Below are 69,707 nucleotides of genomic sequence, written 5' to 3'. Positions count from 1 at the left end.
TTTTTGTTTTTTTTTTTTTAAAAAAAAAAAGAAGTCTTAAAATAAAGAAGCCAAACTCCGCCTGCCACCATAGCATGATGTGGCTACGTGGCGGCAGATATATAAAGAGGCGGCGTGAATTTAATACAGGAGCAGATACACGCAAGAGAACAAACAAATGTTGCTATAATTATTAAGTTGCGGTAAGGGCGGCGGCCCTATTTATACACACTTCGTTGACTGAGCCCTCCCTCGGTTCACAATCAATTAGCTCAATAAACTAATAGGAGCCACAGTACCACGTGTGTGGCGCGTGCTTCAAACGCCCCTGGCTAACAAGTACAATTTGTTGCCTTAATACAACCCACGCTCTTGTGCACGTGTTGCCCTTTCTCGATTTCGTTGCAGTTTGGATAAAACACGTGAGTCGGGTTACGCGAGCTCTTTGTGTCTGTAATTATTGTTTTTAATTCGGGAAAAAAAAAAACAAGAAGCAAGAGGGCTCTGCAAATTAGTGATTTATCCCTTTTCAGAGGTGTAAATTTTTTTATTATTTTATGGCCAGGTGGAAATTATTTATGCAGTTGGAGTAGGATATGCGGTGGCTTTTATTTTACTAGAATGTGGTGTTTTTTTTGTACTGTAGTTGAATAAAAAAACAGATGGTATAATTGAAATAATTTAAAATTCAAGGACTTTGATGAACTTTTAATGACAACTATTTTTATTTTTTAGTTTTTATTAGAAAATTCACCGTTCAAAGAAGAAAGATAAGAAACAAATAAATTTATCATGAACGATATAATTAATCAAGAGTAATTCTATGACATTGATAGAATCATAATGTTGTCGGTTAGTATCTCAACGGCTTTTTAACTTTTACACAAAAAAATAATTAGAAATTGTATTTAACTAAATTGTTGGTTTTCTTTATAGCATAAAAAAAATAAAGTTAAAACATTGTCATTGTATTTTAAAGAATGAAAAAAATCAACCACTCTCGATATAATAGAAAAAAAAAACTAAAAAACCTAATGATCATTAAACCTCATAAATCAAACTCTAAAAATATGTAATCCAGAATTGATTTTTGAAAAACAAAATAAAAAAATATAAAAATAAAATGACATTTAAAAAAACTTAGACCACTCGGATAAATCTCTCACCTAAATCATGAAAAGAATTTTTAGGTAATTCAAAATTAAAAAAAGAAATTTCACAAATATGCACATATCACTTAGGAACAAATTTATAAAGAAAAAACCACTAAGAAAAGATAGTTTTTGATATACTTATGTTAAAAGAAAATATTTTCTAGAGAGAGTTATTAACCTCAATTAATATAGCATACTAAAACCAATCTATATATAACTATGAAAAGGATTTTTAGGTAATTCAAAATAAAAAAATTCACAAATATACACACATCACTTAGAAACAAATTTATAAAGAAAAAAAACACACTAAGAAAAGATAACTTTTGATGTACATATATCAAAAGAAAATATTCTCCAGATAGAATTCTTGACCTCGATTAAAATATAAATTAATTTTAAAATATTTTTTATTATCAAATAAAAAAGGTTATATTTTTTCATAAACAATACCATGCATCACTTGCTAAGTTTGTTTATGAAAATTTAGATATACTCATTTACATGCACGTGCTACATTGCAGGTTAGATAAAAAAAAATATAAAAAAATATTTAGGTTGCAAGTAAGTATTTGACATTATTATTAAACTTAGTTCGACATGTCAACCTTGAATCTCTGACCCAACTCATTACCTAACACGGCTTTAAAGCTAAATCTTGTAGGCGTTTCTAACATGATCCATTCAATTTAGCGAGGTTAAAGGCTACCCGGGTGACAATTAAAAAGCGTGGTTTGTTCTTCTAAAAAAATAATCAAAATGACATGCTTTTGTTTTTAATATTGAAACAGTGACTTAATGGATTGACCTAAGTTTAGCTGCTTAACCCGTCAAAATCATGACTTAGATCATAAACACTACGAGGTTTGATAACTTTGTTTAAAAAAAAAACAAGACAATTTTCACTTAATTATATAATAACAAAAATAGACTTTTATAATATCGAGCACAAACTAAATATCGGGATGTTTGTTTGAGACTACGATAAACTAATAAAAAACAAACTGAAATCAATTCAAAATTAATCAAAAGTTGAATGATAAAATTAAAAAAAATTAAAAAAATCTTAATACAAACCCAATATTGAATGACAAAATTCGAAAAAAAAATGAAAATGAAAGGAAAAAAAAAGAGGGGCAAAGTGGGAAAAACCAATAAAAAATCAATTAAATGTTGAGACACCAATTCAAAATCATTTGAATGTTAAATGTTGAATAATAAAATTAAAAAAAAATCAAAGAAAAAAAGGACAGAAATAAAAGGAAAAAAAATAAAAAAGAGATATGCTTTACTATTCATGTAAGGTTAATTTGCATAAGAAAAAAAATACACATAAACATTGGAGTAGGTGAGTTAAAATCTTATTTTAGCAAAGAAGATAGTGCACATATGAAATATTATTACAAAAAAAAAACACAAATCTAAGTAATTACTCCCATTAAAAAAAAACATTAAACCCCACCAATCTTTTATTGTAGGGCAAGACACATTGCACTATTGATTGCTACAACGAAATGATGTATTTACCCTTCATTACACAAAACAAATGACTTTTATATGGGGTAAGATGGTCTTTTTCAGGAATTTATTTGGTTTTAAAAAATTAATCGACGGTATAATGGTTTATCAACTTTTTGCATAGTTAAATGACAAAAATACTCACATCAAAATCACAACTCATATCATGAACTTTACTAGGTTTGATAACTTTATTTAAAAAAAATATTTTCACTTAATTATATAATAACAAAAATAGACTCTTGCAATATCGAGCATAAACCAAATATCGAGATATTTGTTTGAAATTATAATAAACTTATAGAAAGCAAACCGAAATCAATTATGAAAACCAATTCAAAATCAATCAAAAGTTGAAGAATAAAATTAAAGAAAAAACAATGAAAAAAAAGACGAAAAAAAAAGGAAAAAGAAAAAAAAAAGAAAAGGAAGAAGAAGAGAGATACGCTTTACTATTCATATAAGGTTAATTTGCATAAAAAGAAAATTCAAATAAACTGTAGAGGAGGTTAAAACCTTATTTTAGCGAAAAGAATAGTGCACTTATGAAATGTTATTTGAAAAATCAAACATAAATCTAAGTAATTACTCCCATTAAAAAAAAACACTAAATCCCACCAATATTTTATTGTAGGGCAAGACACCTTGCATTATTAATTGTTGCAGTGCAATGATGTATTTACCGTTCATTACACAAAACAAATGATCTTTATCCAAGGTAAGATGGTCTATTTTAGGGATTTATTTGGTTTTATGAAATTAACTGGGGGTATAATGGTTTATCAACTTTTGGCATAGTTAAATGACAAAAATACCCTTAAAAAGAAAAAAAAAATTTAAGGCTTCATTGTCCTTCAAGTAAAAAAAATAAAGGAGGGGTCAAGGGGTATTTTGGTATTTTTATACTGGTTTTTTATGTTCTGATTTATTTGAATTAGGATCAAATTAGATTTTTAACAAATAAAAAAATAATTAAAAAGAAAAGGTAGTTGGCGTCTGCATTGCATGTGATAGCAAATGTACCTCACTCACTCTCTTTAGGCAGCACATGCAGCGTCTTTTGGCAGCCCAAAAGGTTCACCTATCATGTTTTCCGAGGTATCCAGTGGTAATGCGGTTAATGAGTGGCGCGTGTAGTGCAATTTATGCCAGTTCAGCGCAAGCGAGATTTTTTTCTCATCCTCTCTTTTCTCTCTCATCTCTTTGAAATCCGTGATAAGTCAACCAAAATTTAGAGGTGTCCTTCCATTTATTTATTTATTTGTCTTAATTGTGGTCTTTCTTTTTTTAATTGCTCTTTATTTGTTTTGGATTTTTTTTGAATTTCATTCGTTCTCATTTGATTTTATTTAATTTTTATATCAAATATCGTACCCATTGTTTCGATTGTTGTTTTTCAATCCTTTTCTTGATTTGTTTGTTTTTTTTTAATTTTTATTCTCGACATTTTATTTCGTTTTTTTAATCTAATTTTGGTTCTCATTATTTTAATTTTTACTTTTTAATCTTTTTTTTTAATTTTTTAGTTATTTATTTTATCTCTTAATATTTTATTTTATGTATTTATTATCTAATTTTAGTCCTCATTGTTTTAATTGCTCTTTTTTATGATTTTCTTTTTTTTAATTTTTTTTATCCCTCAACATTTTATTTTACTTTTTATCCAATTTTGGTCCTTATTTTTTTAATAGCGTGCTAGTCAAGTTAACCCAGGTTATTTAGATTTTATTTTAATTTTTTTAGTCTTATACTTTAATATTAGTCTATTGGGCATTTTATGTTTTTTCTTTTTATACGGTTATCTTGGGTCGTAGGTTAGTCAGGTTATCCCGAGTCGTGGATTATTCAAGTTAACCCGAGGTAATTTAGTGTTTTTTTATTTAACTTCAATACTTTTCTCTTGGTCATTTGTTAGTATATTAATTTTTTAATCATGATGTTATGTTGCGGGTGAAGAGTTAGTAGAGTGAATTCGGGTTTATTCATGTTTTTTTTTTTTTTTTGTAAATTTTATCATTTAAAGTTAGGTTATTAGGCCTTGATTTTTATGTTCCTTTCTCTTTCCATTCCACGAGGGGTCCTTGTCTAATATTTTACGTATTTGTCAAGTTAACCAGAGTTAATTGAGGTTATCATCGATTAATCATTTTTCTTTTTATATTAAAAAAAATTATCAAAGATAGTCTTGTATGAGTTTAATTTGCATAAAAAGGAAAAGTCAATGCAAATAACAATAATGGAAAGAAGAAGAAGATGATAATAGAAATGGTATTTTGACCATAGGAATGAACATGAATACCTTTATGTGCGAGGACAGCACTTTAAATAGCCACTTTAATGACTATCACATGGGATGGGAGTCCCAATTCCTCCCCGAAAAATAACGAAAACATTTACACTCTGAAATAAAACATTTAATCATGTACTTCCCGAATATTTTTTTTTCCTTTTCAAACGGACTCGTCGTATCTCATTCTTAGAGAACCTAACGTGTCAAGATCCGATTAGCCCAAAAACTCACTTGAGTTGTTCGTGTAAGAGAAGCCACATATCCTATCTTTGTATGTACACACAAAACACAAACAAATTGCCCCCAAAAGCAGCATGCCTTTCTCTCTCTCTTCCTCTCTGCTTCTCCGCTTTATAAATAAACCAGCTCCCTGCCTCTTTCCCATCCATCCTCGCACCTTATCATCCAACGAATCCCATTTTTTTTTTTTATAATAAAAAGAGAAACAGGAAGCCCTCTCAACACCAAAATGGCTCCCATAGAAAAACCCAGCAGCAGCAACCCAAATAGCCCCACCAGATCAGAGATCCGTTTTAGAGGCGTAAGAAAGAGACCATGGGGACGTTATGCAGCTGAGATCAGAGACCCTGGCAAAAAAACGAGGGTGTGGCTTGGCACTTTTGATACTGCTGAAGAGGCCGCGCGTGCATATGATGCGGCGGCTCGCGAATTTCGCGGAGCCAAAGCCAAAACTAATTTCCCTACAGTCGGTGAGCTTATTCCTATTCCAACGCGCAGTCCCAGCCAAAGCAGCACTGTAGAGTCCTCCTCCCCAACTCACCCACGCGCCGCTTCTCCTCCGCCACCACTCGATCTCACCCTTAACAGTGCTCACCATAATACCGCCCGCCACCAGTTCCCAGATGGGGTTAGTTTCCATGGAGGCGCGTGGTTCCCACTCCCTGCTGCCCAGCGCCCAGTTTTCTTTTTCGACGCGTTTGCACAGGCGAAGAATAATGACAAAATTAGTATAGCGAATAATATTAACATGTGCAGGTTTGACCGGACAGCGATGGTGAATGGAGGTGGGGTCCAGAGTGATTCGGATTCATCATCAGTCCTAGATTATGATCATCATCATGATAACAAGGGATTATCACTTGATCTTGATCTAAACCTGCCCCCACCACCGGAAGTCGCATGATTTTGTGGTTTTTTTCCTTTTTTTTTTTTTACGGGGACAGCTTATTTAGAAGTCGTCTTGTGGCTTTAGTGTTTGTCCATTTTTTCTCTTTAATTTCCTGTGTACGACCGGAAATGAGAAAGATGTAGAGGTAATTAAGGGAGGAAAAAGAGAGAAGCAGCTGACATATGTTTTGTGTATATAGAGAGAGACAACGGGGGCGATCTAGAAAGTTGTCCTTGTTTTTGCATCTGGGAAATCTAATGAGTTTCTCAAATGTTGTTCTTACTACCATTGTTGTTCGTCATGTATGATCAATCAAATCTTTTAATTAAAATTCAAAGCTTATACTCGTCTCATCCTCTGCTGAGGTTGCTGCAGGTTTGGTTTATTGTATCCGTGAATGCTTACCAAGAACACCACCAAAAAAACCCGTCGAGCTAGGGAGATGGATTGCTTTAGTAGAAGTTAATTCGTTGCTAGATAATTAAGAATGTACAAAAAGAACTGTTATCATTTGATCCAATGAGGGTTACATTAGGAGTTCTCTATCTGATGTGTCTGAAATCTCTACTTCGTGCCAAGACCCAAGTATAGAAGCCTCTACAAGTCCTAAAATCTTATAGATGTCTTGACTGTTCATTAGGTTTTTTAATATTTACATTTTTTTTACGGCTCTCATTTATTAAAAATCACGGGTAAGTTACCAAATACCTCCAGAAATCTCAGTTATATTTATTTTTTAAAAAATATTTTTAGAATCTCTATATCAAAATCATTTATGAATATTAAAAAATGTATTAAATTAGTATTTTTACAACAAAAATATATTTTTAAAAGCACATTTAAATGTAATATAAAAGGTAAACAAATTACTAAATGTAGTGTTTATTGATTAATTTGCTGGCTGCGTATTTGAATGTGTAAGCAACATCCAAGTGCCCAACAGCATGTCGCCGGCATGATAGCTGGGTGTTGATTTTGATGCGCAAGCGTAGCGTAATACAAGGCGTATGTTAGAGATCTGTCCGTTTACGTCACCCGTAGGCCCCTCCACCGTCACTCGGAAGCCGAAACTACCTTCGATTACCTTGTTAGTATTTCTTTATCAAGGGCAAAAGAGAGGCTACGTTTTAAAATATTCTTTATCAAGGGCAAAAGAGAGGCTACAAAAAAATTAATTTTAAATCTTAAATAAATTGATAATTTAACCGCAGTGCTGATAGCTCTCTTAGCATATTGGGAAAGGAAACGTGAAATAAAGTGTTTAAAAAAATTTTTAATTAAAAATATATTAAAATATTTTTTTAAAATTTTTAACATTAATACATTAAAATACTTAAAAAAATTCCTATAATATTTTTTCCATAAAAAATATTTTTAAAAATAAAAGATACCACAGTAATGAACACTAAGAAAATCTGAGTTTTTATTTATTAATAAATGAAGATCGGAAAATGCAGCCTTCATGATGAGAAACATGGCCGCCTGTCTTTCTTACTTCTCTCTAAAAATGCTCCTCGTGATTCGTGAACTTGTTTGTCATTTTCGGTACAGATATCGAGAGTGTCTTCAAAAAATCAAACGTGAGTGGGTCCCATGCGGGTGTGTACGCGTTTCTTGCAGGTTGTTTTAATGCTTTTTTTTTTTTTTTTTACGCGCGCGCTATATTATTATTACAGGCGGCACTGGCGGCAGAACCACGGTTTCGTTTGGTTTTAAAAGGCAGATCGAAGGGATAGACCGAGTCAAGAGGCAAGAAGCGGGGTCCATGGGAGAGGGAGGTGGGGACCCGGAAGAGTAATTCCGTGTTGACGGGGTACATGTCTGGATTCGGGTTGTCGTCACATGGACATCCACCGTCCAATAATTTTAACAGTATATATATATATATATATATATATATATATATTTTATGTTTTCGGGGGCAGTTTTTGAGCCTCTTGTTTTTTAAACGTTTTTCCCTTTCTTCTTTAAGATAGTATCTTCGCCAAAACGCTTGCGTTTCTATCACGTGAACATTCATTGCCTGCCACCGTACTTTTTAAAATATGTTTTACTTAAAAGTTTTTAAATTATTATTTTTAAAAATTTATTTTTGCTATTAATAATTTAAAAAAATCTAAAAACACAAAAATATCAAAATTTTTGAAAACGTTGTTGCTTGTCCTATTACTGCTAGGCAGTGAGAAATGCAAATGAAAAACTCTGTTGATGCGAAAAGCTCAGGCAAATGAGAAGCAGATTGGTATATCCATGTTTAAATCTTATTTCTTTTTATGTTTTAAAAATATTTTTAAAAAATAAAAGAATTACTCATAAAGAAGTAAATTTTTATTAATATAAAAATAATTTTTAAAAATAAAAAAAATATTATTTTAATATATTTCCAAGTAAAAACACATTTGAAAAACGATAACTGCATCACTAAAAATACACCCTTTCAATCACCACTGCTTTGAACCCTTTCAATCACCACTGCTTTGAACACAACCAGAGTAGAAGTTTTGACAACCATCAGAAGAAAAGATCACCGATGAAAGGAGAACTAGACTTACCTATCACCATTGACACTCACCTCCAGTGCCATGCTCTCCAGTGATGAAGATGGATCTGACCTATAATATTTATACTAAGAATGCTCATCTTGCATGAAATCAATACAGTGATGAAATATTTATCAATGAAATTTCCTCCTGGCGAAGGAGTCGAGACATGCAGTGAGGGGAAACCAACCTATCTAAAATTAAGGGGAAAAACAGCTTGTGGGTGGATCAAACAACAGCTACTAAAGAGAGAGAGTTAAAGTGAGCCACTGAACACACCTGACCCAACCACCTCTCCAGTCGTGACCAGCCACTCCATTGTGTTTTGATGTTGAATTTTTGATCTTAAAACCATGTGGGTTGCTGCTTTGATTTTAATTATATATATATATATATATATATATATATATATATATATATATATATATAGTATAATTAAATTAAAATTTCCGAGGGATGGTGACCAGTGACGATTTGTTTTCCATCGAGCTACTTCTTATGCATAGTTTGAAACTAAGTTTTCACGTGTTTTTTAATTAAAAATTTGAATATGTTCATAATAAAAATAAATTTTAAAAATAAAAAATTATTTTAATATTTTTTTAAATAAAAAATACTTTAAAAAACAATTACTACCATACATTCATTTGTTTGACAGTGTGGTTGCGGTTTCTTTTCAAATAGCTTTTCGTGGCAAAATGCATGGTAATGATTTTTTTTTATTTTTTAAAAATTATTTTTGACATCAGCACGTCAAAATAATTTAAAAATACTAAAAATATATTAATTTAAAATTAATAAAAAAATAAAATAAAATTTAAATTTTATTAAAAATACTTTAAAACACGTAAACAAAACATTTATTTCGCTAAAAAAATCTATCTATTGGAGAAAGATTCATGCCACTACTCTTTTAAGATTTTGCAATTGTCACATAGACAAAGAGTACACGTGTGAAACATTCAGGTAAAAGGAGGCGCGGCGGCCGCTTATGGTGGGGGTCCGCATTTTCTCCATTCGTCTTCTGAATCCATTTTCAAAGATCTCATCTTTATGGTTATAATAAAGTAGGTACTACCCGGTAGCCACATGACACGTGGACATGACCACGTGAATACATGTACGGATTCTCAGAGAAAGCAACGTGAGTGGTCATGCTGTGTGGGAAGGTGACAGACAGTTGAAACCGGCGTGTAGGGGGGAATTAAGGGTGGGACCTGTGGGTGACGGAAGGGATACCTGGTTGCTTGACACTTGGGGAGCTGTGTCAGAAGAGAGATAATAAAGACAGGATTATAAAGCAACTTCCCAGAAGAAAATGAGGGCGTTAGTTAAGGTCTGGGCGGCTGCTTGTTTTGGAATTAAATTTTGTTTTTTAAAATATATTAAAATAATTTTTTTTATATTTTTAATATTAGTTAATCAAAACTATTTAAAAATACTAAAAATAAATTAATTTAAAGTAAAAATATTTATTTATTTATTTTTTTAAATACTTTTAAAATATAAAAACAAACAAATTCCACGTGGTGAAAATAAAAAGGAGATTGACGTATTGTTCTTCAAGATAAGGCACTAAAAAGGTACTTCTTTTTCTTCCCACAAAACTTCATATTATAACACATATCTTGTTGTCAACTAAGGATCCCCACTCAATAATTACATGGCCCCTCTCCAAAATTTGATTCAATAATAAAAGAAAAATCAAGGAGAAAAGAGAGAGAAAAAAATTTATAAGCTATTCCTTTAGTGAAATCATTCAATAATCCCCGTATTGATATTGTGATTTGAAGAATTAAAAAAGAGAGTTAAAATACCTTTAAAAAACATTGTAGTTTTACATTAAAAAACAATATATATCGGAATAATATAGTGATGATTTTGACTCTTCACCTAAAAAAACTTAGCGCCGGATAGGAAGGATATTAAAGTCTTTTTACAGGATCGATTGTCATTACCAAATTGATCAGGAACAACTAAGTATTTTTTTTATTTTAAACCTCGTTTGTTTGTTGGAAAGTAGTTTCTTTTTGGAAAGTGAATTCCGAGAAATTGAATTATTTTCTGATGTTTGGTAGTGTAATGAAAAATAAGTTAGAAAACACTTTCCAGTGTTTTGTTATGTCATGGAAAATGAGCTGGAAAATAACGTATTAATATTTTATTTTTCTCAAGTAAATTAAAATAATGAGGAACAAATCTTACAAATTAAAAAGTTGAACGAGAATGAAATTGAAAAAAAAATATAATTTCATAAATTATCTCAAATTTTCAAGGAAAACACTTTCATGGAAACCAAGCCAAATTTTCCTTTGACTGTAAAATGTTTTCCGTTGATTAACTTTTCTAATAGCAAATAAACACAGAAAAGTTTGGAAAGTGGTTTCCCGGAAACAACTTTCCGGCAAACAAGCATAGCTTTAATTGTATAGTAAAACAACTAAAATATTATTGGAAGTAAATAAATTAAATTTGGCCTCAAGAAGCATTTTAGTATTTGCATGATGATTTTTTTGTTATTATAATATTAGCCGAGATGTAATTTGATATTTGATCAAATATAAAAAAATAATAAGCAATTAAAAGGCACAACGAAACAATCAAAATATCCTTAAAAGTAGAAATTTTAAAACTAGTGTCTTAGAGCTTTTTTGTTTTCATAATGATTTTTTCATTATTATCAAATCATTTCAGGGGCAATTTGGTATTTACCTAAATAAAAACACAAAAAAAACATGCATGTGTATGATATCGGGAGGCGCCCGGGCACTTCATGCCACGCCTGTGGTGCCTTTCGACATCCAAAAATACTTTCTCCATGTCACTAGAAGCGCCATCATATCCTCTTCCCTATGAAACTGTATGTGTTGGCATTGATGGTTCGATTCGTGGTCATTAAGTATTTTTTCACCATGTTTTCTTTTTTTTCTTTAAAAAATTATAGTTTGACCCTTCTTGTTGTTGATTTTTTAAATTTAATCCTTATTCTTTTAATTTCTAATTTTTACTCTAAATTTTTTTATAATTTTTTTTATTATCAATTTTATCTATGAATCTCAGTTTGCAAATATTACATTTAAGTTTGGTATGACTCCGTTGTGCCCACAAGTAAAACATGGCTGGGCCATCCACGTTCTTAAACCACGTAAATTTTGTCCTCTCTTCGACAACGCATTTATTGCTTGGGGTCATCTTCTCTCTCTCTCTTCCGAACCACCAATTCTTCTTCACAACAAGAAGTAAATATGGCGGACGTCTTTTTTTGGGTTAATGAGGTGGAAGATTAAGGTGGAGGAAAAATTTAGCCGTTAAAACACTATGATATATTCATATCGAGTTTATTTCACTGATAAATTGGGAACACAAACTATACATAATGAGTTTTGCCGATATTTATTATTAAATTATTTTAATTTTAATGAAAAAAAAGCTCAATTATATAATTTTTTCAATTATGAAACAGCTATTTTTTTTTATTCTTTTCTTTTTTTTAAAATCTTATCATCAAACTACTTTTTTATTTAATCATTTTATGGTCTAATTTCATGAGATATGATTTTAAATTATAGTACAAATATTAAATTAAAAGACATAGGACACAATGTATAACACAAAGAAAATGTGTGGCAAATCTCAAAGTTTTAGAAATTTCATTTGTCTCGAAAGCTTATTTTGTTTATTTTTCCATCCTTGAGTTTTTAAAAAGAAAATCTATGAAAAACAATGAATGAAAAAGAAAGTTACTGGCTGGTCATCTTCTTACAACAAAAATGGCTACTCTTAGTATTAAAGTGTTCCTTTCAATAAGAGAAGTTCGATGGTAATTGTTTTTTTTTTTCTATAAACATGCATTAAAAAGTAGACCGCGTCCATTTAGATTTTCTAATTTGATTGATTTTAATTTTTTAAGTGATTTTGAGTTGGGTATTAGGTATAGCTTATGAGGGGGTCTCCTTCCTAAAAAAAAGCCTTTCTGATTGCCTCTGCCCGTATCTCTTAAAGCTACGACATCCCCATTTTTCTTCTTGGACAATCCGGGTGGGACGCCTCCGGTCCGGTAGGGTTCTTGTCTTTCTCTTTCATACGACCCGCATGCACGTGTTAAGCATGTAGGTTTTGATCTTAGCGCCTTTTCTCTTCTTTTTTTTTCTTTGGATTATGATACTTCTATTGTACCCACGGTGTGGTACACCAGACACCAACGAGGTTGGTAGGTGATTTATAGAGGTTTTTATGGTGTTTGTAGGTGAATATAGATGAAAAAACAGTTTTTTAGGCCAAACCCCCTGCTTTTCTACCCGCCACAAGGTTGGTCAAATTCTAGGTGGCAACCCAGTAGGCAGCAGGCCGCCTGCTACTGCTACTACATGCGATCTATTGTCCAATATAAAAAGAAAAAGGAGTAGACACCATGTTATCCGTTCTTTAAAAAAAAAAAAAAAGCACTAGCCTAGGATTTTTAATTAATGTTAGGTATGTGGACTTGACTTACAGATCAATGCAGTTGGACTCTTTTTAAAGGGCCATACATGTTGGGCTACACAAGCTCGCATGCCTAGCCTATTTTTTTCTATCTAGTTTCTTTTCTAACAACATATATTTTTATTATCATATAATTAAATAAAAATTATTTTAGAAAAACAATGTTATTAAGCTCAGCTGAATCCAACACATGAGTCACGAGTTTGACAGAGTAGTTCGGGTTGATCGATCGAAGATATTATCATTTCAATATTTGATTTTTTTTTACTTCTTATACATTAAATTTTGAGTTTATAATCAAAATTTTACTTATAAATATAAAATATATTATTAATATCTGCATATTTTCTTTTCTATTTGAAAAAACTTTAATCTGAACCGTAGCAAAAACATGGGCCAAGAATCCTAAAAAAACCATAGTAAATTGAGGTTTTTTCCTCAATCCTCCTCCTGAAGTAAAAAACTTTATATAGCATAGTAAAAAACTTTAATCTGAACCGTAGTAAATTTTGACTCCAAATTTATATAGCAATTGAGGTTTTTTCCTCCTCCTCCTCCTCCTGAAGTGGATCTTTTGTTAAAAAAACATAGGCTTATCTCCTCTGGCAATCCTGTGGGGGCATTTCCCCTCTCAATGTTTTTTTTTTATTAAATCCATACTCTTACTAATTTTAGGTAATTATACACATTTACTAAAAAAACCATAGAAAAAGAGTCGTTTTTAGAACAAATCATAGAAAAATCATTTTACCCATGATATCATCAAACTTTAATGCTTGTAACAATCAATTGAGGTCATTCTTTCCACTTTAATTTATAATGAGCATTAATGTTTCTTGAACCAACTTAAAATGATTATTTCTCCACTCATCAAAATCAGGAAAAAAAGAATTTGTAATCATTGTTAAAAGGATAATTCATTGCTAAGATTTAAATTATATATAAATAAACTCCATCAATCTTTTACTTCAGGGTTAAAAACATTGTATTGTGGACTGCTACAGTGCAATGATGTCTGTCTTTTATTAGAAAATATGACTGGCTTTTTTATGGGGTAAAATAATCTTTTTAGAGGATTCATTTGGTTTCATGAAATTAATGGGAGGTATTATGGTCTATTAACTATTTTTGCACATTTAAATTATATAAATACCCTTAAAAAGTAAACAAAAAATTAAAGGGTAAGAGGGGCTTTTTGCCATTTCATTTTTTAAAAATAAGAAAATTACTTCATTGCCTGTCAAGTAAAAAAAATATAAAGAAGGGGTCAAGGGGTATTTTAGTATTCATATAATGTTTTTCCTGTTATAATATATTTGAATTAGGGGCAAATGAGTCTTTTAACATATATATAAAAAAGTTGCTAGGGCGTTAGGAGCACGCGCCAATATAGCCACCGATGCCCTTAAGGCGACGCGTGCTACATCTTTTGATATCCAAAAAGATCCAATCGCCATGTTTCCTCAAGCGTTTAGTGGCGGGGCAGCTAATGGGACGATGATTGTAGGGAAATTCACAACAGTGAGATTTTTTTCTCCCCCCCTTATTTTCTCTTTTCTCTCCTTGAAATTTATATCGAGTTAGCCAAAATCCAGAGTTGTCCTTCAATTTATTTTTTCTTTCAATTATAGTTCTTTTTTTTTATCGGTCTTTATTTGTTTTGGATTTTTTTTTGTTTTTTTCTTTTAATTTCATCAATTTCCATTTGGTTTTATTTAAATTTTATATCAAATATGATACTTAAACTTTTAATTGCTGTTTTTTCAATTCTTTTCTTGATTTTTTTCCAGTTTTTTTTCTTAATATTTTTTTTCATTTATTTTTTACTCAATTCTTGTTCCCATTCTCTTAATTTCTTTTTTTTTTTAATTTTTAATTTTGTTTATTTTTTTTTCAATTGTTTCCCTCAATATATTTTTCATTTAATATTTTATCCAATTTAGGTCCTCATTCTTTTAATTATTTTTTTTATCCCTTCTTATTTTATGGAATTATCTCGGGTCACGAGTTAGTCAAGTTATCCCGGGTTGTTTTAGATTTTTTTTCAATGTTTTTTCTGTGTATTTTTCTTTATTTCATCATTTGACATTAGACTATTGGGTCTTAAACTTTCTGATTTTTTATGCCCTTTTCTTATGGGGTTATCTCGGGTCGAGGGTTAGTCAGGTTATCCCGGGTCACGGGTTAGTTAAGTTAACTCAAGGTGACTTAAGTTTTTTTGTATTTGTATTTGCATCTATTTTATATTTTAGTGTTAACAATTTTTTTTATCAACTAATATTTGCATTTGCAACTAATATTTTTTTTATCAACAATTTTTTAAAATAAAAATATATAAAATAAGAAAGATAGCTAAGATAAGATATATTTGTATTTGCATCTATATTATTTTTTACTAGAAAAATTAGCTTTCTATTTTAATATTTAATTAGTGTTAATAATTTTTTTTATCAACTAATACCTTTTAATTTATTTTATAAAATATAAATAACATGTTTCCATCGTTTCTCAATTGAAAAAAAATATAAAACATTAAAACGAATCCTTGATACATTTGTTTTATCCTATTGTATTAAAGATTAATTTAAATTCAACTCAAGACCAATTAAAGTTAACTAGAAGATTAATTATTTTTATTTTAAAAAAATCTTCGTGCAATTTTTTCTTTTATTATGTTTGAATCTTGAACTCAAGACCTTTTTTTTTTTTTTTAAATAAGTGTTATTGGGCCAGACGCTCGTGGGCTTAGGAGCATTCTTCTTCTCCTTTCGTTATTGGCTCCAAAATCATTTCCGTTTCCCTTTACCCTTCAGTATTGGGCTAACTCTTCTAGCCCATTTACTGTCCAACCCAAAATTCGATAAAATAAAACATCTTAGCAGCAGAGAAGTGTGGTCATATGGGATATAAAAGGATGTTTTAGGTAATGTTATATTTTAAAATAATTTTAATTTTAATTTTTTTTTAATATAGCATATTAAAAAAAAATTAAATATAATATTGTTTTCTTAATTTTACTTGATTTCTGGAACGCAATACTGACCATAGTTATCAAACCCGGCTCGGTGGTTGACCCGGCCAAGGGATCGGGTCTCGGGTTTTATGGGTCAACCCGGATCAGCTCGGAGAAATTAAAAAAAATAATGAAGTTTAAAAAAATATTTTAAAAATTTTTTTATCACACTTTGAAAAGATACTATGTTATGCTTTTAAGTTAAAGTATTTAAACCAAAATTTTTTTTTATCCCACATTGAAAAAACATAACTTTTTTCTTGTGAACATAGAGTATATATATGAAAGGGTTTCAAATCACACATTGAAAAGATCTATGTTATCCTTTTAAGTCGAAATATTTAAACTAAAATATTTTTATTCTATATTTAAAAAACATAACTTTTTTACATTGAAAATGTGAAAAAACTCTTATGTTTTAGTTTATTTCTTATTATTATAAACTGTAAAATAAACTTTATGCATTTATAATTTTTTTGAATAAAAAAACTAAAATAATTATTTTAATAGATTGAAATCAAAATCCTGCACGTAGCTTAGACAATTACTGTCTCTTTAGTCTTCACTCCCCCGCTCTCTCTCTATCTGAAAGGAAAAAAAAATAAAAATAAAAATTCCTTTACTCCCCCCGCTCTCTCCATCAGATCCCACCTTCACCGGCGATCACCATGTCCTGAGCAACCATTGCTCGATCTCTTTCTCTCCTCTCCTTCATTCCCCTCCTTCTCCTCTCTCCCGCTCTTACCCTGAGTCAGTCGTAACTCGCAGAGCTCGTTATTTAAGTTTTATGAGTTTCGTTCCTGAGTTTGACTCAAATCTGTTAGTTTTTGTGAGATTTAAATTTTAGGTTGATTGGTGTTTATGGATCGAGTTTTGATTTTGCAAATGACAGTTTATGCATTACAAACGCCGAGTCTCGTCTGGGTTTGCCCGGGTCGCCCGGGTCATGGGTTGACCCGTCGGGTCAACCGGGTCTTGTCGGTTTTTTGCATTTACCGGTCTTTCTCCTAACCCGGATCGGTCCAGTCACCGGGTCGACCCGCCGGGCCCGTCCGGATTTAATAACTATAATACTAACAGTAATTATTAGCTAGGCCCGAGGAGTCAGAATGGACTCATAGCATGACTCACACATGTAATGCCAAGCTCTATATGTACCGAGTACATACAAAACATTTGGGTCAGTGATTATATTTTTTAAGAAATTAGATTTTTGTTTTTATTTTAAATTAATATTTTAGTATTTTTAATCATTTAATGTATTAATATTAAAAGTAAATTTTAAAAAACAAGAAAAATATTATTTTAATAAAAATAATAAAAATAGAACTCCTCCAGATCGCCTTGTAGGTTTTGTGAACCATCACTTGGAGTAAATCAAAATAGTCCCTCTAGTTCAAGCAACCTCTCTAGTCAATACGAAAAAGGCTTCAACTTCTTTCTTGTTCCGCAAGAAAGAACGAAATAGGGAAAGTAATGCTGTACTTAAATAGAACTACCCCAAATTTCACAAATTATTTCCAATATTTTGTAAACCTATTTAGTTATCTAATTTACCCTGAACCCTCTCTCTCTATATATACTAATGTTGCCCAAAAGCTAGCCGTGTTTTCCCTATGCCAGAAGCTGTAGACTCCTCTTCTACAGGTATGGCGCCATCGATCTCCATGTATCGATATTTTGTTTTTTGGTTCATGAGCTCTGTATTATTTGACGCTGAATTTAGTTCTCCAATCTTTTGAATGTGATCTTTTGCTATCTCCTTTATTTACTTGTTCGTTCTTGCCTAAACACTGCATTGATTAATTCTTATTTGATGAAGGATTATAACAATCTTATATAGGATTTACTGCAACCCACATTCGTAATTATTATATAGAAATAATTAACTTTTTCTTAGGAAAAACTATATTATTATCATCACCTCTTGTAATTTCGGAACAAAACTGTGGTTTCTAATTGCTTGACAGTCTTGTTTTTGTTAACAAGTCCAGAATCTCCTGACAGTTTATATTAGTTTAGCTCATATGAAATTAATAAAGTCTTGCTAGAATGAGATATTTCTAATAAGGGGAGAGCCGATTAGGGCAATTCCCTTTTGATTTTATTGTGAGACTTCCAAATAATGGAAGGGAAATTGTTCAACTAACATTATTTCCTTTCCCTTTTCCCTTTGTATCTTTTAGATTGCCAAATAGTTACTGTTGGTTAGTCTCTCCAAGAAATCAATTGATTTCTCTCAAAAACATTATCATGGAAAAGGAAGACACGAAGTTGATGAAGCTTGAAAAAATGGACAAGGATGACTACCCTGAAGAACTCAGAGAGCAAGGAGCAGCAGCTCTACTTCTTTCCTGTCTACTGCACACAAGGCTTAGCTGCAAAACTGCTTTGGCTTTGGATAAAGTGAAAAGCAATATCCTTGGTGGTGGAAAGAGGAACCAGAATTCACACTCCAGCAGAAGGCGTCCAAGAGTTTCTCCAACTCAAAATCCTGGAGCTGCGGTCAGAAGAAACCATTTTGATGATCAACAAGGTGAAGGCAACAGTAATGCTGCTGCTAGAAACTTGCCAGGAGAGCCACCAATACGAAGCCTAGAAGTAGCTCTCAGGCTCATTGAAAACTACGATCCCCATGAAGTCCCCTCAATTCCAGGTTTAAATGGGATAATTGGAAGATGCAGCAAGCCTTTTGAAAAGCAGTTGACAGAGAGTGATTTGAGGGATGATCAAAGCAGGCTGTCAATTAACAAAGCAGATGCACAAAAGTACCTCTACCCATTGCTGAATGAAGATGAGAATCTTGCTGAAGGAATCAACGTGACCACTTATGACCCTAATGGCAAGGAATTCGAGATGGTATTCAAGATCTGGGTGTCCAAGATTCATGTCCTCATTGGAGGGTGGAAAGCATTCTTCCATGAGCATCAGTTGAGGAAAGACCAAGACTTTGTTACTCTGTGGATGTTTCGAAGACTAGACACAGAAAAGCTTTGCTTTGTGATCAATTGGAGGAGATTACCAGGTGTCACCACACCGATTAAAAGGAAAAGGGTCAGGATGAATAAGTCCATGGATCAGTTGACTTGCTGACCAGGGCCGGAACTAGGAGGGGTTTGCAGGGCAGGAGCCCTGAATTTTTTTTCCAGCTTTTCTCCTTCAATAAACTATACTTTTATTTTTCTTAAAAAAAAATAAATTTTAGCATTTTAGCATTTTTCTCTTTAATTTAGCCTTTTAAACTAAAATCCCTAGCTCCCCCACCGTTGCCGACATTCTCGCAAGTTGGATTGGTGGATCGATTTTGTTAAGTTAAGTGAATTCTTTAGTTTATTAGTGTAAAAAACAGCTGAGGTTCTTTTAGTTACTCTACTATTTGGTATTTGGCATGGAGACATATAGTACAAGGTAGTTGGTAGTATAGTTAATGTAGTTAGAGTACTACATCTTTTGGTTTAGGACCGGGTGTGGAAACAAACATTTATTAAAACTACTTGGTATATAACTCTCTCTTGTGTTTATTTAATATCTCGGTATATTGTATCCCGTATCTCTGAAAGTCCTTTGAATTTAAAACTTACACAGGTCTACAATACAATGTACTTAATTTTTATCAAATAAATAAGGATAATGGTATTTGAACTCGTGACCGCTTCGTCATCAAGGCTCTGATACTATTTTAAAGAACCAATTTAACCCAATAACTTAAACTGTTAGGTAACGTCTCATGATATGATTTATATTATTCTCTAATATTATATTTTTTAAAAGTATTTTTTATTTAAAAATATATTAAAATAATAATTATTTATTTATTTTTGCCATCAACGTATCAAAATCATTAAAAAAATACTTTTTAAAAAATATTAATTTAATGTTTTTTTAAAATCAATTTATTTTTAAAAATCATAAAAAAAATTAAAATTACCGTCAAACGCAAATCTCGACCTCTATTCTTGATGGATTCTCATCTACCTCTATGCTAATGATTCTTGTTAAAGAGAGGGGCTTTTAATAGCTGATTCTTTTATTTATTTTTACAGTCCTTATGGGTGATGGGTGAAAAAAAAAAACTGAGAAAATCGAATCGTAAAAAAAAATTGATTAAAATTTTGAAAAAATCGACCGGTTTGATTTTGGTTTTATAAGCCTAAAACCGAACTAAATCGAACCCAAACAAAAAAAAACCAGAAAAAAAATGAGTCAAACTGAAAAAAAACCGAGCCAAACTGGAAAAAACGAGCCAAACCGGTAAAAAACTGAGCAAAACCGAGCCAAACTGGAAAAACCGAGCCAAACAGGAAAAAACCGAGCCAAACCGGAAAACCAAGCCAAACTGGTTTGAACCAGTTTTTTACCTAAAAAACCGAACCGAACCGAAACCTGTCGGTTTAACTGGTTTCGGTTCGGTTTCGTTTTTCTTTTTTAATTTGATTATTTTTTTTTTATAAAAACCAAATCAAATAAAAAATGATCACCCTCATCCCTGTAAAACAATATCAACCATAGGGGTTACTTATTGTATGAAGATTTTACCGGAAAAAAAATAGAAAAAAAAAACTATAGTAACGAAGAAATGATCAAAACTTGCATTAATCAGAATTTCTTGTGAAAGTCCCCTTAGTAGTTCGATGGCTCAGTGGTTCTTTCTCTTTTGCAAAAGCAAGCAGTGTCTTCAAGTCCAAGCGGTGTCTTCAGTTTTCAGACACTCGAAATGGGTCACCTCAAGACATTGCTACATATGGATACATACTGTCTTTATTACAAGCTAATGTCTTGTCCATTTTACTAATTAGTTTATATGGAAATAAAATTGTTTTTCTTAAGATAAGAGATCATTCAAATTCCATTAAAATAAAATAATTTTCTAGTATAATTTATCCTTTTCTTATTAATATATTATTTTCAACAATAAAAAAGATTTTTTGAGCTATATTTATTATTTGATAAAGACTGAGATAAAAAAAAATTATATCTCCAACTAAAATCCATCTTCTTATTAATGCACTCCTTTTTATAACCACTTTTCTCTAGATTTTTTTTTTAAAATAACAACTTATTACAATCCCAGAAGCAAGTTTTAATTTAAAAAAAAATTAATGTTTTGATAGTTTTAAAATGAATATATTAAAAAAAATATAAAGCTAATATACTACTTGCACATTGCTGAAGAAAATGTTTTAGAATTTATTTATTATTTAATTAGATGATAATAAAATTAGATATTTATAAGAAAGATAATCATTGAAGAAGAAAAAATCTCGAAGATATGTACAAAATGTTTGTTAACTGATATGATAATTTTATTTTAAAAATAAAGTAAAATTGAATGATATTTAATAAAAAAAATTTAAATATATTTTTAATTATTTTATTTTTCATGAGATTTAATTAAAATTTAAGAAAAGGTTTTAAAAAAATATCATAAAGATATGTATATATATAAACATATGAAACATCACAAACAAGACATTAAAATAAGTTTTTTAGATATTTTATTTTAATTTTAACTTTAACACATTAAAACTATTAAAAAACATAAAAAAACTATTTTCTTCAAATAAAACATATTTTCAAAACACAATAAAAAATAAAAGTCACATAACTTAATCACTTGATAAAAACTCTCTTCTTTACCAATAAAATAAAATAAAAAAACTCCCCAGAAATAGCAATAGCAAAGAAAGAAGGAAATATTGTTGTTGTTATTATTATTATTATTTCAAATTCAATTCAATAATAATCCCATCTTCAGTTTTTGTTAATAAACATCTTTTTATATTTTTATTATTTTCTTTTTATGGGTTCCAATTTTGTTTCTTGTAGGTGGTTATTATGGGGAAATCTTCTTCTTCTATCAAATATTCATCTTAGGTATTATTCTCTTAATTCGGTACCCAATTCTTCTTTGCTATCAAGGGTTTTCTTATTTTCTGTGCTTTTTTCGATTTCTTTTTGTGTTTTGCTCCTTGCGAATTCAATTGATTGTTGAAAGATTTGTCCTTTATTAGGTTGTTCATTAAGGTTAGACAATTGGGGTTTTTCCTGTTTGAGATTTCACGCGCATTACTAACATTTAGGTTTGAGATTTTAGAGGTTGTTGATTTGGTGTAAATGGGTTTTTGTTTTAATTCCGTTTGTGCGTGTGTCTGTAATGGATGTTGCGCCTTTAGGGTCGTACAAGGAAGAGAGAAGATACTTGGAGAAGTAAATCAAAGAAGTCGTGGCGTCGTGATGATTCAGAGTCTTATTCCGATGATGATTCGAGAAGTTCACTGTCTGCCTCGTCTTTTGATTCTGAGAATAGTTACAGAAGTTGAAGGTCCAGGTCTCTCGCACTAGAAAGGATGTGAAGGGGACTAAAAAGAGGGCCCGTGCTTGGTCTTCGAGTAGTGAGGAGTCTCCTCATGTGAGAAAGCGAAAAAGGTTTAAAAGAAATGATGAGAGGAAGAAAACGCACAAGAAGACGAGGAGGAAAAAGAATGCTAGGAGAGATTCAAGTGTTAGTTCTAGTAGTACAGAGTCACGGAGCTGTTGAACTTGTCACAGTACTAGTAATCAGAGTGATGAGAGTGAATATGAGAGGCGCAAGGGCAGGCTTGAAAAAAGAGAGGATGAAAGAAGAAAACCAGAGAATACTAGAAGTGGAGATGAAAGGAGGAGATACTGGTCAGGAAGTTGTTCATTATGCAGTAGATATGATGGAGGCAGTGATATTTTTATGTCAAACACAACGATTGGTGAGAACCCTTCAAAGCGGCCGAGGTCCGTTATTATTCTTCCTGGGGAGGATAATGAGACGAGAGAATTGGACAAGGATAAGCATAAAGAGGAGATGACATATGATGATGATGATGATTACCCTTCTTCTAGAAACAATGGTAGTAATGACGGGCTAAATAACATGGAGAAAAGGCCCATGGAGGATGAAAAAAGAGAAGATTATGCTGCTTCCAATATTGAAGGTAATGAAATCACAGAAAATGACAAGCATAGTTTTGAAACCCGACCCGGTTATCGACCCGGTCAAGTGATCGGGTCACGGGTCAGATGGGTTAACCCGGGTCAACCCAAAAAAAAAACCTATAAAAAAAAACACATAACTAGTTACAATGCAACACTTATATAAACCAAATTTAAATTATAAACCAACAACATAAATTTAATTCAATATCCAAAACACAAACAAAATATAAATTCTAAAATATTTAAAACAAAACATCCAACCACATAAATTCTAAATCAACAACACATTCACTTTTGTTGAATGAACACATTAAGTTCTTCTGTGTCCATAGAAGCAAAATTTGGATCAAATGTCGATGGAATTGAGCCAATCTCGTCAACACCTAATAAATCATCTGCATGCTCATTTGAAACTTCATCGTCACAATCATCTTCAATATCATTAACATTTATGACATCTACATTTCAAACACAATTAATAAATAAATATTATGTGTTAAACAAAACTTTATTTTAAATAATATTTATCACTAAATAATCAATCATTAATTACCATCATCTAAAGTATCTTGCATGGTCATAGTTGATAGAGCTTGGTGAAAACTCTCTGTTTCTTCAGCTGTCAAGATTGACGGGTCATCTTCAACTACCCAATTTTCAATGTCACAAATTGTCTCAACATTAATTGGATCATAATTTCATCCTTTCCAATAATTCCTATATATTAAAAGTGAAGATAAACACAATAAAAGTATTAATAATATTACTAAACAAGATAAAATAATATTTAAGGAATTAGAGAAAAGAAAAATACTTTTGTTTCAATCTTAGATTGTAGTGGACGTAAACAAGGTCATTAAGCCTTTGGTGCTCCAATCTATTTCTCTTCTTGGAATGAATATGTTCAAACATACTCCAATTTCTCTCACATCCCGAAGAACTACAAGTTTGACTTAACACTCGTATAGCCAACAGTTGTAGATTTGGAGCGCTGGTTTCATATGTCATCCACCATTCATCTATATAAAAAAAAAATAAGTAAAAGGAGACTATGTCAAATAATATTTTTAAATATAAAAATTATATACCTGGAGGCATAAGGGTGCGATTATTTATTGCGGACACTCGACCAAAGTCATGTTCAGCATTCCTAAACAACTTCATCTCACTTGTAATCTTACTTTGCAATGGTAGATTTCCATGTGCATACTTCTCAAGAACATCTAGAAGTCCAGAAATGGTGCTCATATGTTTATCCATTATATTTGCATCATATTGAAATCGAGGATTCAACCAAAATGCCGCTGCATAAAGATGTCTATAAAATTGTCCATCCCATCGATTACTGATAATGTCTATGAAAGGTTTCACTCTAGCCTTTCTCTTTTGAAATCTCCTCATCATTTCTTCTTTTGCATGATGAATAGCATCATACAAATATCTCTTCGAAGGTCTATCATCACCATCAACCATTAGTAGAACTCGAATTAAAGGCTCACTCATTCGCACAATTATTGCACATTCTTCCCAAAACAGAGAGTCTAGCACACTCTCAACAAACTTTTTTCCTTTGCTATCTTTAGCATAAGCAGATGAGACCCATTCCCTAGATGTCACCATAGCTCTCAACTCATCTTTATGAGCTAAAATGCTTTGCAATGCAATGAAATTGGTAGCAAAACGAGTAGGAGCAGGACGAAGTATTTCTTTTCCTCCAGTGAACTTCCTCATCAAATACAATGGATAACAATGATTATAAATGTACTTTGTGATACCAGAAGCATGCTCAACAACACAACAAACCGACTGCAATTTACCAATGTCCTGGAGTATGAGGTTGATGCAATGAGCAGCACAAGAAGACCAAAATATTGAAGGAAATTCTTCCATCAATAACTTGCCAGCAGCAACATAATTTGCAGCATTATCAGTCACCATATGCACAATGTTTTCTACCCCAACATACAAAACAACCTCTCTAAACAACTGATACAACAATCTAGCAGTCTTTGAGACATCTGATACATCCACGGTTTTCAAAAAAACTGTTCCTTTAGGACAATATACTAAGAAGTTAATTAAAGTCCTCCTCTTCTGATCTGTCCATCCATCAGTCATTAATGTGCAACCAGTCTTCTTCCAAATCTCTCGATACGTCTCAACATAAATCTTGACTTCATCAACCGCTTTTGCCAAGTAATAACCACTGAATAGCATGCAAGTTTGGTCCTTTATAACCAGGACCCATGGCTGTTACAGTATCTATGACATGCTGATAATACACAGAATTAACAGCATTAAATGGCACACATGCATCAATCATCCACTTCGCTAAAGCAAGATCACACCGTTCAACTGCTTCCTTCCTTTGCCAACAATTCTGAATAGACTTTTGAGCACCAGGAGTTGTTCTCGGCATGAAATATGTCCCTAATATTGCAGATTTCTTCTGCTTTCCACAACTTGTAGTCGATTGTTTTACAGTGCTGGTGCTTTGAATCTTTTTCTTTTTTGCAACCTTCGGTGGTAACATATGTTTTTTAGTACTGACATCCTCATCATCCTCATCATCACCATCATCATCATCTTCTAATTGCCTAATCATCATCTCTTCATGCTCCCTTTGTCGTGCATTAAATGGATTGAATTCTGCTTGCATTTCTCTAACTCTTTTTTTTGTTTCAGCATTTCCTTTAAGATTCAAAAGCATTTGATGTCGAACATCAGGAGGACATTTACGACATTGTTCAACTTCTCCTTTAGCTCCAGCTAAATGTTGCTTAAATCGATTAATGCCACCACCCGCAAATACTTTAGCACAATATAAACAAACTAATTTTGTTTTTTTACACCCAACACTAAGTTCAGGAGCTTCTCTACAATGACCCCATGCCAAATCTGTTCTTCCTCTACTACCACTTGACATGGAAATTGAAGGTTGAGATGATTGGGCCGTTGAAGGATCACTACTTGGAGTACTACCATCATGTGAAGACATTTTCAGAACCTAACATAATTTACAAGAGGGAATATAATTTCAAGCCAAATCACTTTGCAATCCATTAATTAAATTATAGAATTGGGAGAATTTAGTATATAAATATACTGGGAAAGGAGAGGCAATGATGTCGATAAAATCTCCCAATTCTTTCATGCTATTAGTACACAACTAATATTCTCTCCCGTTTGGACAAGAAAAGGCAAATTCAAGAGGAGGGAGGGCGCCATCTATATTTAAATCACACGTTGTTGCCCAGAAGGAAAAACAAAAAACAAAATCATAGCAATTCATGATTTAGCAGAAGACAGATTTAGCAATTCATCATTTATGGTTAATTATCTATTTATCCATCACACGTTTGCTTTCGTTCATGAAGCAAAGGCAGAACGAACAAACACACCAACAATTACCAGCCGAAATATTTTAACCATAATCAATAATTCTTACAACAATTTCAATCTCTGGCTATAACAGTTCTTAGAACAAAATAGTTTCAAACTATGGCTATAACAGTTCCAAAAGCAAATGCACCGAACCCCTATCCTAGTTTCCTCATCCATTTTCAACACTTCCTAATAGCAGAGGGAGTTATTACGCTGCAGAAAAGAAAGAACAGAGAAACATACCTGAGGTTGAGATGACTGGGCTGCAACTGGATCAACGAGACTGGATCAACGAAGATTGAAAGAACTGCAAGTTCAACAACAAAATGTTTGTTTGAAATTGATCAACGAAGGTTGAGATGACTGAATCAACAGCAAAATGATGCCCAGAAGTCCAGAACTGCAAGTTCAACACGGCCAAGAATAAAGAAAAGAGAGAGTGAAAGAAGAAGATTTGTGAACAGAAACAAGAAACTAACCTTTTTCGCAGTGAAACAACAATGATCAAGACATCTTCGGTCTTCGGTCTTCTGCTCTCCTCTGCTCCTCAGCTCATCGATTGAAAATTTGAAATTGATGTGTTTGTTAATTAGGTTTGCTCTGTAGTCTGTAATCAAAATGCCCAATTCTGCTTCATTGTTCTTCGTCGTTTTGGCCTCTAAAACAAAGGCCAAAACGACGTCGTTTAACATCAATCAGGCTAAAAAAAATAGACCGGGTGGTCCGGGTCCCGGGTCGACCCGCCGGGTTAACCGGGTTTCACCGGGCCAACTCCCGAGCGGGTTTTTGCCTCCGCCCGGACCGGCCCCAGGCCCGGGTCGGCCCGCCGGGCCGGTCCGGGTCTTAAAACACTGGTGACAAGGTTGGAGTGGGTCAACTTCGTAGAAATAAGCCTGGCTATGACATTGACAAGGGTGGAATAAATGATGCTAAAAAGGAAAAGAATGAGGTTTCACGGGTTAATATTGATAGTGTGAGTGGCGATGATTTAGAGACAATTTTAAGACAAAAGGCTTTGGAAAATATAAAAAGTTTCCGAAGTGGACTTGGACAATCCCAAGCAGCTGCAAAGAGTGCTGTGATGATAAGCATGATGGTGCGGTGGAGGCACTGTCCCCTGTGATGCCTGAACTAGGCCAAATTAAATCCTCCAAGAGTAATCTTACCAGAATGCCGAGAGAAGACTATGCTTATTTTTTGCAACATAAGAAGATTCCCAATGGAGGGATTTGTGGCAGTGAATCTAGCTCTGCTAGGAATAATGTTCATCCACCTGACCAGGTGGCTATTCCTGGCAGAGAAAAGGTTAGTACAGTTTCTAGTTATAGTAAAAACAAAACATGGTTGATTACATCAGCATCAAGGCAAGCATTATCAAATGCTACCACCACCCTAGAAGAAACTTTGGATTCACCGGAAGCTAATCAGGCAAAGTTGGCAAGTGGGACTAGCTTAGGCAAGAGTGCCACCCTGAAAGAAGCACCTACCCCACTGGAAGCCAATCAGGCAAAGTTGAGGAGTGGGAGTAATGTAGTTAAGAATGCCACTCATGGTGCTCACACTGTCACCTCTCCCACCTCTCCCATAGTCAATGGCAATGATGCCTCTGTTTCTACTCCTGCCGAACCTTCAGCCTGCATTGCATCTTCAGCAGGAGATATTACCTTGAATAAATCGCTTGATGAAGGCAAGGCTGGCTCACAGTTGGAACAGAAGACAACGTCTGTAACGTGTGGTGGGGAAATGGTACAGGTTAGTGTTTAAACCTGTCCTAGGCACGTTAAATTAGTTTCTGTGATATTATAAGTTGTGAAAATTGGCATATAATTTTTTTTGTTTTGTTTATGCATCAAGGTTATTGCAGTAATCGAAAGTCTCGGTTTTTCTTATTTTTAGTGGCAGGTGAATTACAAGGTCTACATTCCTAAGAGAATCTCTGCATTGGCTAGGAGGCAACTCAAGCGGTGATGTTTATGGTGGGATAGGCATGGCACTGCATGTGAAGGTTTTGCTCATGCATCTTATAATAAAAATATTTGCACAATAAGATAGAAACCTTTAAAATTAATTTTTGACCGACTTTATTCAGCACCTGAACTTTAGTGGGAAGAAGATTGATTTTTGTATTAATCATCATATCTTCAATAGTGAAAAAAATCTCTTGTTTCTTATGGTTTATGAATTGTTCCAGTTTTTGCTCTCTAAAAGACTGCATTTTGATCAAGATCACAAGCAAAATTATTACAAAAAATTACTTTTAGTATTACAATAGAGTTGTGCTTCAATAAAGCAGCATAAAGATTGTTCTCAGCGGTAATTGGAGAGGATGATGGGGATACCGAACTCAAAACATTGTTTACAAACTTGTATGATCATAGATGATGGAGGATAACTCAAACCGTTGAGAGATTAGACTTTAACTTATGTTTTAGTTTAATTTATATGAACTTTTAGTTGAGGTTTATTAATTAGGCTTTATTTGTTGGGTTTAATTTAATTATTGTTTGATATTTTATTTAGTGGGTCATAAGCCTAATCGCTTGTTCTAATTAGAGTTTTAGTATTTATTTTTATTTTTCTAAATGTTATAGAATTTTTTATGATTAATGAAAAATATTGGAGATTTGCATATTTCCAATCCCCTTTTTTATTTTTCTTTGCTTTTATTTTTAGCTTTTTTCTCTAAAAGTTTCTTTCTTTTCTGCTTTAATTCTTTTAGTTTATTGTTTCACGTCAAATTTGATATCAGAACTTAGGGTTTTAATTGTTCTTACAATTAAACAATTTACTAGTTTGTTCAAATTCATTGATATTCAATCTAATTCATAAACCTAAATCTTGTGGGAAACTTTCATCAACATTGAAAAAAAAATGTAGCAGAAAAAAAAGTGTTTTTTTTTGTATTTTCCTGTTTACCATAAAAAATCCATAAGAAAAAAAAGCTGAACACCCTTCCCCACACATCAACAACCCCAATCCAGTCACTGGTTCCTACAAATCAAGCCATGACAATAGCGGTAGCCACCCACCCCAGGAAGAACTGATCATCTCCTCTATTTGGTGCAACCGCAGCCCACGACAGCACAACTAAGACCATCACAGCAGTCGAAGATCAGCCCACAGATTCACGTCTCTTTGCACAGCCACCACAAGCAGTAGCAACAAAGAATACGACTGTATGCAACAGAAGGAACTCATAACAGCTTTCAAAGTAAATTAATTAACTCATGCCACGTCACCATCCAAGTCAGCTCATTGATGCCACACCAGCAGCATGTCACCTCAGTACACCATGCAAGCGCAACGCAACTTAGAGCCACGTCAACACCACATCATCCAATATGTTACAGTTTCTGCCACCTCAACAACTATGGCGGCAGTTTCCTGCCATCTCAGTTGCCACGTCATCACTATTTGCCACCACATATATTATGTCAGTAAGCAAGTCATCTAGTCTGCCATATCAGTGACAACAAATTCCAGCTTCTTCCCAGCAATCTAGTTAGTGAATCACTCTCCCTTTTGATTTGTTAAATTTTATTTTTTTTGGTTTTACACTTGTCATTTAAATTTGATATTAATATTACTTTTATGCTTATAAAAAAATTCATAAAAAAAAAATCTCACCTTGAATTTCTTTTTATTTGTTAATTTTTATTCGTCAACCTTTTTTGTCATTGATATCACTAATCTTGTCCTATTTGGTAATTGTGAGTTCTTGCTTATGCAATTGTGTTTGATTAATCATTTACACTTAAAGGTCTAACATTGCATGTTTAAAATTTTATTGGTGTATTTTATTTTTGATTAATCTCTACATTAAAAAAATACTTGTATTTTTGTATTATGATTTCACTTGCAAGAACCATTTGTGATCTCAATTCCATTTATAAGTTAGTGTTGCATGCATTCGTGTCATGATTATCTAGTGTACAAGCTTAAGTTTACATTTACCATAGACCCAACCCTTAGTGATACTTTTATGACCATTTAAAGGGAACTACAAACTTAGATGATCAACATGTTTAAAAGAATTGAGCCTCAAGAGAGTTTTTGAATAAGGCACTCAAAGACTAATAAATATTACAAGAATAATCATTATGGACAAGTTCACTCCAAGTGCCACCAGTATGACTATCATTTAGGTTCCTCTAAACACGATGACCTTGATGAGCAAGTCTTGAGCCCTAACAAAATAGAAGCCCCTACTTTTGACGGTTATCATGACCCTTGGATCTTTGATATGTGGATTCGTGACTTGAATCAATTCTTTGAATGACACAACTTGTCTGATAATAGAAAAGTTAGATTTGCTAAGATGATGCTCATTGGTGAAACCAAACTTATTGGAGAGATGTTGAAGATTGTTTAGAGATGAGAAGTAAGCCTCTTATAATTGATTGTACCAAGATGAAACAAAAACTACAGGAAAAGTATCTACCCTAATCTTATAAGAATAAACTCTTAGACCAATAGAACAATATAAGACAAGGGAACAAGTCTATCAATGAGTATATAACACATTTTAATGATTACATGATGAGATGTGTCATAAGAAAAAATGAAGTCATGACTTTACATAGATTTGTAAAGCTTTGAACGATGATTTTAGAAAAGTCAGGCTCATAGGTGATTTCACTCCTGACCAATCCTATACTATAGTGCAAGATTATGAGTTGCTTATAAAGAGTCGATGGACAAAACATCAAGACCCTTCTAGGATCCCTTTTAGATCTCAATTTAGAAATAATGATTCTTTATTAGACGTTCCACCTTGTAGACCCAATCCCGGTAGTGCTAAGATTTATAAATAAGATAATGGCAAACAAGTCGTTAATAAAATGTCTAGGTCGAGTTCAGAGGTCCAGTGTGCTAAATGTCAAGGTTTCGGTCATATGTTCTTTAATTGTACCTCTACACCCTTAGTCATTCAAGAAGGAAATAGGTGATAAAGAAAACTATTGTGTATAAGTATATGAACCAAATCGCGAGAACTTTAGTGATGTAGATAAAGAGAATGCACAATAAGAGGGACTTAACATTATAAGTCCACATGAGCTTGAAAATGAGGAAGAAGTTTTAGAAAACTCTTTAGTGGCCGAAAAGGTGAATATGGTCTTAAAAGAGTCTCGTAATACTAGTCCTCTTAAACTATCTGATTCCCCACCCACCATGCTTGACATCCAACACGTCAAAGGTTTAGAACAACATGCTCCTCACCCTTTCATGCTTGATATTCACAGGTTTAGAACAACATGTTGAGCTTCATGATCCTTTACCTATAACACGTGGTGAGAAAGATAAGATAACCTTGATTTAGTAGGTTATGTCAACTATATCTACTAAGGCTTTCAATAGTGTTTGTTCCACTCCATATCCTCAATCATATAGTATTCATAGTTACGAACCTAGAAAGCTTGTAGATCATCTTTCTATGTCTCCTCACTCTAAAATGTCTGATTCAGCTGAGTCTTTTGCATATAGAATTCATAATTTGCATGTTGAGATCATAAAACAAATTCAAGCAAATAATGAACAATATAAATTTCGAGTTGCTTTACATAAGTATCATGATGCACTTAATATTGAAGATTATTTTATGATACAGATTATACCTGAATGATGTCCTTTGAAAACCAGTCATAAATTACAAGTGAGTAGTGCTAGACCATTCAAAGTGTTGAAAATGATTGAATCAAATAATTATATCATTAAATTGCAATTAAACTTTGATATTAGCTCTACTTATGACATGAAGGACTTCGTTATATATAAAACACAATAGTCTATCCCTAATGCTCTTTTTGAAACCCTTGCCCCATTATCCTTATCTTTGGCACAAAAGGAACATATTAATGCTACTTTAAATGCACAAGTTGTTTTTACCAGGGATGATGATCTTTAGCAAATCCCAATAGATAGGCTAGACGACAAGATTCAGATTATACATGGATTATCAGAGAGACATCACAACAGTTTAATCCTTATTTTTCAGAGTGTTATCGGAGTTGCCTTGACCTATACTCAACGAGGTCGAGTTCTTCCAACCTCGAGAGAATTGGTGGGGACACCAAACCTGAAATATTGTTTATGTATTTGTATGATCATAAACAATGTTTGATAGCTCAAACCATTAAGAGATTAGGCTTTAACTTATGTTTTAGTTTAATTTATATGAACTTTTAGTTGAGGTTTATTAATTAGGCTTTATTTGTTGGGTTTGATTTAATTATTGTTGGGTATTTTATTTAGTGTGTTATAAGCCCAATCACTTGTTTTAGTTAGGGTTTTAGTATTTATATCCTACTTTTCTAAATGTTATGTAATTTTTTTATGATTAATGAAAAATATTGTAGAGTTGCATATTTCCAATCCCCATTCTTCTCTTTCTTTACTTTCAATTCTTAACTTCTTTATCTAAAATCTTCTTTCTTTTCTGCTTTAATTATTTTAGTTTATTGTTCCGCGTAAGAGAAATTCTTGTCATGTTTGAATTCATCTGAACAGCTGGACCTAATATATGGTGGAGTTGATCATCTAGGTCTCTCATTGCTTGGAAAGATAAAGTTTATTTAGTAAAAAAGTTAAAGAAGTAAGAATCCTTTAAAGTCTATGCGGGTATAATCTATATGTGAAGACAGGTGAGGGTGATTTGATAAAAGGTGAAAAAAAGGGGCTAATGATAAAGATGAGCAAACAAATATGTGAATAAAAGTGTGTGTGTGTGCGCGCGTGTGTGTAAAGAGAGTTATTTTAAATTAAAATTTATTTTGGAAAAAATGTCCATCATTAGTTTTGTCATCCACATATGTTAAACATATATGATTGTAAATTTGATTCTCAACATATCCATTAAGTAAAATTACCTATTAGTTTGCATTCATTAATGAACTACTTTTTTTAAGGTATAAGTGTTATACTATAAAAATATATGAGAAATAGTTAAAACAAAAGAGAGAAGGAGAGTTATATGATAACTAGGATTAATTAAAAGAAATTTAGAAGATAAGAGTTACTGCCATGTATAAAAGAAGAACACACACACACACAAGATTAGCTCTATAAATAGGTGTAACGGGCCACATAATTAAAAGGAAGCAATAACTTTTATGGATGTGAGATAGAAAAAAAAGCCTTTAAAGATGAGAGGTTATCCGCAATTGATATATAATTAATAAGATTTAATACTCGTATAATTTTGTAATATAAATTTAAAATTACTTGAGTAAATCAGTTCAACTGAGATGGAACCGATTATAAAAAGAAAAAAGAAAAAAAGGTTCACCTAACACTAAATCACCACTAGCTTTCACATTAACCATGTCCTATAGAATTCCGAAAAGGAGAAAGAATCTCTTTCAAGGCAATGGCAGCTGCTTGTGAATGGCACATCTTCACATTCAGGAAATGCGGAATCAATGCAGACCTACAAAAATAAATAAATAAAATAAATAAAAAAAATCATAATCAAAGATTCTGGGTTTCTCCTTTTACCATTTTCATCCAATCACATTTTTGGACAGTGGACCCCATGGTCGGTCGCCGGATGAATTGAAGAGTTGAGGAATTAGGAACAGAAAAAAGCAATGGCCAATCGACACTCGGCCTTTGCTTTGATAAGAATGAAATCTCTGGTTTTCCTCGACAGTATCTATGTTTTTCTTTTCTTTTCTTTTCTTTTTTAAAGTATTTTTTAAAAAATATATTAAAATAATATTTCTTTATTTTTTACAATTTATTTTTAATATTAATGTTTTAAAATAATCTAAAAATAAATTAAATTAAATTATTTTAAAACTCAAAAAACAAACATGGTTTGCAAGAGAATTTTGCTTTAAGAAAAAGGGAAATCTTCGAAAAGAAAAGAAAAGAAATTGCGGGCTCTATCATTGACTGTAACCACCCAAAACCCAAAACCAAAACAAAAGGAACAAACACTCTGCTCGAAGTATGGTTTTCTCATCAAACCCATTATCACTAAGCGTCCCTGACACCACCTTCGACTCATGGCTCCGCGACTCCGGCTACCTCGAAATTCTCGACCAACACTCCTCCTCCTCCGCTGCCGCCGCCCCCGCCACCACCTCAACTATCACGTCAACTACCACCACAGCAACAGCCACTGGCCTCTTCATTTCATTCTTTTCCCATATTCTAACACTCCTTTCTCTCTTCACTCTCAACCCCTTTTCTAAACTCACCACCGATGACTTCTCGGGTCAAACCCCATCTTGGACCCGGTCGTTTTTCGCTGACTGTGGGTCCTACTCGTTTCCATCCGGGTCGGACCAGGCTAGGCTCCGGGTTAATGAGAATGTTAAACGTTATGCGAGAAATTATGCCTCCCTTTTCATTCTCTTCTTTGCTTGTACTTTGTAAGCGTTTTCCGTCGTTCTTTATGTTCATTTATGTGTATTTTGATTTGGGTTGTTTTCAATTTTTTATTTTGTTTGCGGAAAATTTAGAAAGATTGAAGTTTTTTTCTGGGTGCGTTTGGTTGCTGAGAAAATTGGAGGGACTGAAAAGAAAGGGAAAAACGAATTTTGGTTTTGATGGTGTTATTGTTTTATGTTAGTTTTTGGTGTTTCAAGTAAGTAAATGGTGTTGCTTGTAGCCTAATATCCTATTGCTTAAGGTTTATAGGTCTTTTCGATTATATTAGGACTGTTCAGCAAATGATGCATGGTTCTATAGTGATTTGTTAAGTTGCTATAGAAATTGGAATACTGTAGAAATTCAATCTTCAGTCAGTATGGAAGACAATCATTGAACCTGGATCATTCTTGATCTGACCTTTATGCTTTTGTATTTTTCAAAGAATGGCGATAGGGATGCTTGTGGCATAAGTAATTTTCCTATGTTGTTAATATTTTTGTGTTTTTAATTTTCTTATCTGGTAATTAACTCTTTGTATGTCATTGGGGTTGTAGGTATCAAATGCCACTTGCTCTTATTGGATTGATATCAAGTTTGGCACTTTGGGATGTTTTCAAGTTCTGTAGTGATAGGTGGGGATGGGATCGATATCCTGTACTTCGGCAAGTTATGGTACGGACAGCCCAATGTGGTAAGTGATCAAGTCATTTCCTTTTGTTATCATATATCGTTAAACAGGTCTGCTCTGTAACTAAAACATGGTTGGTACTTTCAAGAATATTGGGGATAGAGCAGACTGTTAAGATAAAAACATGGCCACTGGAATTTTCTTTTGCCTCTTTCACAAGCATTTGTTTTCAGCTAAGAACTGAGCAACGTCCTGCATTTAAGGTAGAATTGGGGCTAATGATACCCTAACTGAATGATCGTGAAATCAATTGGAAATAGATTGCTCTTCCATTTTAATCCTGTGTTTGCTCCTCTAAACAAATGGTAGAATTGGACAGGTTGAGATTCTTTAAACATCATGTTTTCTTATTACTTGACTTCCATTTGCTCGTTCCTATTTGACTTTTTTTTTTCCCAAGCTTATGAGTATAGCAAGGCAAATTGTGGATGATGAAAATTATTTTCTGGACCTGACTTCATCATATCAACCTGTCATTGCAGTAACTGCAGTTGTTCTGATATGTTTAAACGTTCAAATGGCTTTCTTTTGTGCAGTTGGCATTAGTTATACAGGTAAAAAATTTATGTTATTTTCCTTTTCTTCTTTTTAGTCATGTTCCTTTTTTCTTGTATGTTGAGGGAAACCCTCATGGTCCACCTTTCTCATTCAGTAATGTTCCTTGCCCCTCATCTGAGCTGCTATTTCCTCATCCTTTTGCAGTTATGGTCTTGCATGCTGCATTTCGAAAGCTGACTCCTGCAAAACAATCTGCTCGCAGTAGATGAAGTAGGAAATTTGAAAACTAAGCTGCAAAACAAGAGGCATCAATTTTGATTCTGCTTTGCTGAAATTGGTGGACTGGTTCTGCAGATTGGCTGGATGTGAAAAAAGGCTATCTCTAATATAGTGGTGGGCAAGTCTTTTGTTTATCATTTTGCAGTCGCAGTTGTCATGCGAAGTAAGAAATGCCATATTGCTGATAGCTGATTCAGTTTTGATCCGACGTACACAGCAGTGTAAATTGCTTTGCTTATCTAGTTGTCACCGATAAAAATAGGAGTCAACAAAGATATTTCAAGCTGTGTCATCATGCGAGCTCGAGTGAAAATTTTTTGTAGTTCCTGTTATATTTTGAGGTGTCCATGTGATTTGTTTCGGACTACTTTATTGCTGTCAATTGCCTGGTGGATTTGTATAATACGTGGGATCCATTTGATGTTTGACTAATTATTCCTGTATCTTTAGGCTTTTTTTTTCTTCCTTAAAGAAAATGAGATCTTCAATTATGGAAATTTAAGCTCCGAATTATGTTTTGCAATTACTTCAATTTTAACTGAAAAACTTTGGTAATTAGAAGGTTCTGTTGTCTCTATTGCCAAAACTCAAAAAATAAAAAAGGTCCAAGAAGGCCTTCAAATCCTGCTGAAGACTCCTTCAAAAGCCCTGCTAGATTAGCACTATGAGCAAGCCAGTAAAACTACCAAATCCCACAACAACTGCTTTGAGAGAAGAGTTCTTTAAAGAGCGTGAATATTCTATATGCCTAGTAGTTACTGTCCGCTTCTATGCATAAAAGCAAAGGCTATTCAAATGTCCCAGGCCAACGGACAATTTTGACAATGGAACTCCTTTCTGCAGAGAGATGTAATCAAGGCATCAGCATCCTCACCTGCAACGTATCGCTAGAGTTAACTTAAGCACCAATGTCCAAAAAAGGCCTTCTGACTCCGATGATTGCAGGTTTATTTTAGGTTTTGGCGTGCAATGCTGTGGAGTTCAGCAATATCAGTGGCTTGGAGCTACAGAAGGTCGAGTTGCTTGTTTTGCGTGCTTTTACTATAATCTGTTGCTGATTCGTCTGTGTTTGAATGTTTAAATGGCTGCTATTCAATCTTCGTTTTGAATTTATTTATTTGTTGTGATTGCTGCGATGCTCTTCAGCAATCTGGGAATTTTTGGAAATCAAAGAAAAATACACATAATGGCAGGGAAATTTAACAAAAAAATCATGTGCTCCATATTTTTACTCTTGATTTTGGATAAAGCTGTGATTTGTGTGTATATTTGCATCTCAAGACACAGGTAAGAATAAAAGAAAACATAAGGAAGCTGGTGAAGCTTCCATGGATGCCATGGTAGAATGAGCAATAGAGAGGAGGCAAGCTGTGATATCATAACAGTCCAGTAAGTTTGCCTTACTTAGCATGTAGGATATTCGACATTTCACTTGTAATATTTCAGTGCAGAAAGTTTGTTTGCTCTTTCAGTTTTCTTTTTTTCCTTTTTGATGAATAATGAGCAAGTTATTTGAACCGCATCTAGAGGAAAGAATATGATATTAGTGTTACTGATTGTTTGTTTTGGTTCTTCTATGAGCAAAGGATCCTTACCAACTAGACGTAACACTATTTTTTTTTCAACTAGCTTGGAAATGAGTTTTGTTGCTATACAGAAACTTGCTCTGCAGCCTTTGTTCCTTGGTTCTCAACTAGAAGGTACCATATTAATACATGATCTCTTGTCGTTCTTTTTGTTGGATCTGTTTAGTTATAAGAACCAGGGCAAGGAAATTGCTAGGAACTGAATCAGAGTGAATGGCATTCCATTGCGTATAGAAGATGTAATTTTACGAAAAGAGGAAGAAAACGAGCTGCAAGAAAAATTCCCGCTGCTACGCAAATTTAGCAATTGCACTGGAAAATAATAGGAATTGCGCCGAAATAAGGGTTAGTCTTTCCATGGCATCCAGTAACCACATGTGGTTTTAAAAATGTTTTTGAAAAGATTTAATTTTTTTTTTATTTTAAATTAATATTTTTTTGATATTTTCATATTATTTTGATGTATTAATATCAAAAATAATTTTTAAAATAAACAGTCCTCCCTGTTTCTATGTTTGCAAGGGTGAGTTGATTGATTTGCGATCGAGTTGGTCTTCCAATCAGGGGAAGGTGGGCGAAGAGGGATCTTTCTGAGTAGAAGGAAATTTTGAGGAAATGAGAGGACATGTGATTTCCAATGAGTGAGGATCTTTCTTGCCGGTTTAGTCGGATTTGTCCTCTCTATAATTGGAGTTCTTGTCATAATCGTTTTCTTGATGGTGTAGAGAAAGAGGAGCATTAGCAGAAGTAAAGAAGGCAGAACCTGTAGATTTGTGCCATCAAGGTTGGTGGTTCTGTCGCTTGTGTCGACCACCCAAGCAGATGTGATTCTGTCGCTTGCTAAGAAGAATGCTTATGTTGTGGCAATTTCACCCAGAAGGTCTAGGAAAGGATGGCTGCAGTGTGCAGGTATATGAAAAAGAAAGAAGATATTGCAGTTAAAAGTTCTTGCAATCACCCAAAAACCACAGGCATTCACAGTCCGGGTGGATTAGCAAATCCAAACTGCTTCTATACACTCATTGCTACTGAATTCCTATGCTCCAATGCTAGAGCGAAATCCCACTAGAAAAATGTCAGTTATTTCTAATTATGGCTCCTTAAAACATCAATAAAAAATGAGACTAAAAAAGAGCAATCTAAGCAAGTGCAAACATGATTAAAAGACTCAAATCCCCATTAGCATTACAATCAAATGCCATCACTTAAAGATCACAATTTCAGTATTTCATAATAGAGTATCACTACAATAGCTGGTCATTGACAAATATACTCCTTTTAGAATAGCAACAACCTTGACAAAATTCATGTGCAGAAATGATCTTTCAGGAGTGAACTTGATTTTACTGGCATTTGCATTATGACAGTCTCAGAATTCTTTGACCTCTTACTCTGGTAACCTCTCACCTTCACAGAATCTGACTCCGATCTCAGATGAAAGGGTTGAAACTTTTCCCTCTTCATCACCTTTCTTTTTCTGTCATGAAATTTTAACGGACATAGAAACAATCAATAATAGTAGATAAACTCAGTCCACCAAGTCTAGTAATTCATGCATCCAGAAATTACTCTGCTGGAGATAAGATGCTCTTAGAAAGGTGTTAAATTGCAACCATAATTACTGAAGCTCAAATCATGCCAAAACTATATGACTAAAACCTTGGAAGACCAAACAAGTTTTTCTATTTCCATAAAAACTACATGAAATATACCCTCAGATCACCAAAATCTGCCATTAAAGAAACTAGCACATTACCTAACCTTCCATGAATAAAGTAAACAAGTCAACTTTGAGCAAGGAATTTTTTGACATTAACACATTGAAAGAAAGCAAATTTCCATAATCTGTGCGTCTGCATCAAAATTGGCAACGCTTGTTTTGCTTATGCACATGCATATCTGTATCATAAGTTCGGAATCTGAACAAACTCTTTGGCACCATGCTAGATTATATTTTGATTTCAAGATCCAGAGAGAATCAAGAATTCTAATCTGGAAGACCAATCAAGTTTTTCTATGGAGAAGTAGAACAACATGCATGCAGATATGCATGATGTTAATAGTGATATATACGTATGAAATTATCAAAATAAACAGTATTATTATTTCAAGGATTAGCAAAGAGTTACCTCTGGCTCTGGCAGTGTCCGCACTTTTTCTCCTCTTGCAACAACGTTGAGTGAAACTAAACTTGGATTATATGCAATCGCATGGATACCTCCCTTAGTTTGAGTTATTGTACTCTTCTTCGCAAGCTTTTTCAGTGTTGTGTTGTAGCAGACTAAGAATTCACCATTGAATGATATCAAGATTTCGCCAGTGCTCAAGAAAATTAAGGGTTCATAAAATTTCAAGCGGCCAACGTCTGGATAGAGGTTTTCAATCACATACTGTTGGATCCAGGACTGCTTGATGCCATACTTCTTCATAACCCATATGCCAAATTTATCAACACTGCCAACCTTCTCAGGAACACTCACACATAGACAATCTTTCAAAACTCCCAACTTTACCCTGGCATCATTTCCATCATATGTAGGAGGTAATGGCAATTGCCCAAACTGCTCTTTTCCAAAGTTAAAAGAACAAATAAACTGCAAAATTTTTTGATCAGGAATCCAGTGGATATAACCATGCACAGAAGTATCAAAATCCAGTTTTTCAATGCAAGAAAGAGGATTTCCTATTCGTCTCCATTTTTTCGTGCCAATTGTGTATATCTCAGCCCTAGGGTAACCTGGAGCTCTTCTATTGGTCTTAAGACAAAAAGTTCGCAACACTTTGAACTCAAATTTGCCATTGGTGATGCCAAGTCCAAGACAAAAACTATTGTGATAAAACGGCAGGGGTCTATTTACCGAGATTGTTATATGCTCACGAAAAACTGGATTGCAAACATGAATAACATTGCGGGATTTGCCTTCTGATATGCAAAGCAAACCATGACAAGAATTCACTAACTCAAAATTTGAAGTGGGCAAGTCCATTTTCGGAACAAGCTTCTTTGACCTCTCAACCTGGAAAGTTCTACCATTAACTCCTTCCGCTATCCGAACTGAAATGATTTCTCTTGATTGGTACGTTTCGGGTATGGTTTTCACCAACATGCGAGGGTGTGATTCAAGCTTTAGTTTGGAAAAGTAAGTCTCTGAAATCAAGTGAAGCCAAGTTTTGCAAACCAACCTGCATTGCCCTAGGGCAGGTGACCTCATGGGCAATCTCGATAGTATCTCTTCCAGCAAACAATCCGGGAGGTCGGTGGTTTCGGTTTTTGTCACTTTCTTCCTTCTATGATCCATGGAGGCGTAAAGGTTTCTTGTTTAGAGGGACAGGATGAGTGAATATATAAGGTGAACTTCGCTTCAAGAAGAGGGGTTCTTGAAAGCTTTGGCAGTTTGCAAGGAAATGAAAGAACGAAGTTGTTAATTTGTGCAAGATTCAGAGAATGGGGGTGCCATATGCAAGAGAGAGAGAAAAAAAGTTGCTGTATGCCAGATGATATAACTTTCAATTACTTGCTTCAAGTCGATAAAGAAGCACGAGGAAGCTCGTGGGGTTTTGGAGAGAAATGGATGCAAGATCAATTATGGTGATACTTGTAACTAGATGGAAGTAATTGTAGGCAGATTGGGATATGAGGAAAATGAAGCAGGAGAACGAAAGAAACTGGGAAAGAGATGCGATGAATATGGTCGAATCGCCCAATGTCCGTATAAAAGAGAAGAGGAAGAGAGAGGTTGGGTGATCTTGGTTCGGTTTTAAGGCTCTCTTCAAGAACAGAGAATCTGATTCAAGAAGTCGTCTACTTTACTGGTTTGGGAGATGGTGGGCTCCGAATTTGTTGCGTGGGTTTTATATTGAAAATCCCGTTTGCCCTAGCAATGGCAAGGGACTATTTATTCGGAAGAAAGCTCATGATTTTATCTTGGTCTCGATCTTAAGGTCAACCCTCGGAGAGGATCCCAACAAATGTATTATTTTATGCACGAGTCAATTAGCAGCTTTCTTGAACAAAGTGAACTCCTTCTCTATGATGCTAAAAGAGTACCACATCTATCTTCAGAAAAGCACCCAAGCTTTTTATAACCATGAGGAAGAACAGCCCAAAAAATCAAAATATAAGCAAGTTATTCACAAATTTTCTTCTCGTAAGAGTTAATAGCCTACAAAAAGTTCTACCAGCTAACCATGGCCTGTGTTTGGCACTGCCACATTAAAACTCGTCCACAAGAAACAATGTTAGGAGTACATGATCCAGCAAAAGTTTAAGAGAATAAAAAGGCTATGCACAAGCTTCTCACTGTCTTCATTTTGATTCTTTAAAGACTCTTCTCACTGTATTCATTTTGATTCTTTAAAGAAAACATGATGCTTGACAACAGGGTCATATTTCTTAATCTCAAGCTTCTCACTCCTCTTTCCTTTTCTCTTGGCATAGACATATCCAGTTCCTGCTGCTGAGACAAGCCGGATGATTTTGAAGCTATCCTTATTCTTCCTGGCTGCCTTCCTTCTACGCTTCTTCTTCTTCTCTCGGTCACCACCCTTTCTTCTGCTCTGTATCTGCAGGCAGAACTCGAAGGTTTGAGATTTAGAGACACTCTAAGCCCTTTCAAAAATTGATTTTCATTTTCAAATTAATGATGGCATAAAATCAAAATACAAAAAATGCTTTTGATAAGAAAATAAATCTTCTTTTGAAAGGAAAAAAAAAGTTTAGTATGATAGAGACAAGAATAATGTACTTAAAAGAGAAGAGGCAGCTTCTCAAGAACAGAAGAAATAAGAAACTGGAAACCAACTCTGCAATCGTCCAAGAAAGCACCTGAACAAAAAACAAGTAATAGAGCACTATTTTTTATCCCAAATCAAATGCAAAGATAAATGCTTGTCCTGAAAAATTCTATAATCTTGTCTCACAGAAGATACACCAAAATTTTGGAAAACAAACAAACTGCCACAATATGTCAACAACTTACAATTTCCAAAAGCTGCAAATTGACTCAAAAGAAAGTACCCCTCCAAGCTTTGAGGGAAGATACATGGATGCATGAATAAGTTATTTCACACCTAACAGTACACATGCATGCACTTATTGATAACACAATTAAGCCTTCTTTCTTGCAACAAATTGTTAAAATGTTATGAAGGACTGCAATTCTACAAAGCAAAAACATATGTAATTTTAGAGAGCACCTTAATGTTTGAGATATAATAGTCAAACGATATTGAGAGGGGGTAGGACTATATGTAGAATGAACAACCAATGATTCGCACGTAAACTTTTCTGAAGTATCCCAAGTCCAAAATTCTCCTATTTATCCTTGAAAAAGGAATTGGTGATTAGAATGTGGGTAAAGTTGCAAAGAAAATAAAAATTTCAAGAAAAGATTCACTTTGGGATTGTTGAAATTAAAGGTAGGAGAGCAACGAATAGTTGAAAGAGAAAAGAGACGGGGAGAATATACACAGAATTCCCCAAATCCAGAAATTTTACCAAAATTCAAATCATCAACCATCTCTCCAACCTTATGATGAATTAGAGGATATAAAAATACCTCAGAGATGAAATTTATAGGTTCAAATGGGTGTCATAAACACAAACTTTAGCACCCAACCACTTATGTAAGAGGCCATATACACTTCAAAGCACTTTATGCTCTCAAGAAGAGAACGTCAAAACCCTTCAGCTACTTAAGTTATTCTTAAGTGTTATCTTCCCAGTCCCAAGACCCTTTCAGATTTTGATTGTCTTGGATCCACCTTTTAAACTCAATTCTTTAAGATCACAAAAGATACCTCTCCAATTTTATAAGAGCAGCACCAACTGCAACCTTAAACAAAGATATATAGGAGTAGGGATTGCTGAAAAAAGGATCATCAAGTACTGAGACCATCAACAGAGAACAAAGGCCCTTTCAATCCAGCCAATCTCTTTAAAATCCTTATACCAACTGATCCTAAAGCTGTGCTGAAGGTTTGAACAGAAAGGAATACCCAAATAGTGAAGGTGGCGCTCAAGGACAGTGTTTGTTTTTGCGATCCAACCATACTTTTAAAAATTTTGAATTTTTTTTCTTCGAATTAATTTTTTTTTTTATGTTTTTTGATCTTTTTAAGGTGTTAGTATCAAAAATAATTTTTTAAAAATAATAATAAAAATATTATTTTGATGTATTTCCAAGTAAAAAGCACTTTAAACAGCAACATCTACCATAATCCCAAACGCCTGTCTTAGTTGGTACAACCAACTGAAGCGGGATTTGATCCATAATATCAGGCTCAAAATAGAAGTTGGCTAAACCACTCTTGTGCGCGCTAATTTTGAGAACACAGTCCTCTAAAACATGTGCAGCAAAGATGGCACATTGAAGAGCATGCATAGGAAGGAGGGGTATTCCACTTTATCACAGCTCCATTCAACCATTAAACCATGTTTTAAGTTCTCCGTTAACCATCATTGAAATGCTGACTACAAGCATCATCTGTCCACTTTCTCCACCTTGTTGAGGAATTCATGTTTCACATTTCGCAGTCATCTATCTTTTCAAAATCTAGTAAAATACCACTAACTCCAAACCAACATTCATCATCCATAACTTCAAAATTCTCCATAGCTTTCACATATAAATTTATGATTGCAAAGGACCAACTTATCTAGAATCTGTCAGTAAAACAGAAGGCATGCTTCTCAACACAATTAGTCATCTTTCTAAAATGGTACAGACAACAATAGGAGGAAATATACATATGGTGTTTAGGCAAATTTTAGTGAAACTGGCATGAATTTGAAAGGAGGTACCTTTCTCTTCCTAGTATTGGCACCATATCTTCTAGCCATGCAAACAACAGACTGACGAATTGACCTCTCAATAGTGTTTATTGACAGAAAACCTGAGAATTGACAAAAGCCCATTACTTTAGGAAAAAAAGTCTCCCATATGCATTTTGCTCTGTTTGGTACCTAGAAAATGAAAGGCATTAGTGAAAGAAGTAGAAAAGAATTTTTTTTTTTTTTAAATATAGACGATTAAATTTGAGAAAACCTGAGTACTTAATAAATGCAAAAATAAATAAATCCATTTTCTCTGTTTGGTTACAAATAATCGAAGTAAGAACAAAATTTAAACTCGAATGTGATTGATAACGCACCAAAAACGGAGATGGGTATTTTGGTTTCCCAAAAAAGCAACAACCAAACATCAAAGACCCAAAATTTTGCTTTCTGGCCACCAAGCAATTACTTTAAGCAAATGGGTTATCTTGATTCGCATAGAAAATGTAATTTGCAAGAGAAAGAGGCTTGTAATATACCTTTGGAGAAGAGACCATGAGAAAGGAGGTTAGAGAGAGGCCTGGAAGTTGCAAGCTTTAGATGAGAAGAGAGAGAAAGGTTGGTGGTGAGAGATGGATTCCTTGGCATGCAAGGAAGAGTCAAGCAGTGAATTGCAGTTGTCACCATCATCCTCTTTGTCTCTGTGCCGCGGGAAATTTTGAGATCACAATTTGAATCAAATGGAATCGGCTTTCACTACTGGGCACTAGAAGAATCAAACCCACACTGTAGAAAAGAAGGAAATAAGGTTCTTGTTTAATTTAACAAGTTTTTTAATAAGTGGAGTGTTCCGCCGTCTACTTGTTAACTCAAGTTAACATTAATAATTTAATAATAAAAGAACCGAAACAACATGCTTTTTTTAAAATAAAATAAAAAGTCAATGGTTTTGTTTTATTAAGTTTTACTTGGGTCTTGGGCTATTAGCTCTGATTAGATTTAATAAATTGATTTTATTTTAATTAAATAATAAAAAAATAATAAGTAATAATAAACAGAAAAAAAATAAATAAAAGATGATGAAAACTTGGAAAAAAAAAAAACATTGGAAGAATGAAATTAAATAAAAAAAATGATAAAAAAAAGTCTTGATCAACTCGAAATAACATGATAAACATATAACCTGAGTAATTTACTCAGAGGCAAGTCAACCCGGATTAACTTGTAAAATTCATAGCTCAAGTCATGAGATCGAGATAACCAATATAAAATTTTATTTCAAGAAAACCATAAAGCTAATTTTTTAAAAAATAATAATATCAAACAATGAAATTAGAAAAGAAAATGAACCAAATAAAAGGATGTCAATTCGCATTAATTTTTCAAATTCATTACCCAAGTCAATAGATTAAAAACATCATAAATAAAAAACAAAACACAAAACCCAATCCTCAATTATTCAAACATTGAAGGATGAAATTGTGGGAAAAAAAAATTCAATCATACAAAAGGATCCAAAAAATAGGAATTAGAAGAATGAAGATAAAAAAAAAAAATAGAGGGCAACCATAAATTTTCGATTGAATAGTGAAATTGAGAAGAAAAATAAATAAAAAACAAAATAAAAAAAATAAGGATTAAATTGAAAAATTAATATACCATAAATTTGGATTAAGGGATGAAATTGAAAACCGGTAAAAATTGCACAAAAGGGTTAGAAAAAAAGATTAGAAATCAAAAGAATAAGGACCAAAGTAAAAAAAAAACAACGCATGACAAATTAGAATTGAAGGGTGAATTTGAAAAAAAAAATCAAAACTTCAAAAATTAGAAACCAAGAGAACAAGGATCAAATCCAAAAGCAAAACAAATTGAGTGGCAGCTTTGAAAATTTACAAGGTCGACAAAAAAACTAAGGAGGAGAGAGAATAATAAAAAAAGGTTATTACAGCTAAACTTGAGATCCATTCAAGACACGCGTCGACCAGGGATGGAGGGTCTGCTAAGATGATTTGGAAGCCACCGTTTGTCCACTTGAAGATCATAACATTCCTTCACGCACTGACATGTGTGATGCACGCGCCAACTATGTTTTTAATATTATTTAAATGTAAAACGACAAATATGCCCCTTACCCCAGTTAAGAATAATAAAAAAACCAAAGGAAAAAAATGAATGACTCTGACCAAAGTGGCAGAAGTAAAATCTAAATGCATTTAAAGGTGAAAAGACGTAAATGCCCTTATATGCCATGCCTAATTTTTTTTGCCCTAGGAGTATTTTTATTTTTTTTATTGTTCATGAAAAAATTAAAAGATCTTAATATCTCCTTTAGCTAACCTAATTGTTTATGGCTTGGGAGCAAAATCATAAATTTATTATTGTAATTTATAGTGAATATGAGCCTATAGCTATAGTAAAAATGTTGATAGGGCTCCTTTTTTTTAATTTATTTTTTTATTTTTGTATAAATTAAAAAATGATTTAGTCTTTAATATGTGAAATCAGACATAATATACTCTTATTGTAAATGAATTAAAACATTTTCATATTAAAAGAAAAAAAAGAACTCACCTGCCTAAGACATAAATCTTGATATGGACAAAATAACTTTGAGCTAAAAGATTTTATTATTTTTTATCTTAAATTTTTTTATTTATAGAAAATTGTTATTCTGTTGAATTGTAGGCACACACTCAATGAACTTAATTGCAAACTCAGTGTGCACCGAGTTTTTTTTTTTCCATCCTTGTAGAACCAAATTAAAGATCAATCCATAAGTTATATTATTAAAAAAAACAAAATTAAAAGGAAAAGGATCAAAATAAAAAGAAATAGAAAAATAAGTGACAACCTCAAAGTTTGAGAAATGAGAGAGAAAATCATTATATTCCAATAGTAGAGAGAGAAAATGTTGATTAACATCAATTTAGGCCATAAAAAAATTAATCTTGGTGTAAATGAGTTCTATTTGTTAAGAGGAGTATCATATAGGTGTTATCTGGCTTTTTTATAACTTAAAATGGTAGATCTGAGCTTAGGAAATTTTTTAGTTTTAGGTTGATTTTGAGTTTATGAATTGGTTTTTGGCTTATTTGAGGCCATATACAATTTTAAAGTTTAAAGGTATATGTTGTTTTATAGGTGTTTTGGATTAAAAAAATGGATTGAGAAATGAGTTTTTAGGTCAAACAACAAAAAAATCCTGATTTTTCAACCACCACTATGATAAAAATCTAGGAAGAAATAGGTCGCGCATTACTTGCCTTTTTTCTTCAAAACAATTTAAGGCAAATAATATATAGCCCGCCTCATTTCAAAATAAAAAAATAAAGGCCCACGCACACTAGTCCTCTTCAAAATAAAACAAGCGCGCGAGCCTGACTTGCTGGCCTAACAACATCTTGCTTTTTTTTCATATTTTGTTTTTTTATTTGATACCATTTTTATTTTTATTTGAAATAATTTTTAATTTATATTTAAATTAATACCTCCTCTCTTATTTTTTAGATTTTTTATTTAGTCCCTTTTTTAAATAGCAGTTGTTTGTTAATTATCTTGTGTATATTTAATGTTTTGAAGAGATTATTCTAATTTATATATAATTTTTTTATGACGTGTTTTTAAAATAAAAATTACTTGTTCTTGGTAAGAAAAGTGACCATTAAGATTTTTTTTTTTTAAAAAAAAGAGAGTGCATTAAAGGGGAAAAAATTGGAGTTAGATATCATATTTATCTATCTTTTACTTTTAGGGTAATAATTTTTTTTTATTTTAGAATTTGATTGGTATTAGAGTTATTTCTCAATTTATCAGTTCATACATTCTAAGATTTATTTCGTTTAGTGTAAATAATGTCTTTATGTTTCTCAATTAAAAAATCATAATACAGTTAAATACACTCGCAACATTGTTCTATTTTTCTACTACATTAAAATTTAACTTGAGATCTTACATGCGGCATTGCTTTTAACAAATTTTTTTATATTTATTAACGCATTTGATCCTCACTTTATTTTATTATATGTAAGCACCAACTTTTCGATTTATAGTTATATTTTTTTCTCAATGTCAAAAAACATGTTAACAACACTTATATAATTATTCTTTTGTGTTAGAAACTAAAATTATATGATCCACGATGAAACGAGTTAAATAGACACATTAAGACTTTTTTTGTATTTATTGGCATGAATAGTTCTCGATTTATTTAATTAAATGCATGCATAAGCATTTCTATTTATGATTCACATTTCTTTGTCAAAAAAACATGTTGAAAAAGCTAGTATATTTATTTTTTTGCTGAAAAAATAATTATCCGACCCACAGCGAAGCGCGAGTCAAATAGCTAATAGAAAAAAACTAAACCCTGTGGCATAATCATTATGGACCAAAACAGTGTAACCCCTCTCATATTCCATTATGGATCCACTATCTTATTTTTTTTGTTTTGATTATCAAACTTTTATTTTGGCAATTTAATCCTTTTTAGACCTAATCAAAGGCCAATCTCTTTAAATTTATTGAGGAAGGGCAAGATTGAAAGAAGGAGGACCAAAGTGAAAAAGATAAAGAAAATAGGTGGTAGTTTAAAAATTGGATCAAAAAGTTCACTTTGGTCCTCCTACTTTTCAAATGATAAACTTTTGGTCCCTCAATATTTCAAAAAATTAATTTCAATCTAAAATTTTATTTTTCTTATTTTTTTTAGTCCCTAGTTTGATGGAGGAGAGAGAGAGTAATTAGATTCTAATGATAAAAGATCAATTTTGGTGTTAAAGAGTTTCCTTCATTAAGAGGAGTTTATCATGTGTTCTTTGCCCTTCACCATGCATGTGATGTTAAATATGAGCTCATGAAGGTTTTTGGTTTTAGGTTGATTTTGGGTTTTTGTGCTATTTATGGTCATGGATAGGTTTGTTAATGGTAATGTATATAGTGTTTTCTAGGTGTTTTGGGTCAAAACAGGTTGAAAATCAAGTATTTTTAGCAAAAAAATCCTTGGCCTGAATTTCCAGTGACCTTTTGGTCACTTGAAACTAGACAGTAGGAGACACATCGCCTGGACCGTGTGCCTAGGCTTTTTTTTTTATCCATTGAGTTTTTTTTGTTATATTTTTTATTTGTACTTTCATCATTCAACAATATTTTTATTTTATTTTTTATGATGTTTTTTGATAAAATATGATTTAGTTTTTAATTAATTTATGAATACGCTTTAAAAAAAATGATCTTAGGAGGTATTATTTCTGTGCAACCCTATTTTTTTTCTCTTTAATTTTATTAAATCGCTTTCCTATTTGTGTTTTTTATTATTGTTTTATTAAATAAAATATTGGTTCTGATAAATAATGTTATTAAATACAATTCAGTCTATAGCCCATATGTGTGTTTATTTTTATTATCATTGGATTAAATAAAAAAAATCAATTATAGTAATAAAGTTATTAAACACAATTATGATCTACATTTGTCTCTTGATTTTTTCAATTTAGTTTTTAGTTACCGTTAATAATTTTTTTTGCATTTATTAACACAAATAATTCTCGATATATTTAATTAAATATATATATATAAACTTTTTTTATTTATATTTAGGATTTTTTTATGTCAAAAAATACATTGTAAAAGCCTGTATATTCAAGTTTGTTTTTGCTAAAAATAATTATCTAAACCGCAACAAAAACACATGTCAAATAACTATTTTTTCTTAGTTTTTGAGTAATTCCAATTTTTCTTCCATAGCTTTTTTCGCACAGACCACTGTTACTCTGTTTTGATCAATCCTTTATGTTTTAAAATCACAAACACTACCTTAATTTCTATTTAAAAATTATCAATTGCAATGATGGTTACATATATGATGGATGTTTGAACGTTAAGGGAATTATTTTACAGGTCAAATTGGTGATTTTCTTTTTCTTTCTTTCTTTTTTCAAGAACGTAGAAATGGTGATTTTAAATGGCAACTGGTCCACTAAAAGTAAGGTTTCCATAGGGCAAATCACCGTAAAAAGATCATTTACTCATCGTTGAACACCACCCCCATTAACCTCTTTAACCATCTCCACGCAATATGCAAGGGGCATGGCCTTTCACAGCCCATCCACCCAAGCAATTCATTCACAAGTCATCGTCACAAAAACTAGCTTTCTAGAGCATGTTCTCTGCTAAGAATTGACATACTGACGACATATATTGTCATATTTTGGTGACAGAACAGATAGATGTCTATTATATGCACCAAAAGGAATTACACATCTGTAACAAAAAAGAGAGCATCATCCTCCTAATACAAAGAAAAATTCCCCTCTTCTATGCTCCTTTACGTAAGGTAAACCAAGGGGTCCTAACTTGCAGTTGCTGCTGCAGGAGCAGGACTATACCAGCCATGGTGAATCTCCACAGCCTTTTTTCTCCGGGCAAGCCTTGACTTTCTGCGCGCGCCAGTGTTTCTATGTAAGGTTCCCACTTTTATAGCTTTATCAATCACCGAGTATGCCTCTGCTATTAGCTTTTCAATAGGAAGGACCTCCTCAAATTGTGCTTCAGGTTTCTTTTTCAGATCATCCAGTGCTTCCAAGACCTGCAATAAAAATTACCATTCTGAGATCCATGAGATTCTCATCACTGCAAAGCAGAAAGGGGAAGGGGAAAGCTTAGTAATTTCTATTTTTCCCATTACTAGTATTCAGTGCACAGAACTCCTAAATTTTCACAGCAGCATTATGCAATTATAATTAGTTATTCAGCCCAATTTCCATTAGTCTCAACTGAATTGACTCCCGATCACTAAATTTAAACAGTAATTGGCCAATTTGAGAGCACAGATCATCTAAGTCAGCGGTACTAATCATTTATCAAGCAAAGATTCACGCCCAAAGCCCTTTTTGCACCAAAGTCCTGCAACATTGCAAAACTACCCACACTAACTTCATACATATGTGATTCTAATATTCCTACACATGCTAACTTCATGGTATGTAGTTCTAGTATTCCTGTCTCATACAAATTAAGAATCCAGTGTGGAGATAGCATTCACATCATACACCCAAAATAACAAGTTCAAAAAAAGCATTAAATCCAGTATATACTGTGCATTGATAGTTAAGATTTCTACACGAATATAAACAAACTTGGGAGAACTATCAAGTTCTGCGGAAGCTTATTTTTTGCATGTTATCTATCCAAAACTCTAAAATAGCACTTAGAAATTGTATATATCACTCGTGAGCTTCTTCTTCTAAGGCTGGTCAAAGACAATGATTCAGTAAGTGCAAGGGATGGTGGTTACACAGAAATTTAAGCCACTTCTACCAGTCTTTGTTGTAAGCAACAAAACAAGCCTTGACTGAAACTGGCATCATGCCTTCGAGCTTTTCTCTAATGATTGGAGTGCTTCAGCACACTATATAACATCCAAGAAACACAACATAAGCAGGAATTCTTTTGCAGAAGTACAGCAACCTTCCTACAAATTCTTCACAATAGGGCATTTCCATGTCCTCCATCCCTCACATGATTAGTTGAATTGAGAGACCAAATACAGTCACCTCGAAATCTCAAGAAGCAAATGAAACCAATTTATTCACCTAAATCAACTGTAAAATTGCAATTGCATGAATAATCAGTGAGTTCCTTTGATCCTACTCTGAAACCTTCCATGCCAATTTAAGTGGTCAAAAATTGGAAATTTCTACTCAAAGCTAGTCTCTGTAGAAAGAGGATATATGCATATAAAAACCAAATGCACAAGGTCACCAACTACCATCTTAACACATGACAATTGAGGCACAAAACACAACATTCAGAACACCATATGAGCGCATCGTCTAATGAAAGTTATGGTGAAATTTTCCCACGATGAAACTTAAAACTCATCATGTTCTCTAGACTCATAACATGACTCTCTCTCGCTCTCCAGTCGTTTAAACTAGCAACCTATTTCTGTCACGGCTCAAAGCTACAGAACTGATGTAGGAACAAAAACCCAAAGATCCAAACTCCCAGCTATGCTTTTTTTTTTTTTTTTTTAAAGCAACCATTATCAGCATTCTTAAAATCAAAACACATAGAATATACAAAACATGGGACAAGAAAGGAAGCACAGATATTTCGCGCGCACAAAATTAAGACGCAAAATAAGTAAAAATTCACGAGCACAACACATCAATCTTAACCCATCAATTTAACAAAAGTATAAACAATCTTCACATCGCTTCAATTTCGTAACATTCTGGAAACAAACACTTGACCACATAACAATGAAAACATACCCATTTCACCTGTAAAAAGAAAGAAAGCAAAGCCCATGAAAGCATACATAAAAAGAAAAAAAAGCAATAAAAGGTGGAGAGTTACCTTCTTCATGCGGGTTTTAACTTCAGACTTGCGAGCTTTATTATAAACTCTTCTTTTCTCAGCTTGACGAGTTCTCTTTTCAGCTGAATCCGCCTTTTTCTTTGGAGTCGACTCACAGACAATAGAGAAATTGTGAATTGATCTTTGAGTTGTCCTCATTGACAAACACCCTACAACACCCACATCACCATTTGGAATAAAAAAACTAAAAAATATTTAACAAAAAGATTGAAACTTTCTTGAAAAACAAACAAATGGGTCTAAAAAGGTCTTTTCTTTTTTCTTTTCTGGGTTCTCAAAATAAAAATTCTAGCATTTTCTAACAAAAAGATGAAAACTTTGAAGATGTGGTTGAAAAGGATGCTTATTTTAGGGTCATGAAAATGAAATTACCTTTGTTGAAGATACTGTGAGAGAGGGAAGAGGAGAAACTGAGGGAGCTGAAAGTGGACGTAGAGCATGTTGTGGAATTAAGGGAGAGGTTTTTGAGTTTGGGAGGGAGGCCTAAGCAAGGAGACAGAAGGGAAGTCGCCATATTTTTCACTCTGTGCAGGCTCTGTGTTTTTTGGCTTATGAGAGATGTTGAGGACTGTGAAGTGGATAGGATGGCTAGGCAATAGCTTCTCCGCTTTGTTATCGTTAGTTAGGGAGAGTGTTTGGGTAGCAGTATATTATAAAACTTGGGCCCAGGTAAGGATTTCCTAATCATGGTTGTAATTCGTCGATTGTCCAGCTCCTTTTTCTTCTGTTTTTTTTTTCTCAGAATACATGCCAAATTAATTTTTAGTTATATCTCACACATCATCATTAATTATTTAATTATTTATCCCTTTAATTTATGAATACATTAAACATTCTTAAAAACTAACTTTTTTATTCTTAAAATTTGCTCTTATAATAATTAATTCTCTAATAATTCACTTTTATTTCTTTAATCTCGTGTCAAATAATTAAAGGTACAACTGCTTTAACTACTTTTTGATATATAAAATAAATATTTGATTAACACTTGTTTTGCTTTTAAAGTAAAGCAAATTTAAACAAAGCAGGGTACCCTATTTTTAATAGTAATTAAAACATAGTTGCTTATTATAAAATTCATTTTTTCTAGTTAAAAATACAATTTTTTCTATTAATTTTTTTTATAAAAAAAATTACACACATTCCATAGATTCAGCTGTTTTATGCAACTCTATGTCAAAATCCTTTTTTATGTTATTGATTTTATTAAGAGTTTTTTTGTTGAAATAAAATGTGGATGTGTGTATATATCATCACCCAATTTAACTCTTTTTTTGTAGTTTTTTTTAACTTAATAATTACTCTAATAAAATATACACACGCTTATAACATATAAGATTAAGTTGTAATTATTTAGTATAAAATGGAATGTTTATTTTAAAAATTATTTGTAGTATGTTAAAAAATCATTTTATATCTCAAAATCACAACAATAAAATTTAACCAAATAATACTTAATTATATTAAAAATATGTGAACATGTCATAGTGAATAACTACTTATATGACTTGCGCTTCCTCTCGGATTGAATTAAGTTATTTAAAAATTAAAAAAAATATACAGGTTTTTCTAACTTTTTTTAGATATAAAAAATTTCAATCACAAACCGAAATGCTTATAAACACATATAATTAAATAGATTGATACTTGATCAAGAGATTACTAGGATTACAATACTTGATCTCGCAACATGGATTATGCACTTAATTGTGTCTAGTAACTTTGTTTCTTAGGAATTGTTTTGTTTAATCAGACGATTCTCCATGCCATTAAAAGGTAAAAAACAATTCATCAACAAAAACAAATTGAATAAAACTATTCAGCTCGACTATCAACCAACTCAATATTAAATGACAAAACAAAAAAAAATAATTAAAAACAACAATGAAAAAAAAATATGGGTCACCACAGATTAACTTGTTAACCTCACAACCATGAACATAAGATTAAAATAGGCCCATAAAGAGAAAAGTGAAAAACAAACATGAAAATCAATTAATATATATATATATATATATATATATATTGAAGGATAAAATTGAAAAAAAATCAATTTTAAAAAGAATGAAAAAAATGACCAAAATTAACACATGCTAACTTTTGAAACTCATTATCGTGATCATTAGGTTGAGACTGATCGGTAGAAGGCAAATCCAAAAAACAATGAAGCAAAATTCTCAATAAAAAAAAATGCTTAATGATGAAACTAAAAAATAAAATATATTTTTTTAAAAAAAGCAATGAAAAAAATCCGAGTCAACCCGTGATTAAGATAACCTCATATAAAAAAAAAAAGCACAAAGACTAATTTAAAAAAATCAAATATTGAAGGATAAAATTAAAAATAAATTAATTTTTTAAAAGGACCTAAAAAATTAAAGTCAATCTGTGTTAATATTCGAGATTGTCAACCCTAGCCATGAGGCTGGGAATGACCCTACAAAAGGGGGAAAATTGCGAAGAAAAATGCATCTACTTGCTGGCACATGCCAATAACTTTTTCTTTTTATTAATATTGTTAAAAAAACAAAATATATAGTAATCAAAAGAATGTAGACTAAATTAGATATTAAAAATAAATAATATAACACACTCATACTGAGAGAATGGAAAGAAAAGATGGAGAAGAATAAATTTTTTTATCAAGTCTCAACTAGAGCTCTGCCGCACCACCATGTAGAGGAGGTCGGCGCACTTCCAACACCACATTTAAAGATGTTGTTTGACCATAGGATGCTATTACATGCACCACTCAAAAGGCATGAATGCATCTACTTGCTGACACATGCCAATAACTTTTTCTTTTTATTAATATTATATATTTACTAAAAGATCAAAGTGTCTCTTAACTCTCATAAGAATAACAAAAAATCAAGATAAAAGGATTAAAAAGCCTCTGCAAGGAAGGTTTTTTTTTTTTTTTTATCCCAAGGGTAGTCAAGTGACTTTACTATATATTAAAAATTTAAATTTCAATAAATCCCCTCCACCAACTTATTATTAAAAAAATCATTCTGAAAATAGTAAAACACCCCTCACCATTAGTGATGTAGTTTTAGTATTGCAGTTATTATCCATCATCTTACAAATGCATTGTAGATTGTTATGGGGCAATGCACCATTATCCCTTTTCTTTTTTTCTTTTTTTTTTTATCTTCAAAAAATCAAACAATACATGATCAATAAATATATATTTTTTTTATTTTATGATAGATTGTCCAAGTTTTATATTTTAGGATTTATTTTTATTTTTATTTACATACTCTAATGTATTTGAGTATCATAGAATATTCTGATATTAAATTAAATATTTATATTATAAAATAAAATTTTAAATATGCAACTATGCAAAAATCTCTTTCCTCTCTTAAAAATATCTCTTTACAAATATATTTTCCTCTCTTAAAAATATCTCTTTACAAATATATTTTGAGAATTCTTTTCAAGTTAATAGCTTTTTAGATCCCCGTTTATTTGTTAGAAAGTAATTTTTTTTAAAAAGTAAATTCCGGAAAAGTAAATTTCAAGAAAGTGAATTATTTTCTGGTATTTAGTAGTGTAATGAAAAATAAATTGAAAAACATTTTTCAGTGCTTAGTTATATCATGAGAAATGAGCTGGAAAATAACTTATTAATGTTTTAATTTTTTTTAAGTTCATTAAAATATTGAGGAACAAATCTTATAAATTAAAAAGTTAAATGAGAAAGAAATTGAAAAAAAATAATATAATTTCATAAATTATCTCAAATAAAATAAATAATAATCAAAATAATATATATCAAATCTAAAAAATAAAAAATTGAAAGATGAAGAAATTAAAATAATAATAATTAACATTTCATAAACCATTTCAAATAAAATAAATAATGAGGACCATATTTGATAGAAAAAAAATTTCAATTAAAAAATGATAAGGAAAAATCAAATAACAATTATAAAAATAAAGATCAGAATTATTATAAAAATTAAATTTTAATGGATGAAATTGAAAAACAAATATTCAAAACAAAATATATCATTAAAAATTTGAGGACTAAATTTGATATAATCAACAAATAATATGACATTTCTAAATTTTTCACAACTTTCCGGAAAGTATTTTCCATCCAAAATTAAAAAAAAAAAAACACTTTTCTGGAAACCAAGTTAAATTTTTCTTTGACTAGAAAGTATTTTCTGTTATTCAGAAAGTATTTTTCGTTGATCAATTTTTTTAAAGGTAAAAAAACACAGAAAAATTTAGAAAATGGCTTCTCAAAAATCACTTTCCGAGAAACAAATGAATTCTTAGCCCAATTTTACATGTGCAACTACGCTCAGCACCTCAGTGATTGTAACTTCCTTTTTATTTATATTATTTCCCACAGGAAAAAAAAAAAACCCTCACAATTCTACACAATTCAGAAATTTGTTGGCATGACAATGCTATCCATTTGTACCTGTAGATATACCATGCCATAGTTAACATTGCATAAGCCACCACCTCATCTCGTGGCCCGAGCACAGCCTACAAGTCCACAACTCCTGAATTGTATGGTAAAAAGAGCAACTCTGTCCTCCTATAGTCTGGTGTCAGCCTTATATGTGAAACCATATGAAAGCGGTACGGAGTACATAACAACAGATGGGAAAGTTATATCTCATCTTGCCTAAGCAAGTTAGAATCTATCAGCTGTCACAACCATAGGTTGTGCTTCACGATAAATCTTGTCTGCAAGATATGGACCTCGACTAACAGCTTCCTGCAGCTGTAATCAGATCAATGAAAACCAACGGGTTAGAAAGAGGAGGTTCAGCAAATTTCATCAGTCAGTTTTGGAGATAGCAAGGCAACAAATATGCCTGATATAACTAGTTCTTAAGAGCGTGGAAGGCACTGGTTGAAGCTGTACACAAAGAAACAACCAACAAGAGGAAGGAAAAAAGAAAATACTTCCTCTGCAATAAAGAAGCAAAAGGAACTGTGAATTACTATCAATCTCACCTTGGCAGCTATTGGAGCAAGAGCAGGGTTGCCAGTAAGTTTACTGGAGGACATGAAGGCTCTGTGGATTGCTACGCAACATTTATATCTAGCTTCCATACCTGAAATTTTCCATTAAAAAGATTTTAAAAAGCAATAACTCTTGTAGACTCAAAGTATAAAATAAACTAAATGAGGAGGAAAAGGCACAATAACAAAACCAAATTCCACATTCTCAGATAAAATAATCCAGGAGAAGACATTTTATTACAGAAGGCAAGCAAGGGTCAATTGAATGATCGTATTTATGGTTTCTGTTGAGGCATGCATGGAGATGAATAATAAACAAAGTTATATGCTCTTTAAGTTCCACTCTTTAAGACTGTCCTCCTATAAACAAGCTTCTTCGGTGAGGAAATTGAAGAGATAAAAATAAATTGGGAAAGGAAAAAGGAAACAAGAATTTGTATACAAAGAACACAATAATAACTGTAACTGTAGCTAAGTCTGCTCCCAGTAGAGAAAGTCAAGCACACACATAATAGCAAATACAGCAGTTTTAATCATGCAATGCGATCATTGCAGCACAAAAAAAATGCATGATAGTTTTAAGCATGCAATCATTTCAAATTAAAACAAAGAATAAGAGACAATATAAACCTATTTTTGTTGTTTCAGTATTTGGACCAGTCACTATATTTATTATCTCTTGCTTTGAGCAAATTTCCATCAGGCACCATGGCCGAGCCACCAACCCAGTTAACACTCGGTAAGCCTGAAAATAATCACACAAGGATGTCATATTACATATCATTGATATAATCTGTATCCAGCAATTGTAAGCACCAAGATACAGCTAGACTCAAATAATGTTAGTTCGACTCAACCAAAGGCTAGATCTTTTGAAAAGCATACTTTTGACATGCTTAAAACTGCTTTTCCATATGTTTATTACTTTAACTACAAACTAGGCTTGTAAAAAGGAAAAAAATGAAATGCAAAATCACAAGAACTCAAGAAAAAGGGCTTAAGAGAACCACTCAACTTTACTTATAATAATTTGAGATGTCTTTAAAATTTCATGTCGTGCACCAAGTAAATGAGAGAAAAATTGTGGAGATAAATTCTTACTGCCAGTCGAACTTGTGAATCTTGTTGAAGAACTGATAGGAAAAGTCCCTGCCAATTGAACCAACTTAATTTCAATTATGAAAAATTGAAAGATGCGTACAACAAGAAGAAAAGAAAATATTCTCCCCTAGCTGAAACAAAAAATGCAGGTCTTAGACAGGACCCATGATATGGCAACCTGCTTGTTGCTGGCACTCATGTGATGTATTATTAACTTAAACTTGTAGCAATGTGAATCACAGAACTTTATGAGAAACAAGACCATGCTGCAACAGAACATGCAAATAATCAAGAAATTCTATAAAAAAAAAATGCTCACTGATGGTGTCAGCTTTGAGCTCTTGGATGCTGCTTCATAGATCAAGAGCCGGAGGCTTTCTTCTGCATCACCATTCAGTATGATGTTGCTATCAGATCGAGTTTCGCCCGAGATGTTTGCAAGAGAGTGCAATGAAGCCTGCATTTAACATTAAAAAACCATCTCAGATTTTAAAAAGAACATATAGAATGTCACATATGATATTTCTTTTATTCTGAATTCTCTTGATAGAAGATCACTCATTACATTTTCACAGTGAGAAGACTTGCAAACTAAAAACACTGGCTATTACTTGGGATGAAGTTGCAGAGCTGGAGTATGGATAAAGCATAGATGCAATAGTAATTCCTTTAATAAGGAGAAAGTTCAATTATAGTTAAAAGAATTGAGTTACTTCTAAAACATGCTAATTGGGTAAAGCTCATAGATGCAAATGCAGAAGAATATACAGAGACTGCGAAGAGATGTTAAGCAGCGTGGTCAAGCTTTGCACATCCATATTGGATATCTTTTTAACTCGCACACATCTTCAACAAGTTTAATATATTTGATTATGTGATGTCCTTCCAGAGATCTAGCAGTACTTCTCTGAGGCTCCTGATACATAGCAAAGAAGGCTCTCATACTGGAGACAGCATACTTCAGATGAGCATGGGAAGTCAATGAGAAATTCCTTCTGATCTTCAGAAATGATTAATGCTGTATCACTTGATCTACAAACTAGGACACTTGCAACAGATTATCATATGTGATGTTTACATTCTGTATGTATCAAAAATTAATGCTCGACTCCTCAGATACTGAAGTTGGGTAGAATAGAATGATTTAAAATGCATCAATTTAGCGTTATAGTTGCATTATTTCTGCAGTCAACATTTTTGTAAGGTGAAATTTACTAGTGTACTATGCCTTCATATCCTACCTACTAGACTTGTACGCATATTTCTATCAACCCTTTTTTTAGTTAAAACTATTGACTAAAGGGAAGCTTCCCATGGTTTATCACGTGCCAACAAATGCAAAAGGTAGAATAGAATGATCTGAAGCACTCACCAATTGTTTGCCACGTGCATGTTTATCAAAGGCCGCATCAATAACATGTCTAGCAGCAGGAGGTGAAATTGTGAGTAGTAGTGTTGCTCCTTGGTTTGCTAAGAGCATATGAAAACAATAGACAGCTTTCAGTTTCATCAGAGATGACAAATGAAAAGAGTTTCAGGAATTTTGCAAGCAGATTAAAGTGAGAACTTGTAAATCATTTTATGATAAAACAGATAAAATAAGACCTAATGATGTCTTTTAAATCCATGCAATTTAGATTTGAACCCTCCAAACAAACAGTCAGACAGACATCTCATCTAGTCCATGAAGTTCTACATTGAGAGCATACATTATTTTGAGTGCACTCTGGTGTGTTTGAGTTATCATTTGTCAATAATAATAAAATAAAATAAAAAGGAAACAGATTTATCAATAAACATCAAAGAAATCGATATGACACTACTTTAAGATTCCAAACAAGTTCGAAGTGGGCCCATGTCAAACAAGTCGAAAGTCTCAAACATGCTATTATTGATGCAGTCAGTAACTGGAGCTCCACCAAAACCATGTTAACAAATATAAAGACTTAATGTCAATGTACATCCATAAAAAACACCATCAATGAACTGAAGCTGCTCCAAGTTATGGCAACCATATCACTTGCTTACAGCAATTTGTCATGTGCTTAGTACTTACATGATCCTATTTGGCCCAATGCTTCAAGGGCAGATTCACATTCATTCAAATCTTGACTTTCTAACCGAAGTCTTCCATCGATGGCTGATATAATGGCTTTAACACCTAAATCTGAAAGGAAAACAGTACATTTACAAACTTCTCAATATTAAGATAAAAATAGGTGGTTGTTACATGACTCAGAAAATGCACATCTCACAGTTGTGCAAGATGCATGATGCCTTATTTATAGACCAGTTGCACTCAATGTGAACAGAAATAAAATGAAGCACTATTGGTGAACTGAAATGCAATTTCTTCAAATAAATATCTCACAGAAAATAGGTGGTTGTTACATGACTCAGAAAATGCACATCTCACAGTTGTGCAAGATGCATGATGCCTTATTTATAGACCAGTTGCACTCAATGTGAACAGAAATAAAATGAAGCACTAATGGTGAACTGAAATGCAATTTCTTCAAATAAATATCCTTATGAAAATCTATAAGCTCAAGAACTTCAGGGTAAGTCTTACTGGATTCATCAATGAACATGTATATGTTGTCATTAGAGAGAAGTCTTCCACTTATCATCATTGCTCTTGATCTTAATATAGCTTCTTTTGACATGTTGCTTCAAAATAAAGGGGTAGAAACAGAACACATAAGAAGAGGAAGATAATATCAAAAGCAGAGAGGATCAAAATCTATGGAAATAGTCGTACACAATATTACTTAAACAACTACCTGATTGTAGAAGAGAGCAGTTGGACAAGAGTGGTCTTTGATAAGAATTCTGTGGCATGTTTTACTTCTGCTAGCTTCATTCACTCACCATGCATAATAAGGAAAGATCAAAATGCACACAAGATAACAAATAAAGGAAAACAGAAAATAAAAAATAAAAAATGAAATGAGCCCAGAAGGTAAAATATTATTCAGGCAAACAATATCATTCAGAAGTATTGCCTGAATGTTGCTTGGTATGAGATCACATATACCTCCTCTTAGCAACCCAGGTGTCTTAAACCATGTGAGCCATGATTTGTCCATTACATGGCTTTACCATGATACATGGAACATGGTTTCTTTGGACACGCTAATAATATTCTCTTGTTTTTTTATAATTATGATGATCTATCATTAGATTATGATGCTCTACCATATTGTTCCACTTATTGCTGGTGTTTAACATTTTCTGAGTTCCTGTGATTGCATCCAAAAGAAAACATTTTACTAGGATCTCAACTTCCTATTTCTTCTTCGGTCTTTGAGGAGCACGAGATCTGTCCATTAGAAAAAGAAACTTGTCACAATTCAATCCTTCTCATTGGTTCAAACATTTCAGAAATCCTTCTTGTTAGCAAACAAGGTGGCATCTCCATTGAAAGAGGACAACCTCAGTATCTCTTCCCTTCAAAACTGAACTCATAACTAAGGTTCTGTTACATTTGCAGGAGCATCTCCTAATTCTTCAAACTCCTAGTAAACTCACTCTAATTTTTCCATTTCCAGTATCTAAACAGCTAGATTTTTAACCATTATCCCATCCCCTAAACCTTGTTTCTACACACTTTTCACAACCTCCATGTATTTTTCAACTAGAGTTCTTAACTTCCTTTGATCTGCAATACCAAAAGCCCAATTTGTACCTAGAATTGCCTCATTCTTCCCTGAGCCTGCTCCTATCTGTCAACGAATCTAATGCCGTCGTATCCATGAAACTCTATAATCCATGCTATTAAAGAAAAATTGTAGTTTTCACCTTGTGAGTGAATTTTCGAGTGGTTTGTTTGACACTTGACTGGTAAAATTATGAACAAAGATGAACCAGTCAGCCATTAAGAAACTGATTGACACTGCCTTAAAAACAAGTTCAATAAAAGGTGAAAAAAGGCAGCGGGAAAAACAATAGGGTAAGCAAATCCTCTTTCTTATGTTCTGCATGTTATGGGGTCACATTTTCTATGGTCTTTTGCATACTGAAACTCCATTGACAAGCTAATTATTGAAGTTGAGGAATGGAACAAAAGAATTATAATTGATGCATGCTTCAAAGGGATGATATAATGGTACTTGGCACTAATTAGCTGCTACTAACTATCAAATGATTAGAATGCTTGCTTTGGTCTTTCGATATTGCCATGCATATAGGGACAATGATTGGGGGGGAGGGGATAGAGGCAGGATTGAGAGGATAGATCATTTCAAAAGCAGTTAAGAAGGAAAAGAGAGATCAAGTAAAAAGTAGATAAGCAACACCAACCTCATAAAAGAGTTCAAAAACACTTAGAGATACAAGAGTATCATCTGTATCTCTGATTTTTGCCTCCAATAAACTCAGCAGATTTGAGTTGTAAACCGCTGACGCCACATCTCTAGAAACAGAGAATAATTTCACTATTAAAGATAATACCCGGACACGTCCCTGAAAGAAGTTTTTGCCATGTATAACAAATTAGCCAAAAAATTCGACTTATAAAGAACACATGTCATCTAAACCAGCTTAGCTACTGTATTGCAATATGGAAGATGGAACTGTAAAATCAAGAAAAGATATCATGAAGAAAGAACATCAGTTTTAAGAAATCCACTCCCCAACAAGCATACCAGTGATGAACATCGGGCTGATAAGTTTCCTAGGTGCATATCATCGCTGTTATTTGCAGGGAAGACAATTTCCTGCATACATTTTGCAAACAATTGACAATTGACAATCATCAGTCCAAATAAATTAAATAATAACTAACTTGATTTCCAGATTAGTGGCACACTGATCAGTCTTTACCATGCCTTTTTGAGAGCCAGCTAATTTCTCAATTGCCTCCATTGATGCAGTTGCCACTTGTTCATTTCTGCAGAAATAGAAATACATTTCACAGGTAGCATCACATCAACAGTAGGTTTCAGACAGCATGACCTCAGTATAAGCTTTGAATATATGTACTACAGACACCCATCAACATTACAGTGAGAGGAAATAAAGCCTTTCAAGGAGACGAGCTACACAAAGTGGTCCCAGCACATGTAGACCCTAAATCATCTATTAGGTTTATCGAGTCATCAGACAGCCAATCTTAATCTGTTATTAACATATTGACGCCAGATGAAACAAGTGGCATTATTAGCCTGTTGGTAGTTTGAGAAATTTAGACAACATGGAGTAAACATCAAACATCTAACCAGCATAGAAAGCAGCCTTAGTGCATCAACATCTTTGAAGGAAATTAATCCATCAAGAGTCAAGATAGACTGCATATTTCCCCTTGAGACGGGTGTGTCAAGATCAATATGATTTTTCTACTATTTTCAAAAATAAAATAAAGCAACTGATATTTTGCTTCTTACCCATTTATGAGACAATCAAGCAAAAGCGGATATACACCATTGTCAATAATCAGCTGTGCAGCTGATATGGTTTCATCAATATTCTTCAAAAGACAAGAGACCTGCCAATAACATTTGACCTAGCAAATTATTATCAAAATTGAAAACATAACAAATTTCAAGTAGTTAAATAAATCCATACCGTTTTGCAAGCTAAACACCTGACTAATTGAGAATCTGCCGTCAGACCTACTTGCACAAAAGGCTGAAATGAAAACACACAACACAAAAAAAAAAAAAAAAATAACCCATCATAAATTCAATTTATAATAATAATAAAAAAAAGAAGCAAAACACCCATATTACATACCATATAGTGTGGAATAAGCGATGCACCACACTTAGTTTTAAAGATTCTTTCTAAACAAGCCACTAAAGTTGCTTCTAATCCAGGCACTTCTGATTTTGTTTGCAGAGCACTGCAATTTCAATTAAATTAATTAATACAACCTAATTTAGAAAAATAAGCAGCTTTTTTCTTAAAGAAAGAAAAAACAATATTCGTGAATAATAAATAGGTAGCTATAAAAATACTAGTAACTTACTTGATGATGACTGGAAGCGGAAAACGATCAAGAAATTCCTTGGCTGCGACGTCATTTGGAACGCCTGGATTTTTAAAGACATCAGATGTTAAAAATAAGCTCAAAAGGAGAAAATAAAATAAAAAATAAAGAAGGTTGAGTAACCTGGATAGTTAGCAAACTCAGAGGCTGATTGGAGCAGCTGTGAAGGGTCTTCCATTGAGAATTCTTCTCCGTCCATCACTGATGCTTTCTTTTGCTTTGCTTGCAGCGAAAGTTGAAGCTCCAGCAGTGAAGAAGGCGACGACGAAAAGGAAATTAAGAGAGCGAGGTTTATATTAAATGGCACGTGGCTACTTTATTTGCTTCGTGTCGGGTTGAGATTTGAGAATCCGAATACCCGGGATAAGGTTGTCAAGTGATAACATCGCATCTTTTGAATAAAGGATTGGGTTTCCTGGTCGTTTACTATTATACAATGTTTTCTTACCATAACCCGTTTGGCGTTCGATCTAATTGCGTTTTTTAAATATTTAAAATATTTTTTTATTTTTATTTTTATCATTTTAACAATGTATTTATTATTAAAAATAAATTTTAAAAATTAATAATATATTTTAATATATTTTTAAGTAAAAAATACTTTAAAAAATAATATTTATTATATTCTCAAACAAGCCACCCACACCTACTTTTATAACAAAGTTTTTATTAATATCTATTATTTGTACATTGATGGTGTTCAAAATTAATGATTGAATCCTATCATGATACATAGATAAATTTAAATTATTTTTTTAATAAAAATTTCATTTTTGCAAAAATATCTAATAAGTTTTATCCAATAAATAAAAGAAAACAAAATATAATGAATATATTCCACAAAAAGAGTCTTGTATATTCTTGAAATTATATGTCGGATTTTTCTTTCCTTTATTTGAAAAAACTTATTTAATATCTTGCAAATAACAAAATTAATAAGAAAATTAATCCAAGCACACCATCGCAATATTATTTATTATAAAAAAAACTAAAAGTCACCAGTAAAATACTAAGCCATGAACATATTTTACTATTCATTAGAATAGTAAAAATGACAAGAAAATTCTAAAAACCATTAGTAAACATTTTAGTTAAAAACACATTTCATTGCTTATTGAAATAGTGAAATGACACTTGTATCCTTGAACAAAAAAAAAACTTAAAAAGCTTATAATTTGGAATAGAATTGTTTTTCCTGGGAAATCCATTATTCATTGCAAATTTATTAGGGATAAATTGGTCATGACACTTTTTTTTTATCACGATAAAATGATTATTTTGTCTTTAAAAACAAAAAAAAAAATGTTAAGTTTTCAGTCATGGGCTCTTTTGTCTTTTCAAAAAATACTGCATAGTAAATTTACGATCATACATTTGAGAAAGAAAAAAATAAACATGCATATGGGTCGTTTTCTTTTCCATTTTTTAAAACAATTAAATTACATAATTATCCTTGAATTAAAAAAACCAAGGCTAGTTGCAATGACATTTTAGTCTTTTCATTCTTGTAGTTGTTTAGTAATTTTAAGTAATTAAATATTATTAAAAAAAAGCTTGTGTGCTCATGACAGTCCTCGTGCCTTTTGGGTGGTGTGTGTAGAGCCATACGGTTGCTAAAATCCTTCATTTGTGATGGATTTGGGAGCGACCAGTCATTCTTTTTCCAGGAATGTAGTGCATGCTCACGGCTGAGGTCCAATTGAGTTGCGATAGAATTTTTTTTTTTTCCTCTCTCTTTTCTCTCTCATGCCCTTGAAATTCACGACAACCCTTTCAAAAAACAATTGTGTCCTCTAATTTGTAATTTTATCGATTTTGACCCTTATTATTTTAATTACTATTTATTTTGGTTTTCATGCTTTTGAAGTTTTGCTTTTTTTTTTCAATTTCATCCCTGGGTATTTTATTCCACTTGATTTTATATCCAAGTTGGTCCTCTTACATTTGATTGCTCTTGTTCTGTGTTTTATATATTTTTCCTTCTTCTTTTTTTAATTTTATCCATTACCATTTCATTGCATTTGTTTTTTTTAATTCAATTTTGGTCTTCATTCTTTTGATTGCTATTTTTTTTTATTCTTTTCTTGATTTACCTTTTTTTTTCCTCAACATTTTATTTCTTTTTGTTTTTTATTCAATTTTGGTCATCATTCTTTCAATTATATTTTTTATCCTTTTTTAATTTATTTTGTTTTTCAAATTAACCCCTAATTATTTTATTTCATTTTTTTTATACCATATTTAGTCCATATTGTTTGAGTTTGAAATTGTTTTACGGTTGGAGGTTTTACTTTGTTATTTTTTCATGATTGTCTTCCTACAAGGTAATATTTGTCTCATAACCCGAGCCCAATTAAATTAGACCTTTTTTTAGGGTTGTTTATTAAATTTTTTCCCCAAATTTATCATTTGATATTTGGTTATTAGGCCCTTAGCTTCATTGTTTGTTCCATTTTTCTTTGTTGAGTTAATATCCTAGGTAATAGGTTAGTCGAGTTAATCTAGGTTAACTCAATTTTTTTTATCTTGTATTTTTTTTATGAGGTTGATTTTTTTTCTCCAATTTCATCATTTGACATTAAATTATTGACCCTTGAGCTTTGTGATTTTTTCAGTTTTCTTTCTACCGGGTTATACTGAGTGCAGGGTAGTCAAGTTAGCCCGAGTTACCTTAAGTTTTCTTTCTCAATATTTTTTTATTTAAATTTGTTTTTTTTTCTAGGTTTTTCTTTTGAAAGTCTCATTTTTTTTTTATTCTGATCACATATTGTGAGTGGCGGGGTAGTCAAATTAACCAGAGTTGACTCAAGTTTTTTTCTCTCGATTTTTTTTATGACATTGATTTTTTTTTTAATTTTATCATTTGACATTAAATTATTGGCTCTTGACCTTTGTCATTTATGTTTTTTTATTGAGCTTGGGTCTTTTTTAACTAGGCTCTTTTTTTGAAATTCTATTTTTTTAATATCAAACTCATATTGCGAGGCGTGGATTAGTTAAGTAGCCCGAGTTGACTAGAGTTTTCTTATTCGAAGTTATATTTTTTAAAATTGTTTTTTTTATTGTTTGGCATTCAGTTATTAGGTCTTGAGCTTTATAATTTTTTTTCACTTTCCTTTCTACTGATTATTTTGATTCTATATCTCGGGTCGCGTGTTAGTAAAGTTAACCTAGATTTCACAAATTGTCATCGCCTAGGGTTGCTTTTTGTATTTTACGTTAGAAAAGATTTTGACTTGGTTTGTGTCAACTTGAATGATAAACTTGTAAACCCAATAATCAGGGTCTAGCCAACCCAAGTTATCTTATCAAATTTGTGGCTCAGGTAATGAAATCAGGATAACCTGATAGAGAAAAAAAATAGACAAATAACAAAGCTCATTTTAAAAAAAACATTGATGTTGAGCGATGAAAGCAGCAAAACAAATAAGAAAAAAAAAACAATTTCAATTAACGTTAACTTTTCAGTATTTTAGTTTTGAATAAATAATTAAATTATTTAAATGCCCTTAAAGTAAAAAAAAAAAAAAAATTATTGACAGCCTTTAGTCAAGGGCTGTTTTTTTCTTTTCAAGTTGTTTATTTTGTTATTTACTGTTTCGTTGAGGATATTATAGTCTTTTTCACCCAAATTAATTACTATTACATCTTAAAAAGTTGTTAGTGCGTGTAACTAAAGAGCTTATGGCGTGTGTGTTGCTCATGCCAGCGTGTGGGAGATGTTAGCGCTCTTTGATCAGAGTGTATTGTGCCTCATGGTAGTGGAACCTGCCCTTCCACCATGTTGGTGGATGTGTCGCCACATCCTTTTCCTCCTGGTACGAGGCGTGTTAGCGGCAAGTGTGTGGTTTGTCGCCATTGATCTTTCTTTTCTTGGTTTTTTATATTTCTACTTTGGCCTTTTTTTCTTTTAATTTCTTAGTTTTATCTTTAACCCTTTTATAAAAGTTTTATTTCTTTTCAGTTTAGTCCTTCAATTCCAATTTGTCTTGTTATTTTTTTTTCAATTTGATTTTTATTTTTTTAGTTTAAATTTTTTTTCTTAGCATTTTTATAAAAATTTTATTGGTTTGATGTTGTGTTATTATTTTCAATTTGTTCTTCATTGTTTTAATTCTTTTTATTTTTATTGGAGTTATTTCTCTTTTTAATTTGGTCCTCTAAGGACAAGCCTCAAATTAGTGTCCAAAGATTCTGAAAAATTCACAATTAAATAATTCCATCCATGCATGAACGAATTCCATCCACCATTTCAACACAATGTCATTTCATAAGAAGCCTGATATTTTTTGTTAAAACTTTGTATCGCTTTAAAAAAATTTAGGATCAAAATGTCAAGTATCTTAGCGTGCAAGGGATTTGTGTAAAGAGTTTGTGAGAGTATATCGTTTCCCATAAAAAACAAACAAAGAATGTTTACTATTTATTAAAATTACAATAAATAAATAAATAAATAAAAGGCATCAGTTATTCACGGTAGCCTAAAACTCATGCTAATGTGAATTGAAACAATAAGTGATTATTTTTCTATCGACAAACAAAAATAATGAACTAACCATTAAGATTAAAAAGTATTTTTCTTA

At 32.5% G+C, this 69,707-nt stretch overlaps 9 protein-coding genes across 11 annotated transcripts; 4 read left to right on the top strand and 5 right to left on the bottom strand.

Annotated features, from left to right (window-relative positions):
• Nucleotides 1-5,235: 5,235 nt before the first annotated feature.
• LOC18095552 (ethylene-responsive transcription factor 4) lies at nt 5,236-6,423 on the top strand. The gene has a single exon (XM_006370160.3). The coding sequence runs from the start codon at nt 5,411-5,413 to the stop codon at nt 6,083-6,085; it is 675 nt and encodes a 224-aa protein (XP_006370222.3). The 5' UTR covers nt 5,236-5,410; the 3' UTR covers nt 6,086-6,423.
• Nucleotides 6,424-17,634: 11,211 nt separating this feature from the next.
• LOC18095551 (uncharacterized) lies at nt 17,635-19,320 on the top strand. The gene is made up of 2 exons (XM_006370159.3): nt 17,635-17,752; nt 18,292-19,320. Exon 2 carries the CDS (start codon nt 18,359-18,361, stop codon nt 19,196-19,198), a length of 840 nt encoding a protein of 279 aa, XP_006370221.1. The 5' UTR covers nt 17,635-17,752; nt 18,292-18,358; the 3' UTR covers nt 19,199-19,320.
• A 4,039-nt stretch (nt 19,321-23,359) lies between these two features.
• LOC112325016 (uncharacterized) lies at nt 23,360-25,604 on the bottom strand. The gene is made up of 4 exons (XM_052447677.1): nt 25,256-25,604; nt 24,160-25,170; nt 23,625-23,717; nt 23,360-23,502 (listed from the first exon to the last, which is right to left on the bottom strand). The coding sequence occupies exons 1-4, from the start codon at nt 25,602-25,604 to the stop codon at nt 23,360-23,362; spliced, it is 1,596 nt and encodes a 531-aa protein (XP_052303637.1).
• A 1,711-nt stretch (nt 25,605-27,315) lies between these two features.
• On the top strand, nt 27,316-28,592 carry LOC18095549 (uncharacterized). The gene is made up of 2 exons (XM_006370157.3): nt 27,316-28,207; nt 28,358-28,592. Exons 1-2 carry the CDS (start codon nt 27,578-27,580, stop codon nt 28,421-28,423), a joined length of 696 nt encoding a protein of 231 aa, XP_006370219.1. The 5' UTR covers nt 27,316-27,577; the 3' UTR covers nt 28,424-28,592.
• Nucleotides 28,593-34,281: 5,689 nt separating this feature from the next.
• Nucleotides 34,282-36,793, top strand: LOC18095548 (PRA1 family protein H). The gene is made up of 4 exons (XM_006370156.3): nt 34,282-34,830; nt 35,386-35,522; nt 36,002-36,073; nt 36,222-36,793. The coding sequence occupies exons 1-4, from the start codon at nt 34,406-34,408 to the stop codon at nt 36,284-36,286; spliced, it is 699 nt and encodes a 232-aa protein (XP_006370218.1). The 5' UTR covers nt 34,282-34,405; the 3' UTR covers nt 36,287-36,793.
• A 2,248-nt stretch (nt 36,794-39,041) lies between these two features.
• LOC18095547 (F-box protein At3g07870) lies at nt 39,042-41,868 on the bottom strand. Its single transcript, XM_006370155.3, has 2 exons — nt 40,012-41,868; nt 39,042-39,359 (listed from the first exon to the last, which is right to left on the bottom strand). The coding sequence occupies exons 1-2, from the start codon at nt 41,179-41,181 to the stop codon at nt 39,270-39,272; spliced, it is 1,260 nt and encodes a 419-aa protein (XP_006370217.1). The 5' UTR covers nt 41,182-41,868; the 3' UTR covers nt 39,042-39,269.
• Nucleotides 41,869-41,940: 72 nt separating this feature from the next.
• On the bottom strand, nt 41,941-45,497 carry LOC18095546 (uncharacterized). 2 transcript variants are annotated; one of them, XM_024604694.2, is made up of 4 exons: nt 45,197-45,497; nt 44,685-44,776; nt 42,628-42,707; nt 41,941-42,445 (listed from the first exon to the last, which is right to left on the bottom strand). In XM_024604694.2, exons 1-4 carry the CDS (start codon nt 45,345-45,347, stop codon nt 42,202-42,204), a joined length of 567 nt encoding a protein of 188 aa, XP_024460462.1. In that variant the 5' UTR covers nt 45,348-45,497; the 3' UTR covers nt 41,941-42,201. The 2 variants fall into 2 exon arrangements, with proteins under 2 accessions (XP_024460462.1, XP_006370216.2); XM_006370154.3 differs by lacking the exon at nt 42,628-42,707.
• Nucleotides 45,498-50,723: 5,226 nt separating this feature from the next.
• On the bottom strand, nt 50,724-53,639 carry LOC18095545 (30S ribosomal protein S20, chloroplastic). Its single transcript, XM_006370153.3, has 3 exons — nt 53,412-53,639; nt 53,019-53,188; nt 50,724-51,243 (listed from the first exon to the last, which is right to left on the bottom strand). Exons 1-3 carry the CDS (start codon nt 53,551-53,553, stop codon nt 51,007-51,009), a joined length of 549 nt encoding a protein of 182 aa, XP_006370215.1. The 5' UTR covers nt 53,554-53,639; the 3' UTR covers nt 50,724-51,006.
• Nucleotides 53,640-57,369: 3,730 nt separating this feature from the next.
• On the bottom strand, nt 57,370-65,415 carry LOC18095544 (uncharacterized). Of its 2 annotated transcripts, XM_006370151.3 has the most exons (17): nt 65,248-65,415; nt 65,104-65,167; nt 64,869-64,977; nt 64,701-64,763; nt 64,520-64,620; nt 63,960-64,026; nt 63,782-63,853; nt 63,438-63,599; nt 61,919-61,992; nt 61,708-61,805; nt 61,192-61,302; nt 60,508-60,605; nt 59,455-59,592; nt 59,136-59,183; nt 58,665-58,779; nt 58,026-58,126; nt 57,370-57,789 (listed from the first exon to the last, which is right to left on the bottom strand). In XM_006370151.3, the coding sequence occupies exons 1-17, from the start codon at nt 65,321-65,323 to the stop codon at nt 57,700-57,702; spliced, it is 1,587 nt and encodes a 528-aa protein (XP_006370213.1). In that variant the 5' UTR covers nt 65,324-65,415; the 3' UTR covers nt 57,370-57,699. The 2 variants fall into 2 exon arrangements, with proteins under 2 accessions (XP_006370213.1, XP_024449415.1); XM_024593647.2 differs by lacking the exons at nt 57,370-57,789; nt 58,026-58,126 and having other exon boundaries at nt 58,714-58,779; nt 59,050-59,183.
• Nucleotides 65,416-69,707: the final 4,292 nt, after the last annotated feature.

This window comes from Populus trichocarpa, chromosome 1 (genome assembly GCF_000002775.5).
Source record: "Populus trichocarpa isolate Nisqually-1 chromosome 1, P.trichocarpa_v4.1, whole genome shotgun sequence".
Taxonomy (NCBI): Eukaryota; Viridiplantae; Streptophyta; class Magnoliopsida; order Malpighiales; family Salicaceae; genus Populus; species Populus trichocarpa.
The sequence above is the reverse complement of the archived record's forward strand: the minus strand, read 5'-3'. Positions and strand labels throughout refer to the sequence as shown.

What these genes read in the sequence shown, in the direction of transcription:
- LOC18095548 (XM_006370156.3), top strand. Translation starts at nt 34,406, where the DNA reads ATGGTTTTCTCATCAAACCCATTATCACTAAGCGTCCCTGACACCACC. An exon ending in GGTACGGACAGCCCAATGTG is followed by an intron (nt 35,523 to 36,001) that starts GTAAGTGATCAA and finishes CTGTCATTGCAG; the next exon opens with TAACTGCAGTTGTTCTGATA. An exon ending in AGTTGGCATTAGTTATACAG is followed by an intron (nt 36,074 to 36,221) that starts GTAAAAAATTTA and finishes ATCCTTTTGCAG; the next exon opens with TTATGGTCTTGCATGCTGCA.
- LOC18095545 (XM_006370153.3), bottom strand. Translation starts at nt 53,553, where the DNA reads ATGGCGACTTCCCTTCTGTCTCCTTGCTTAGGCCTCCCTCCCAAACTC. An exon ending in TCACAGTATCTTCAACAAAG is followed by an intron (nt 53,189 to 53,411) that starts GTAATTTCATTT and finishes TGGGTGTTGTAG; the next exon opens with GGTGTTTGTCAATGAGGACA. An exon ending in TTAAAACCCGCATGAAGAAG is followed by an intron (nt 51,244 to 53,018) that starts GTAACTCTCCAC and finishes TTTTTATTGCAG; the next exon opens with GTCTTGGAAGCACTGGATGA.
- LOC18095544 (XM_006370151.3), bottom strand. Translation starts at nt 65,323, where the DNA reads ATGGACGGAGAAGAATTCTCAATGGAAGACCCTTCACAGCTGCTCCAA. An exon ending in TGAGTTTGCTAACTATCCAG is followed by an intron (nt 65,168 to 65,247) that starts GTTACTCAACCT and finishes TTAAAAATCCAG; the next exon opens with GCGTTCCAAATGACGTCGCA. An exon ending in CTTGATTGTCTCATAAATGG is followed by an intron (nt 64,027 to 64,519) that starts GTAAGAAGCAAA and finishes CTATTTCTGCAG; the next exon opens with AAATGAACAAGTGGCAACTG.
- LOC18095547 (XM_006370155.3), bottom strand. Translation starts at nt 41,181, where the DNA reads ATGGATCATAGAAGGAAGAAAGTGACAAAAACCGAAACCACCGACCTC. An exon ending in GGACACTGCCAGAGCCAGAG is followed by an intron (nt 39,360 to 40,011) that starts GTAACTCTTTGC and finishes ATTTCATGACAG; the next exon opens with AAAAAGAAAGGTGATGAAGA.
- LOC112325016 (XM_052447677.1), bottom strand. Translation starts at nt 25,604, where the DNA reads ATGTTACCACCGAAGGTTGCAAAAAAGAAAAAGATTCAAAGCACCAGC. An exon ending in GTTATTACTTGGCAAAAGCG is followed by an intron (nt 25,171 to 25,255) that starts GTTGATGAAGTC and finishes ATGGATGGACAG; the next exon opens with ATCAGAAGAGGAGGACTTTA. An exon ending in TCGCACCCTTATGCCTCCAG is followed by an intron (nt 23,718 to 24,159) that starts GTATATAATTTT and finishes AAAATTGGGTAG; the next exon opens with TTGAAGATGACCCGTCAATC.
- LOC18095551 (XM_006370159.3), top strand. Translation starts at nt 18,359, where the DNA reads ATGGAAAAGGAAGACACGAAGTTGATGAAGCTTGAAAAAATGGACAAG.
- LOC18095552 (XM_006370160.3), top strand. Translation starts at nt 5,411, where the DNA reads ATGGCTCCCATAGAAAAACCCAGCAGCAGCAACCCAAATAGCCCCACC.
- LOC18095546 (XM_024604694.2), bottom strand. Translation starts at nt 45,347, where the DNA reads ATGATGGTGACAACTGCAATTCACTGCTTGACTCTTCCTTGCATGCCA. An exon ending in TCATGGTCTCTTCTCCAAAG is followed by an intron (nt 44,777 to 45,196) that starts GTATATTACAAG and finishes GTCAATTCTCAG; the next exon opens with GTTTTCTGTCAATAAACACT. An exon ending in CCAATACTAGGAAGAGAAAG is followed by an intron (nt 42,708 to 44,684) that starts GTACCTCCTTTC and finishes TTTTTTGTTCAG; the next exon opens with GTGCTTTCTTGGACGATTGC.
- LOC18095549 (XM_006370157.3), top strand. Translation starts at nt 27,578, where the DNA reads ATGCCTGAACTAGGCCAAATTAAATCCTCCAAGAGTAATCTTACCAGA. An exon ending in GTGGTGGGGAAATGGTACAG is followed by an intron (nt 28,208 to 28,357) that starts GTTAGTGTTTAA and finishes TTTTAGTGGCAG; the next exon opens with GTGAATTACAAGGTCTACAT.